The sequence below is a fragment of the Primulina eburnea genome, chromosome 16 (assembly GCF_022965805.1).
Source record: "Primulina eburnea isolate SZY01 chromosome 16, ASM2296580v1, whole genome shotgun sequence".
In the NCBI taxonomy this organism is placed as follows: domain Eukaryota; kingdom Viridiplantae; phylum Streptophyta; class Magnoliopsida; order Lamiales; family Gesneriaceae; genus Primulina; species Primulina eburnea.
In genome coordinates this window covers 1,273,994-1,344,579 of record NC_133116.1, presented here as the reverse complement: position 1 = coordinate 1,344,579, position 70,586 = coordinate 1,273,994, and the positions used below count along the sequence as shown (strand labels likewise).

Below are 70,586 nucleotides of genomic sequence, written 5' to 3'. Positions count from 1 at the left end.
ACTCATTCCACCAACTTGGACACCTAATTGAAGGTTTTTTTTTTAAGTATTATTACAATGGGAGCTAAGGTTTTTCGATTAATTGCAAGATCAATATAATGTCTTTACCTTATTGAATTTTTTAAAATTCATTACACCACTAAGAAAGTTCTTGCAAATACTTTAAAAAATGATTATGAATTTTTCCGTAATTTTACAAAATTTGTAAAAAAAGAGTTCATAATATTATTTTTAAGTATTTACAAACACTACATACAAATATTAAGGCATGATTTTTTTTTACTGACACAGAGTTCTCATCGTATTATTTATGAGTGAAGTGAGAATATACATCTCAATATATATAAGTTCACAAAAACTTTTTTAGATAGTCACGCGAGTTAATTTTGTGAGCAAAATCTACTATTTGAGTTACTCATGAAAAAATATTATTTTTTATATCAAAAAATTTTTATTAATATAAATATGAACATTATGGCTCGTCTCACAGTAAACCTATATTAAGATAGGTTAAGTTGATCAATTAATGCCATTGATTATCTAGAAAGCTGGACATTATAAATGTACAACTTAAAAATGATTGATGGAAGTTGGACATTTAAAAATGGGCAGCACCTAAGTTAATTAATTATTAGTATTTTTACATTATTAGATTACGTAAATTGGAAATATCAGCAGAGTATCACTTGCTTGATTGCATCTGAATAAAAAAATATAGTCACATTGTAAACTATAACATTACATTTATTTAACTAGTTAATGTGGCAGTTACCTGCAACTATAATTAATTAATTATCTGGGGTACTAAAAGTTATTTGCATTAATATGTAATTTATAGTTTGAAAATGTACTTTTTCTGATTATATATAAATTATGCGAATCCAACGTTAAATTATTCTATACAACATGTACAAGGCCCGCCACATAAAAGTTCATTTAATCATTTCTCTCCATTCTTAAAAAAAAACATAAGCTTTTCTTTCTTTCTTTTGATTTTTTAATATATAATTTGTACTCCGAACATGTTAAAATAACGCAATCCACGTAGTATAAACTATAAAGGCAGTCTTTTTTTGTATTTTTTATTTTTATATTCCGAGTAAATGGGCACAAATAAATGTATGTAACATGTCACATGCAAAGTATCAACAGTGGAGTAGGCTAATAATTATCAACTATTACATCCGAAGTAGAAAAAAAAAATATATTCATAAGGACAAATTATTTATTGTCTCAATGGTGGACCTACGAAGGTTGAAAACCATTCAATTTTTTTTTTTGTATAATTCTTTGTAAACAATATAAATTCTGTCTATTTCAGTATTTAATCTGTTTGAGATAATTTCTTTTAGCCGATAATCCGTCGTTAGAGATAAGAGTAGGTATTTTGTGAGACGAATACACGAATTTTTATCTGTTAGACGGGTCAACTATAACGATATGCACGATAAAAAGTAATACTCTTAGCATAAAAAATAATATGTTTTCATGGATGAACCAAATCAGAGATCCGTATCACAAAATACGTGCCGTGAGATCGTCTCACATAAGTTTTTGCCTAGAGATAATAAACGAATGTGGATATAGATGTAAATTTTTTTGAAAAATGAAATCTTGATGTATTTTTTTGAATGGGGATTCATTAATGAGAGTCTCAACAATAAGCTGTAATTAATAAATAGTAGAGTTTGTGACATGTACCAATATGAGTTGTCTGGACCTAAAACTAATTGGTGGCCAATAGTACAAAAAGTTACATGTACACACAAAGAAAGGTTTAATTGAACATGGTAGGCATGTGAATATAGACTTAAATCATGTGGATTTACCCTTTTATTTTATCTGGCATCAGCTAAGCAACAACCAATTGGATTCTTCCTTTCTTTTATTTAATTTATTTATTACTCTTTTCCTTATTTTATATATAATAAATAATAATTGATATGCATCAAATTACAATTTTTTTTAATGAAATTCCTATTACCCTGTAAAATTTAATATTTTTAATTAGAAATGTGTGTTCTCGGTTCATGCCAACGATTTTTTATGACGTCACTTATTATAAATTCCCATCACATTTTTTTGTACAAGTTGGTGTCATGCATCGAAGTATCAATAAATGTGATACGATATTTTGATTTCTAGGAAATAAATGACGTCGAACACGAAATCGAAGCACAACATTTTCGAATAATATAAAAAAGATTTCCTATATGTGCGTGGATGAGTCGGTGTAATTAGGAAACAAAGCATGTGGGGGTGACTTAATTGCACACTTAAGTGGCAATTTGAAGACGAAGCTTTTACGAGAGACACACACGTAAATGACAAATTTGTAAAAAAGATGCAACTAAATTAGAGAGTTAATACCAAAACATGGGGGCATGTGAATAACCCACTTGCAATTGTGGGTTATAACCCATTTCGGGCCCTCATCTTTTAATAGATTTGCTTAGCTAATTTAGGTTAGCACTAATCAAAACTATATCGCAAATCCGATCAATCATAGGTCTCTTGTGAGACGGTCTCACGAATCTTTATTTGTAAAACGAGTCAACTCTACCGATATTCACAATAAAAGTAATACTCTTAGCATAAAAATTAATACATTTTCATAGATGACCCAAATAAAAGATATGTCTCACAAATTATTATTCGTGAGATCGTTTCACACGAGTTTTGGTCAAAAAATATATATTCAAGAAATGTATGTAACTTAGGAAAGGGAGCGTAGACGTGTTAGGGACAAGAAAACCCCACAAAGAGCTCATAATTTAAAAAAAGGAACAAAGTGAAACTAAAAATAAAAATAAAGAAAAAAAGAATTTCAAACTAATGTAAACGACGAGTGCTATAAAAAGGGTTACTGTTTTGGGCCCCATATGGGCCAAAGTTGAGCACTCCAAAAGCCCAATTTCAGCACTACGTAAATCCCCATGTGCAGCCCACCAATGAGACGGCTGAAATTAAACAAATATTTCATTTATATAATTATCTATACATGGTTGCACAGCGCCTTTCATAATGTCTATTTTCTACTATTAAATAATAAATATATGTTTACCTTTCTTACTCATGTCACATTCACTGATTGTGAGCCACTTTTGGATAAGCTCGTTTTTAAATTCTTTCTTTCTTTCTTTCAAAAGCATTTTTATTATTATCGAACAGTCAACTTATTTTAAAAAAAGACAAAAATTTACGTGAGACATTATCACGTGTCGTATTTTGTGAGACGAATATTTATTTGGATAATCCATGAAAATATATTACTTTTTATGCTAAGAATATTATTTTTTATTGTGAATATCGGTAGAGTTGACCCGTCTCATATATAAAGATTCGTGAAACCGTAGACTCACTTTTAAAAAAATGCAAATAAGGGGAAAACAATTTAATATTTGTCATTAAATTTATATTTGGCGTATCACTAGTTTTCTATGTAAATAATTGTGTGAATGTCGTATGCTCGATCATGACATGGTACATGCCTAAATATGGAAAGTCATACATAGAGATACTTGAACCAAAAAAATACCCCATTGGAATAAAATTTTTTCTAAAAAAATTATTCCAATGCAAGTGGATTCAAGATATAAATACATACATATATACTATGTCCATATTTTATAAATGGAAATGTGAGTGTTTAAAATTCGAACCTAGTCTGACTCGTCATTTGGATACCAACTCGGTTTTTCTCGAATTATTTGTGAAATTGATAATTTCTGTTAAATAAATTAATATTTTAATCGTATTGTATTCATTACGATGGATCAATAAATAGTTAGTTCGTAATGTGATCGATGTTACACGTTCAAAAAGCAAAAGCTAAATGCTTCTTGTCTTTGTAACGCACAAGAATCGCGTTTAAAAAACGCGACTTTTTAACTGGAAGAAAGTTCATAGTTTGGTTTTCCTTTTTTTTTTTAATAATAATATTGCAAATTTCTTAAAAATTTGGAGTTGCAAACGTGGTAAAGAATCGCCTTTTTTGCCTGACGACTTTAGTGAGAAGTGTAGGAAACGATTTATGGGCTATGAGAAGTATACAGGGAAGACAAACCAGAGCGAATAGCAAACCAGAGAAAAATGGGGAGCGAAGAGGAGATTACAGTGAAGGAGCCATTGGACCTCATACGTCTCAGTCTCGACGAGCGTATCTACGTCAAACTTCGCCACGATCGCGAGCTTCGCGGCAAGCTTCATGTTTGTACTCGACGCTCACACTATGTATATGCTGCAATTTTACGTGGATTGGTGTGCTTATTATCCTTTTTGGAGTTCATTGGTTCGAAATAAGTATTTTTTGTTCTAATTTATAGCTTTATATTTTATTCCTCCTTTGGAGATGACGGGATTAAGGGAAATTTGCCAGAGTAGATGGGTTTATGACGAACCGTTCTGTTTGGTTTTGTATTAGGTTAATTTATTATTAAAATTTAGGCCCGAGTTTTTTTTTTCGGCATCAATTTTATGCCGTTGAAGATACACTATCCTTCAATATTACTTTTGGAGTAAACTTGACAATATTACTTTTTAAGGGATATAGGACAAACTGAAGTTTTAGGCTGACTGCTGCAAACTTCAGCTGGTATATTCACAGTTTTTTATGTGATGTTTTTTCTCTTGCGTGTTAAGATTGGAACTTGGACCTAACTCAACCCCAAAAGCTAGCTCTAGGGGGAGGATTGTCCAAGCCAATATATGCCACTCAAAGGTTATTTATCTAACCGATGTGGGACAATTAACATTGCGAACTCGGGGACACACAAATATGCATGGCCCAAAAAGAAAAATAAGATTTCCGAAACACCAACATTTTGCAGCACATATAAAATCTAATGAGGAAAGACAGTCCAGACGATATGGGGACAGCAGAGCCTCTTTTTAATGCTGGACCAGTGGGGAGGTCTATTCTCGGAGTTCTAGCCATGACCTGGTGAACACCAAAAACTCGAGGTCGAGAAGATCACATGTTAAAACTAGGAGTAGCCAATAACATATGTTTGTTTCTAGCCTAACTTTGCTAGTGATGCAAAACTTGTTTGTCGAACGGTTGGTGTTCGATAACTTTTGTTTTGTTATGAAGAAGTAACTTAATATAGTTAAGAAAGCATGTTATGTGTTGGTCTTGTCACTTGTGGCCAAGTTTTAGCACCTCTTCAATGATCCTGGCATGAGTGCCTGGTATAGTTAAATATTTCCGTAGCAATCTTTCTTAGTTGTTGTTCTCCGATACTTTTAGCAATTTAACATGGGTTTTGTAGTTTATAAACATACTTGAAAATGTTCTTACCTCAATTGTGATGAAAATTTGGCAGGCCTATGATCAGCATTTAAATATGATTCTGGGAGATGTTGAAGAGATTGTTACCACTGTGGAGATCGATGATGAAACATACGAGGAAATCGTTAGGGTAACCGATAATGACTTGCTTTCTGACTCCTTTTTTTTCAAATTTTTTTAATAGTCAGCGTATTAAGAAATCAGCCATTGCATGCTAATTATGTGTTGTCTCGGATGACTGTACTAGTAGCCGGTGATTAATTTCCTCCAGGACATAGTGATCTGTCCAAAACACACAAATTTTATTTAGAAATTATGGTTTAAAAGTTAATGGAACCAATTAGGCCAAAAACATGGTAATTTAATATTGGATTTCGTTCTGGACTCATTGCTCCACATGGTAATTCATGTTCTTGTTTGTAACTTTTGTAAACTTGTTTTGCCTGTATCTAATTTCAACTTTGACGGTCCTCACAGACAACCAGGCATATGGTACCATTTTTATTTGTCAGAGGAGATGGTGTCATTTTGGTTTCACCTCCATTGCGAACGGCCTGATTCAGAAGATCAAGTGACAGCATTTTAATGCTTTGAGGGGACTATTTTTTTCTGCAACCTTGAATTTTGACAATTGTTTTCATGTATATTGAATTTCTTGAGTTGCGTAGTTATTTGTGTGCAAACTTTGCAGAGATATTTTCATCCATTAAATTGAGGTATATATGCATAAACCTCAATTTCTAGAGGTTTATTTCTTTTACACGAAAAGTTAGTCTGTGCACGTCTTCTTGGATAGGGAACAGAGTGCTTTGATGGTCCGAGTTTTAAATTCATCAGCATGAGTATCAGTCCGGTTATAATTTGATTTGATATACACATTAAAAACAAAAGCACAAAAAATTTCATATATATATTTGAAAAATCGTTAACTAGAATTTCGAAGGTTGTACAAAATTTGCTTTCCTTATTTTTCCCTTTTTGTCCTGCCCCAGATTTTTATTGTTATAAAGTTCACAGATAGAGGGAACTTGGTTGCCCAAGTCCACGTGCCAGGTCTAATCCCACCAAAATTCACTTTCAAGTCATTTTTAGATATACCAAATAAACAATATTATTTTCTTGACCATAGCTCAGAACTTTAATGCTCTCTCAGATTTGATACGGGGACAGCAACGAAACGTATCAACAAGAATAATAATCTTATAAAATCTCCAAAATACAAACGAATGAAAGATTCCCGTGCTCAAGAAACATGCTAACCCAAACAAATACATTAAATCCAAAAACTAACAAAAATTCGTCTCAAAACACGATGCTTATACACAATAATCACTACGCCGAAACACAAAAACTTATTTTTCTAAAAAGAATATGATACTAAAATACAACAATCGCAAAAAATGTGAAGGATGAGTAAAAATTTCATCTACGCCTTTGCCTGGAGAAACCGGGGGAGTTAAAAGACTGCGTGCCTCTAAAATTTCTGCTGGGTGAATCCATCGACCCTCTAAAAGAGGCGTATGCCGCTTTCGCTGATTCTGGGACCGAGTCTAATGGAAGTGACTCCACAAAGCATGCGGTGTTAATTCTCGTCCTTTCAAGTTCAGCTTGAAGTAGTTCTGAGCTGTACTGCTGGGCAAGAGCCTGAGTGAAGAAAAAATGTCAAAAAATTTCAAGTGAAATTTCTCCTATGCTCTCTGAATATCCTATAAACATGATCGTCGTCGCTCCATGGTTTGGATGACCTCCAATCAGGGAAAGATTTTGGACACTCAATATTGACTTAGTTCGCTTCAAGTTGTCTATGATTACCTAGTCTAGTGTTACTATATTTTAGGGCGATCGAGGAATGAGTGGAGGAAAATAGATAATATATTTTGCGACTTAAATTACACAAGAATATTGGAAAATGGATTTAACTTGGGGGCACGGGCACTCCTGGTTGTTACTACCTGGATCATAAAACAAATGCTTTAATGGAGTTAGACATGTTATACAACATATAAAAGAAAATCTTACAATCAAGTCATCTGGTGATATAGACGACCCTGATTGTCTGTCATCTGAAAGCATGGCATCATCACTTCCACGTGTAGGCCGGCGCTGATGGCTCGGAGTATCTATTGACTCTTGTACGGTTTCTGTCGCCTTCTCCAATAAAACCCCTTGTAATGACTTGAGAGATTCCCTCGCATCATGTGTGAAGTAAGGGTTCAACACAGTCTCGAAGTATTCAAGCTGCAAAACAATCAGCCATTCAGCCTAACTAATTAGCTGTCTAAAAAGCAGATAGATAAACTAAACATTGAACAGCAGTAACCATATCATGACAGGTTTCCGCAATAAAGTGCTAGCATAGAAGGAACAATTTCTATTATTTTTTCCTTTTTTTCAAGGATTTAAAAGACACTCCAACTTTGGGTGTAACAAGTACTCTCTACAGCGTTTGGTTGATGGTAGATTTATAACTGTTGCCGCTCTTGATATCATGGATTAGTTAGGAGAAAACCCACTATTCTGTCTTACTTTAAGTTTCCTATTCTCTAGCTTGCTAACAATTTCATTAATTATAATTAACTAAAACAAATGACGCATATTTCCACATTACAAGTTCAATAACTAATTTCTCCGGCACAAGGCATAGGGTTTTGCTAGATGGAATTGTTGCAAAACCTAGTTTTGATCCTGTCCATAGTTTCAGAATATCGTTTTTCAAATATCAACTCCAGCATATTTAAACAGCTGCTTGAGTCCATTGTAGTAAAGGCATTTGAAAAAGGAGACCCAGTAGAACTCTGGAAAAATAAAATGGACAGTCTCTTTATGAAAGAAAGTCGAAAACAATAATACTTACCTCAAGCATGAGTTGACAAAAGCCATTTGTGTCCAATGCCCTGAGATCTTTGGATTTGTTTTCATTAAAAAGACCAAGGAATATGTCAATCAGGCCTTCAACGAGAATACCAAGAGTTTTATCCAACAAAGGCTTACAGCCAGCAAAAACCTGCGAGTAGAATAAACTTGTTTATTTAAAAGTTTAAAAAGTAAAATCCACATAAAGAGTTGGAACTTTATTCATACAGAATAAGATTACATTGAGTTAATCCATATAGTTGTGTATATATATATATTTCATAAAATAAATTGGAATAAAGAAATTTGAGACACTGGCAAGATTTGGAGAAGTCAGTAGATTCTAAGCATGGTATAAGTACCTCAGCATGCACAGCTACTAATGTATGGAGTAGCTCAACAGCTGCATCTCGTACTCCCTGCAGTGAATTTTTTTAATCATCGAAAATATAGTCAACCGCGGGACAAAGTTCTGCAGTAAAAGAATAAAAGGAAAATTGATCCTCACTTCGACACCAGGTGCTGCTGCCCATTGAACTCCAGCATCCAACAAGTAATTTACAGCAGCTGTTCTAATCAAAGTCATCTGTGACAATGATCACATAAGTAATAAAGTGATAAATTATGCCGGTGCAAAGAGAAATTTCAACCTAACTCTAAAGTCACATGTTAAAATTGCTTCAAGTGAAATGCAGAATTTCAAACCCAGCCTAGAAACCTAAGTTTCAAGTTTACCAAGCTAAATCATAGATTAGAAAAACACTATATCTTTGGCAAAAAATCAAATAATAACAACCACAGAAAATCCAGAATTCGCCAAGATCACTGAACAAAACAGTTACCAACTTTTGTGGGAAAATTTCTAACAGAGAAAACTAATAAGTTTTTTCATGAACATCAACACGAGCCAATGAAAACATATTTAAGATCAATTACAAAGAAGCTACTACCATACCTTTGCCAGAGTGTATTGTGCAAGGACCTTCTCCTCGAGACCAGAGAAAGACATAACCAAATCTTGCATGTCCCTTTCGTCTTCAACTTTTCCCCTGAGTTGACAAACAAAAAAGCAATTGCAACATCAACATGAACCCACAATTTTTTTTGCTCAAGGTGGCTCATTCCAAAATCAAGATCAGTTAACCACGGAATTGCATGAAATCCTGGAATTATCTTCCTAAAAATGGTGGAATTTGGATCTAGGAAAGATTAGAAGACTATAATGGCTTTCATTTGTGACATCCATTTTTTTACATCAAATGTTTGTCAGTGGGAAAATGCCCGTAGCACAAGTGATAGAAGTACCCGTGATAGAAGAACATTTATTCAACGAGTCAATTGTAACTATGGGTTAGTTTCTTCAAGACAGAGGGTACTTTATAATGAAGCTAAAGTAGCCCTTAAGCTTTCCAAAGAAGATAGAAATGCTTCACCGAGTACGAGGGATATCCGTCCTTCAAAGCTAAATATAAAATAACATTTTCAACACACATTAAACATGACTCTCTGCTTACCTTGAATGCAGCCAAATAGGCTTGTATTTCCCATACAATTCACCGGCAAGTTCATCTTTGCAATATCCGATGTTACTCAGGACCATAAGCAGCTGTTGATGTGGATCAACAATACTTCCTGGAAGAGGGTCCATTGATTTTTCAACCAGTTCATAAGAATGTCCATTTTGGAAATGTGGACTTTCAATGTTTGATCTATTCTGTGTAAGCCCAGACCCGATGTGCTCCAAGTGACCTGGTTAAGGAGTCACCAATGAATAATTTGTTAGAACCAACGTCTCTTGCTCATAGACAATAGCTGAATAACACAAAATATGCAGACAATCCTCATCATTCAATACCAGCAAAATCCAGCAAACAATTCAAAAAGGCAAGTCTAACTGATTCTTGAATTTCTTGAAGTTGTGCAAAAATATCTTCTGATTTTGTCGATTCACTTTGCAAAGAATGAAATATCCTGAAAAAACAATTGGTCAGTTGACATAGATAACAAACTCCAAACCTACATCCTTAAGAGAGTGTAACTGAAAGACAAACCTATATCTCTTAATTAGTGTATATATTTAACTGCCCAACCCATGAAATTTCCTTCAAAGAAACCCTTATAGAGGTAGCTAAGGAGGATGCCATAAGGTGTCACATAAGAAGCTGCCAATTAACTATAGCTGTCGGCCCAAGTAGAAATTAAGGAAACTATGATCACACAACCATAAAAGTCATGCCCAAGTAGTCCCTGTGATGCGAGGGTGTGCATTTTTACGTTCAGGCCCTCTGGCCTCTACTAATCTCCCTTGTCACTCTCCTCCTTCCATTCACAAAATAGAACCCAATCACAAGGTAGAGAAGGTAGATGACATAAAGAAGTAATCACTAGGAATTTTACGTTGCTTTATCCTATTATCCTGGTGGTGGTTAAATAATTATCTCTATATCTTTAGTTTTCTAGTGTTCTTTTTTTTTTACATTCTATGAACGGAGTAACTTTGAAAAAGATAGTGTGGATGTCAGATAATATGACACCACAACAAAAGATAGAATCGATGCGACCAGCTAAAATTTAGGAACTCACGTGTTGATCTGATCCATTGCTGAGATCATGATTGCACGGAATGTGAGAGGCAAAGATGAGATCGAATAAGGTGACTTGTTTCTTTCTAAAATTGAAACTGGGACCCAAGATTCATCTTTTGATATCTCTTCTGTACAAGTCCGCATCCATGAACAAAGCCTCATCACAAAAATTTTTGAGATCTCAGACTCAAGTGTTCTCAATACCATAACTGAAATCACAAAAAGATGCATTCAAACCATCATAAAAAACACAACATACAGGAAAAAAGATCAACTCCCAGAGCACTATTTGTTTTCCTTCATTCAATCTCAAGAACGTACCAGCGACTGGAGGTGCTGAATCCTTTACTTCAAAGGCTTGGCTTGCACTGGAAATCTCCTTCATGGCATCACTCATATAAGGACTGAGCATAGTGGATTCTTCAAGATCACGAAATGTTCCATGAACCTATGCAAGATACTTATATGAAGCACCAATGTAGACTATAGCTTAGTAGAACATCTTGAAGCATTAAACTATCAACAAAAGCCAATCAAAACTTCAGTTATTCTAAGCTATCCCAGACTTTAGACAAAATAGTATTTTCAGCCCTACCACCTGAATTACACAAGAAAAAAAACAATTTCCATAATTTCTGCCGGAAATAGAAAGTATAATCCAGTTTCATACGGATCAAACTTAAAGTATTCAGCAGGATAAAATATAGGTTTGGATTTGGAAATCCATGAATACCAGATCCTAGTTCCATTCTAGCGTCTGGAGAAAAATGAAATATCAATTAGAATGAGGTACGTTGGGAAAAGACCTAGCTACTGGTCATCCCAAAATGCAAACCGCTCTCAAAGTCCGTTTCTGAATTTTTATTCTTGTCTAATTTAAAAGTAGTCATGTACAAGAAATGCCACTTACCTTAGCTTCATAGGCTGATAGCGTATTTCGTATCATCCCAGAAACTTCATCAAGTGAATCTCCCACTTTATCCTCAGCTTTAATTACAGAATTATTTATAACTGCATCAGCTGATACTTGAGAAGACTGACACAAGAAATATGTTAATATTCCAAAAAAGCACATTCAGAGTGACTATATCAATGATATAAAACAATTAAAGTTCATCTAAAAGATCAGTACAACTTAAGAAACGAAAAGAATTCCAGAAGCCTAAGAACACAAATACAATCATAACACTCGGCACATCAAAATATTAAATACCCCATAAAGGGAACAACAAGATATCTGTAACTGTAAATAATTGCTCGAAAAAAATGCAAACAGTCGCAAGACAACCAAGTTTCTGAAGAGAGTACGAAAAACCATAAGTAAAACCCGTAAAGGTTATTAATTGAATTTCAATCATCTTCAGCTTTCCACGGTCACAAGATCATTTTGGAGGGACACTAATAAAGAATGGTCGAATGTTGCAAAAATACAATGTTCTTATGACCCAAACGTTCAGGCATACTATTGGACCAGTTCTAATTTTTTTCCTCCCAACTATCCATGGTCTAAATTGAGCGTATTATTTATTTTTATAGAGATCCAAGCTGCTACGTTAGATTTAATCCTTAATATAAGAATGTTACATTTTTGTACATACTTATTGTATCAGGTATTTTAATACCGTTTAGCTCAGAACATGCACATTAATTTTGCTACTCTATCTTCATCACATGATGAACTTAAATATAGTACAGAAAAATAATCAAAAAGCCCATAATTTGGCTACACATGTCCCTTTTTTTAAGCGACATTCGTAATTCAATTTCTCAAACATAAATGCAAATTAGCCAGATGAAGCACCAAACAAGAAGCTAAGAACATGATTATGACAGAGCCAGAGAATTTCTAAGTGTTCCTGCTGATCATTGTTGACTTGAAATTTAAAATAATCTCTGATTTTCCACCCAAGTAACTAAGATTTTCTGAGTTTGCCTACGGCAAGGAATATAATTTTATCATGAAATCGACCGATCTAATATAACGGCTTGGGAAATATACCTTTGCAAATTTTCCACTGGAAACAGAAAGTGCAACTTTCCAAAACACTGGTACATGATGGACAAGTACAGCTGTTAACTGGCCAATATATCTGCCCCTAAGAGCATTGACTTGTTCACCAGTCGTTTCAACTGGGTATAGATCTCCAGTTAGATGGGAGTTTACTGAATCCAGTGTGTAATCCACAGATGACTGTAGTTATACATGAAGATTTAGCATAATCATTGATAGTTAGGTCGACCAACTCATGAAAAAACACTTACAGATTGACTTATATCTTGCTGAATTTGCCTCCATTTTGCATCAGATAATGCTTTTTCCCTTATCTCATTCTGAAAATTTTCCATTCGCGTTTCATGATCCAAACTACATTTCTCAAGCAAACCTCTTATTCTATGGTTCTGTCAAAACCAACATCAAGAATTCAGCAATTATCAAATCAGTTTGTAATAAAGAGGCTTCAGTTGAATAGAGTTTAGGAACACAGGGAAGTATAAAGTTGTGACATTTAAAAAATGTAATATGGTCACGAAATATAAAAAATTTCAAAGGGATGTAATCAAGTGTCCACCAATTAGATAGTATGGGCAGGAAGAAGATATGCAGTTGTGTTGTGTAAATTAATCGAGATAACCGATCATGGTGCAAATGACTTCTCACCTGTATATTCAAGTAATACTTTATAGGATCTGACTCAGGTTCAAGCTCCAATAGGAGCCTAATGGTATTTTCGAGCTGCATGAAAGGACAAAAATACTAATTAGCAATGGGTCAGATTAAACAATAAAAAATATGAAGGGTACATGCTTTATCCCAATATTTTATAGTCTCATTTTGTTGGTTTATACGGGATTTAAAAAGGCTGCAGAATGTGGCATTGAAAATTTAGTAGGTTGCATTAACCTAAAATAGCATCCCTGTCCGCAACAACAAGTATTCGTTTCATTGACTTAATGAGTGTTAGGGTTCACGAGGGTGAGAGGAGGAGAATATATAAATATCTTCTAGTGTGCCTACCTGTCTCCATTTGATTTGAGCAAAAGTTACTGTTGTCATTTTTGTGACTTATTTGATAAAAGCAGCTATCAAGAAAGGGCTATGAGGATATTGTTTGATTAACAAAGTTTTCAGGAGAGAAGAAGCTAAATAGTTAACCACCCAATGTAAATCGTTCTTGAACAAGACCAGCACTGTATACATCATCTGTACCACTATAACAGAATTATATAGTAAAGCATACAAATATGCATCCAAACTATATCTTCTAGCATAGACATCACTTCATACATTTGTTAGGTCGATTTTAGGATCTTCCATGGACTTGTAAAGCATGCCTTTGAACTCATGCATCACTTTTTCAACCTCCTCGAGAACACGTTTCAGAATTCCCACCTGAGAGTTGCAGGGGAAAAGTTCTTGAATAAATAAAATAATTAAAGCAACGATTTTAAGATATTTATGCACAGATGAAAAAATAATTTGAAAGAAAAAAACATTTATTTCAATCATCAGTACAACTACATCCTTCTCTAGGAAACAATTGAGGATACCCCAATCACAGAAAATGCCATAATCACTAAAATTAAAGTTACGTCTATGATAAGAAAAATCGAGAGAAGAAATAAACTGTATAAAAGCCCCAACATTCGCATAAATTAGTCGAGCGAAATATAGATGTTGTATTTAATGTGAAATGAAAGTAATAAGTATTGAACGGTACTCCAGTGTGCAGCATGATGTATGGTTTTGGCCTGGGAAAAAAAAATTCAGTGTCTTGTCACATGACCTACTTTCATTTTTTGGGAATTTTACTATCAATTTTGCAACAAAATGATATGCGTAGAGGAAAATGCCTAGGTAGACAAAGAAATCCGGCAATGGTACCCCAACAACCCCAACAAGAATCAACATATCTTGCTTGGTAAGCCAGATAACAGTTCTTTTTACAAGGAATTTTTGCATACAAGACCTGAGATGAATCAAATAACCCCATTATTACAGAAAATATCATGCATATAAATATAGAATTATCTTAGGTGGAGTTCAAGCGCTTGAATGCAGACAATTTGATGTCTCGTATCGATGCTTTAAACGTGAAGAGACGTTTGAAAAACCTTCGAGAGCATAATGGGGGGTTTATGTGATCGTGAAATGCCTTTAAAATTTAATCTAAATGTCCTGTACATCTTATTTGGCTGGCGATGCTATTTCACAATGACTATCAGGCTATGAACCAAATAATAAGTGTATCAAATATGCAAATGTCAAAGAGGATGGTTAAAGTTACATAATAATTGGTCAAATTAGAATGTAACATCCTGACAAAAGGTAAAATGTCAGCAATTGAATTGAAAATAATATCAGGACTAGTCGTTTAAGATAACTGGGAAAGCACTGACATTGGTGATAGCTGTGAGGTAGAGATGAAATGACCAGGAGGTCAAAATTAACTTACCACGAAGGTATCCAGTATGATTTGATTAATTAGAGATGTATAAAACTTAAATTTCTTACATAACAAAAGGAAACGAGGATTTCATTTCAACAAATACAATTCATTTGAGACTACCGCTTATCGATGATGATGCTGCTCCACGAGACCCCGAGAAAGAAATTAGAAAAAAAAAACAGACAGGCAATCAAAAATTCCGAAGCATTTGCGACTTGTCGCTATCTTAAAAGAGATTACTCAGATTGATGTTCTATCTCGGACATCGTATAATCAACAAGAGAAGGATATTCAGCAACAAATAAAAAAACCATTGGACATTGGTGAGTGAAAATGACTTTCACGATAAAATTTTACGTCATCTGTAGCAGCTTAATGGTATAACTGATATTAAGATGAAAACGTAATGCAACAAAGGAACATACATGAGAAGGTAGCACGATGGACTTTGCTTTGCGGTACTCTCTTACTGCCAAATCATACTCTCCTTTGCTAATGTTGCCTCGGATTGCACTGGGCAGGTTGAATAGCGTTCTAAACCTCTGTAACATTCCCTGGACAGACCTGATCTTCTCTGCTTGAGCCTAGAAACATAAACGCATAGTGAAGTTGATGAACTAAAGGCATTTATGAATCAATGATCCGGATCCTACCTACCTGTCTCTCGAATAAAGGCCCAAATGCACGATTAGAAAGTGAACTGACTCCTTGGATACAGTTAAATAAGCGAGTGGTTCCAGAACCTTCGGGGTCATCTTCAATTCGTTTCAATTTTGACTCAATGTCTGGTGTAAAATTAAGTATAGTAAAAATTTCATAATAAAACATAGAAGTGTTATAATTTGACTTATGATGCCCAACTGACCGTCAATAGTGGTTTTGCAAGAGACGAAGCAATCAAAGTTCTCTTTAACCAACTGCTTTTTCTGTTGAGTGCGTCCTTTAAGATCATTCTTTAGTGAAAGAGCTCCAGATTCCAAATCTGCTGCACTAGTATCTAGGTGCACTCTTGATAGAAAAAGTTTTGCATCAAACTTCTCCGAGTAATAGTTTAGTTTCTCTGTAAAAATGATGTAAATAAGTTTCTCCGCAAAAATGAAGTAAATAATGTCTCCGCAGCAGTTTAAATTGAACACAATTTGACTCAAAGGTTGCATATTTGGCATCAATGGACAGAAGTAAATCAGAAACTTTCTTTCTATGAAATAGATCAGAAACTATTTGTGCAGTTCATAAATCAAGGTTTCAAAGCACCCAATACCTCTAATAGTGAACAACACAATCAATACTAAAGCCACACCACCACCTTCCTTTGCAGAATAAAATGAACAATTTGATCAAAAAACAAAAGTTGCAAGGAACAAGAAGTAATACCTCGAGCATTTGGATCAAGAGGTTCAATGTCGATTGAGGAAGGAACACTTGCTACATTATCACTGATTAACCTAAAGGTTTTGTGGTTGATGAGCCTGTCAACATACAAGCTCGGGTTATAAGAGAATGAATAAAGCAGCACATTCGGAGGAGAAAAATACCCAATAAGAGGCTTTTACCCCAGTCCTAAAGGATCCACCCATTCCATGCCTCGAGGAAGTGACTGTAAACTGCTTAGTGCTTTTTTACCTGCCGCAGATGGTTTCTTCTCGAACTTTTGAGCCGCGGAAGATGCTCTTGTATCCCTCATTTCACGAACCCTTCGAGCCAGCTGCCAAAGAATTCAACTAAATAAATTCCATGAATTTTCCAAGAGCCAATAGAAGGCCATTTGTGTAATCACTCTGACACTCAGATAATCGAATCAAAATCCCAGAATGGGGAAATCTAGATAAATGAGGAAGGAGCTAATTATTTCTGCACTAAGTAATAAAAGCACCATATAAAAATACTTGAATCCTGAAAAGGTAATCGAATCATTCTAGGCGGGATATCATACAAGTTAACTGATTTCTTTGGGATCAAATGGGCAGCATGATTATATTAATCGATCCATCTTCATGTCAATTATGAGAAACCATGTTACATATAACACATTAAGAAAGTGCATATCTTTTGTGGAACACAAATTGTAGACACCAAAACCACATACTTCTAGCCAAGATTGAAGATCCTAAAGTGGTCTTATGGGACCCTGGCTCTAATTAACAGCGGAAGTCCCAGGTTCCAGGGAGAAAAAGGTGATCTAGATATGTACCATCAGTCATTTGCCATATCAACTTAAATAATTGACACCAATGAATTGACGTCAAAGTTTTCTCCAATTCCCTTGGTTGCAGATAAATACTAAACATCCAGCCACTAATATGAGGGTACTCAAAGTAAAAGTTCAAATACCAATGCGTAAAAATGTGGAGGCACGGGACAGAAGAGTTGTTTCTGTTTCCATTCATTAGTCTGAGATCATCTTTTCCGCTTTCATGCGATCATTGTAACTATTGATCATGTCTACTGTCTCTAGCTAATAAGATCTTCCTTCTCATCGAAAGATGCTCATAATACCTTGTTTCAGGTAATTAGGTAGCAAAGGACAAGAACCCATGGAGCACTAACTAGTAAATAGACCGGAACAGCCTAACATTGCAAAGAGGGAATTACGTAAGGACTTAAAATTCCAAAGGACTTAAAATTCCAAAACCTAAAAAATAAATAGCACAATCGTTGCTTGCTATGGAAAGTAATTCTGGAACATAAATAGGCAATAGGAAACATAATTGGAATCCAATTCATTTCAGAAATTAAAGCACTCAATGCACAACAATAAATTAAACAAACACACAGCACATGTACCTCAGCTTCATCAACGTGCTTCCAGCAATTCGGTTCCTCCCCGTCCCACGCTCTATCGTCGTCTCTCCCACTCCCGGCGCGATTCTTCGGCGCTACATATCCGCGATCATCCTCGTCTCCCGATGAAATGCTCAGCATCTCCACCTCGGAATCATCGTCCTCATCCATCGATACCCTTCTCTGCTGATCGATCCCCTTCTTCTGTTGCGGCACCGGATTAGCGTTCCTACTAGGAACCGAGTTGCCGGTAACGCCTCCTCGTTTCGCTGGAGGCTGTACGTAGTTGCGGACAGGCTTCGATTGTGACGGTTTTGGGTAATTTTGGTCGCGTTGTGATTGTTCCTTCAGCGCCATCTGCAACAGTGCATCCTCGTCCAAATCGTCACTTCCGCTCGACATTTGAGCAAACTTCGAGCAATATGTATAGATTTAGGGTTTGGATGAATATCAGGTAGAAGTGTGCCGTAGTGAATTTCTGGAATCGGATCTTATAGGAGTTCGAAAGATCGGAACGGATGAAATTGGAGACAAGTCCGACTGTGGAAGATGGCGAGAGCTGTGATCGTGTGTATTGCGGGCAAGGCTTACGTTTTTGTACCTTCTATATATGCGTGCCAATTGGATTATCTCATAGAAGGCAAGTTTGGAGTATTCCACCCATTTTATAAATTTTCTATTTTGCTCAAATATGTAATATTCCAAATTTGAGAAAAGATTCCAACTCCGTCAACTCAAAAAAAAAAATTGTATTATATTTTCTTTCACATTTTATAAATAACTATAAAATTTTATTGATTCTTCGTGAATACATTTTTTTAAAAAGATCTATTCAATTTGAAAATAATATACATACTCAAAGCCATACGATTAATTTATATCTTTTTTTTTTACATTAAAACATTTGAAAATGTCTTGAAAAAAATAAGAAAATATTTTTAATTTTAAATTGCAAGCTTGTTAGTATCCATGTTTTTTAGACAGTGTGATGATAATAAAAAATATTATTTAAAATTGATCTTTATGGTAGAGATTCATACTCATTATGTAGGCAAATATTCTCTGCCGCTATGACCTCCGTTGCACTTTACCACATCCATCTCCTGCCTAGGAAAATCTGATTTCTCACCAGTTTAACTCAAATATCATTTCAACAACTCTGATAATGTGCTATCTAATGGAATGTGATTTTCCTTCAAACGGTATTAATTAAATAATATTGAAAAACAACAAATGGTGCCATGTGAAAATGATTGGAGCCTTATTCTTAATCATACAAAGTAATAATAATAAAACTACTTTCAGTTCAAAAAAAGGGGGAAAATCGACACCGGCAGCTGCCACAAATCCACTCCACCCCTTTCCAACATAAGATGGTTTCACTTTCAAAGCTAAATAGCACACAGCCAAATATTACAGGCAGCGACGATTATACAAGCCAAAAATAATAAAAGACAAAATAAATAATATTACTATTAACATACAGACAAAACACAAAAACCTTACAATCACTTCCTCGTTACTTCTTCAAATTGCAAGCCAACCCACAATACGAATCAAACAAGAAAAATAAAAGAAAAAACTCACTCGATGAAATAAGCAACACTGCAGCAACCAGACTCACCAGCTTAGAAACACTTCCTGTGAACGATTGCAGGACCTGATTCATCGTACTCCCCTTTCGAGATCCACATCTACAAGAGCAAGAGAATTTGAACACTATGCGACACAATACTAATATCATGTACATATGGGACGGAGGATCCAAGAATTGCAACAAATGCGAATTAAGTTATACAAACATCGGGTATTTTAAAGAAAAACAGTCACCTGTTGGAAAGTACTGAGGGAAGCAAGGATAGATCCTCCTATCCAGACACTATACTTCCTCTCAGGAGGTGCGACAACCTTGATCTTCATGCTGCTAGGAGCAAGAGCTGTTATTTCCTTACTCATGCGATCTGCAATACCGGGGAACATAGTTGATCCACCGCTGAGCACGATATTTCCATAGAGATCCTTCCTGATATCCACATCACATTTCATAATGGAATTATATGTCGTTTCATGAATTCCCGCAGCTTCCATTCCTATCAATGATGGCTGGAACAAGACTTCAGGGCAGCGGAACCTCTCGGCAGCAATGGTGATCACTTGTCCATCTGGAAGCTCGTAATTTTTTTCTATAGAAGAGCTGTTCTTTGCAGTCTCCAATTCTTGTTCAAAATCAAGGGCCACATATGCAAGCTTCTCCTTCACGTCACGCACAATTTCTCGTTCTGCTGTGGTGGTAAACATGTAACCTCTTTCAGTCAGAATTTTCATGAGACAATCAGTGAGGTCACGACCAGCAAGATCCAACCGCAGAATAGCGTGAGGTAGCGCATACCCCTCATAAATGGGAACGGTGTGGCTCACCCCATCACCAGAATCAAGTACTATACCTGTTCAAAGATAACCTTTTAAGGATTTTGTGTACTTCTAATAGTCACATCACTTTTCAGATCAATGGTATACATCATACCAGTTGTACGGCCACTAGCATATAGTGAAAGAACAGCCTGAATAGCAACATACATGGCCGGTACATTGAAAGTTTCGAACATAATTTGAGTCATTTTCTCTCTATTCGCCTTGGGGTTGAGAGGTGCCTCCGTCAGCAGAACAGGATGCTCTTCAGGAGCAACGCGGAGTTCATTGTAGAACGTGTGGTGCCAAATCTTCTCCATGTCGTCCCAGTTACTGACTATACCATGCTCAATTGGGTACTTCAAGGTGAGAATACCTCTTTTAGATTGAGCTTCATCCCCAACATACGCATCCTTTTGCCCCATCCCAACCATGACACCTGTATGCCGGGGACGACCAACTATACTAGGGAAAACGGCCCTCGGTGCATCATCCCCAGCAAATCCAGCCTGTAGGACAGAAGAAACACATTGAGAGACATTAAGCATTAAACCAAATTTCCAGCCGACAAAACAGGACCGATAAGCAATAGGCAAAATTCTTACAGCTCACCTTGACCATCCCGGTACCATTATCAACAACAAGTGGTTGAACATCCTCTGCTTCAGCCATATTGTATGCTGTACAGAAATAAAAAGCATCAGATTTCCAGGTACAGAAGGAATACGAAAAAGAGTATCTCCCACTTAAGAAGCTAAAATAGAACAATTTGCTGACATAATTCCTGCAGAGGACCACGTTATTATTATTAAAGCTTATTGAAAAATCCAGTAGGAATTTCAAAAAAATGTTACACAAAAACACTGCTATGCTGAGGGTGATGCCTAAAATTTTCTTTTGAAATAGAAAAATATTTAACTACAGTCCATAGTATAACAAATAAGGAAACATCATTTTATGCTAAAAGTTCTTCAAAAGCGTTTTTTTTACAGTTTTGTAAAATTTACAAACGAAAAAGACATTCGTATGTTGAGAATTATGTTCATGATTTCAGCAGAAAAAAGGGGTGGTGATTTATGATTATTTTCTTTTGGAGATGACTTTTCATTAATTTTATTCAATAAATAATGATACAGCATAACAGCTATGTATGTTCGAATATTTTTACTTAAATTTGTCATAAATATTACATTAATTATCTACTCAAGTTTTTTTGTATGTCGAAATAGTATATGTACACGCACTTAATTAAAGGGGAGTGTATCAAAAAGCATATGCAAAACTGTAAAAGAAAACTAACAAACTTATCATAGGATTATAACATACAATAGTCTCAATTCCTACAATCTCTAAATGTGGTAGATAGATCTATTTTTATTACAAACACACATGCAAACAATAAAACATTTATTTTGAGACAAATATATTACACACATGGTATGATCATTTATCAAAATAAGGTCAAGGAAAATTGCCTACAAATACAAAAAAACGAAATGAATGAAACGATTTCCTCAAAATAAAGTAATCTTGTATCACACTTTCTTTTTCCTGAAAGACAGCATAAGATGAATTATTCTCATTTTCCCACCATTGACTACAGGTAAAATATTCTTGTCCCAAAAGAAAAATTTAGGCATAATCCCATTACGTCTTTTTGGTTTTCTATATATTTCCTAACCCGATTTCTCAGTGAATTTCAAGGGTAAGAAGATCGTCTACGGTAACTATTAGTTAATTTTGATAATTGATTGCCAAATACAGAGCACATAACCATCACAAAAAAAACATAAAGAAATGATAAATTCATTTTACGTCAAACTCTATATTATAAAAATATAAACTCATCGATTCCTGCTCAAAGCTCAATCTTTTTCACCTGAAAGAGAATTAATTCAATAGAAAATAAATATTCCATGCTTTAACCGATTAGAATCCAACATCAACATGCAAATAACTTATCAACAACACACAAATATCCACACAGATCGGATCTTTAGCAGAACCCTTTTCCCCTAATCATGAACTATACCTCAAAGTGGCAGGAAACCAGAAAACCAAAATGAAACTGGAGATCAGAAATCTAAACAGTAGAAACAAATAATTGGAAGATCGAGATCTAAGCTCACCTCTGATTTTTGAAGATGAACTGTTTCAGCTTTACAGTACAAAAGCGAGCGAAAGTTGAACTTTTTTTAGTAAATGAGTGCACGAGAAGTTGGAAATGAAAATGTTTTAGTGAGAGAGATAAAAATAAAAATAATAATATGATGATGAAGGAGATATCATCTCCGTATGGAAATGAAATGACATTCAAATTAAATGCAAATGAAATTTCACATTTATTTGTTAGATATTATTGATAATAACTAAAATTTAATATATACTATATCCTTATTAAAATGCTATGCACCAAATAATATATTATTAATTAAATACAACTTGCATGTTTCTTCAACATTCTTTTATCATTTTTACATCGCTTTCGGAATACCGAATATACATATAGATATAAATTAGGGCGATAAACAAATTGAATCATGAATTTTCCGACTCGTTTCGATAAATATTTGATTTATATTCAAATTTATCGAACTTGAATCAAATTTGAACACTTTCGAATTTTTTTTAATCGAACTCAAGTCAAAATTATCTTTTTTTTTTTGTTAATTCGTGAGTTTTCATACTCTTTGAATTTAGAACCTTGTTCTCGAACCTTATCCAAAAGGGAAAAAAGGTTTTTGGAGTGAATTACTACTACTTTACTAGGTTAATTAATAAATATATCATATTAAAATACTATCTTAAATAGGTGCGTTCCATTTCACTTTCGGATGAGATTGCCTTAAAGTTCAATCCCATCAATTTTGGCCCATAAATTCGAAGTGGGCCCATCAACAATAATTGCCTTTTTTAAGAAAAAATATTAATTTAATAAAGAAGTTTTTGAAAATACAATTTTTTTTTTTTGCTTTTTAAGTGTGAAGAATGGTTGTTGGCTTGTGGCAAGTCTCTGTTAGTCGTGTCTTATGTTATATTTTATATAATATTTTTTATCGAATTTTTCCTACGTGTTTATAAGCTAATAACAGGATCATGTTATTAATTAATCGAGTATTTATGGAGTATTTGACAAAATGCAATAGAAACTTTTAGTTTGCAACTATATTTATGGTCCATTGAGTATATATATAAATATATATTCGATAGCGAGTATCAAAGCAAAATGTATGCTAAAAATAAATATTTCTTCTCATCTTTTATCGTTTTTAATAAAATATTATTTTAAGAAATGAATTTTACATGTTTATCATTTAATTTGGTATTGTTATTATTATTTTACATAAACTCATATAGAAACGATAATATCAAAATAAAATAAAGAAAATAGTAATTTTGATACTCAAACATATATAAAAACTAGCCACCGAGGCACACGCGTTGCGTGTGTTATGAATATATGAGGATAATATATTAAACCTTCATGATTTTACAACACCATGACAATAAATAATTTTGTAATTGATCCATGAAAAGCAAGGGTTTCCAAAGCTTAAATAAATATCTCAAACTCAATTTTGTACCTCACATGATATAGGCGTTGATCTTAAAAAATAATATCTTTTGAAACAATAATGTCATATCATGTGAAATAATGATAAACTGCAATGTAAAAATAGCAAACGAATAGTCAAAATTGTCTAAAAAATATTAGAATATCATAAAACTAAAATTTATTGAATATAAAAACCTAAAATTTTGTCTTCTACATACCCCTAATAAATTTTTAAAAAAATTTCAAGTTATAGATATCTTTAAGCATTTTGTGCATACGTTAAACCAATTGTAGTCAATCGTAATAAGAAAATATTCATTTTATAGAATCATACCATAATTCAACCTAAACATACAAAATAAATAGGACAATCTATTAAAGCGTGCTATAAAAAATTGATATGACAGAACAAAATGTAACCTTCTGCAAAGATTTCGCTAAATACATGACAAATAAAGTAAAAATTGGCAAACTCCTTTTATTTGCCAAAAAAAAAAAAACTGAGATATTGTAAGTAGATGATTTGACAAAGATGAAGAATACAAATTGTAGCAATAGTGACAGAATATAAAGTTAAGACAAACAATTATAAAATTAATTTCGCTACAATTAAATCATGATTGAAATACACATAATATATTTTGCTTAAGTTGAAATAGAAATAAACAAATTAAGTAGATAGAACAATGAAAATAATAAATTTGTAAATCCATGCTAAGGTATAGTTTATTACTGTAATACAAAAATTTTAAAAACCTGCGGCTTTGGCTATTTATGGACATTATTTTTCGGATTCCTGCCTCCATCATACGCATTCTTCATGTATGAATCTTCAGATTTAAATACATTTGCATCAAAGATTCAAATATGTCAGATAAGTAAAGGTGGAAGTGTGTCATATAAATTTTTAGATTTTGACATCAGAACTCTGCTAGATCTTGAAGCATTTGAATTTAAAATCTACCAACCAAAATGTAAATTTGTCTGTAAATATTATAATAAAACAATGTATAAAAAGCCCTAATATAATGATTTAGTGATCTGTTGAGAATAATTTACTTCGAATGGATTCAACACATAATAGTCTCATAATCCACATTTCAATTCCCTATATGAATGCGAGAAACACATGATTCCAATTAGATTTCATGTTTTAGTGAGACTGACGCTAATAGATTTATGATACAAACTCAAGAAATCGGGGAAGAAGAAAGGCCGCAACTTTATTATGTGCTTATATCTGAGAGAATTTTTGGAATAGAGAAGAGATCATGAGTGCAGATAGAATCGCGTGATTAGGAGAATAATTAAATAAACGTAGATGGGTTAAGACAACGATTGAAATTGAACAGCTAATAATTTAAAAATATAATGTAATTTTGCACTTTATATTTTATATTTGGTTTCATTGACAAACATTTTTCTAAGATTTTTGAGGCGTTGGATTAAAAACTGCATTAAAACCCACCCACAACAAATTTAGCAAAATTAAGCATAGAAAGTAAATTTCATACATGGTGAACACAAATGATGGAGGAGAAGGTATCGTGCACGGTTATCCGTAATTGATTATAGAATTTTAAAGTTTTTGCACGCTATTTGATATCTTAGCAAATGTTCATTTTATAAGAATTTTAATCAAAGCCATGATTTTTGGGTGATTATTCACATCTTTCGATGGTAGGAAGATAGTCGGGATATAATTGATGAAAATTAAAAAGTTTCGCATGTTCAACAAACGAAATCTTATCTCCATTTTATAATGTTATTAATATTTTTTGTGGCACTGAAAAGTTAATATTGTTAAACAGTCACTTCTCCTGGCTGATACTCAAATTCAATATTTTTTCTATGTTTAGGGAGATCACTTGGGTATTTCATGAGCACGACTTTTTTCCAAAAAATAAAAAGATTGTGTATGCTTTTTGGTTAATTATTTTCGGTGTCAATGTTGTGTTATTTGTTGGGTAGATGAATGTGTATCGTGAATTAGAGTTCATCGTTGAAGAACAAATTTTAAATGGTTTCATTACGCACTTTATCTTTATATTTGGTTTCATTAACAAACATTTTTTAAGATTGTTGAGTCGTTGGATTATACTCTGCAATAAAACCCGCCCATAACAAATTTAGCAAAATTAAACACATAAAGTTTAATTTTTTTTTATTATTATTCAAAACATTCAATTATTGGAGTCGGTTCAAACATCAACAAATTTAATAAAAATCAACACAGAAATTATATGTAATTTTTTATTATTAAAAAAATTCAATTATTGGATTATGTTAAAACATTTAATTTTCTTTATTTTTTATGTTTTTTTTTAATTTAAACAAATTGTTGTTTGTTTTTTTGGGAGGCCAAATGTTTGACCTTAATAATATACGGAGTGTTCCAAAACACTCACAACCAGAAAGTTTTCTACTTCCTGAAAGAGCAAAATAACTATTATTTTGAAATATAGAAAACCCAATAGTGAATATAATTAACTGCTTTGAAGCCAACCAAAAAAACACAAATCACGCACAGAAAAACTATCAAAAACAAAATCTAACATGTATAGCCGTTTTTTACCTGAAATGTCGACCTGCAGGATGAGCAATTCGATCGATGGTGAGTCAGATTGCTCCTTATATTATCTCGCAAAAAGAATCACAAACAAAATCAAATATGTAAGCCGATTCTTACCTGGAATGTCGCCTTGACGGATGAGCAGTTCGATCTAAAAGGTGCGCCCGATTGCGCCTTCTATTCTCTTGCTGAAGGAGCTGGGAGAGAAATTTTGTAGAATTGAATTGGGCTGGGTTATAGATTATGGGCTGAAAGGTGTTGGCTTATATTTCGGATTATGTAGGTATAATGAGGGGCAAAAAGTGATATAAATAATTTGGTGTCTTACATGCCAGTTTTTATAATGTGATTAAATTTAAAAAAAAAAATAGATAGAATAAAGAAATCATAAGGCAAACCTTAATTTAATGTTGACTGCAACAGAACATCCCATGATCAGCCCATGTCTGCGAACCCCACGATACCATTTCGGACCAATCCTCTTCAGTGGAACATCCTTAAATCCTGACTTTTCGAACCACTCAATGTACTCTTCCTCTTTTGGAAAAATCAACCAAACATCTGCAAAGAAGCGAGACAACCAAAATGTAGGATACACAGGACCAATTATGCAAGCCTTCTCCCTGAGTCGAAGAACTCTGTAAGCCTCTTGATTCCACGCTGTGGGTCTGGCCAGTACTCGATACTAATAAGATTCACAAAATCGTAGAACTTTTAAGAGATTTCCAATGAATTATTTCAAGAGTTTATACGCAAATGCTTTAACTAATTAAGCAACTGCACCAATATTTGCCTAGTTTTTTCTATACATGTTTCATCAACCCAAAATTATTCATTAAAAGCCATGAACCAGAGCCTTCAATTCATAATATCCAACAGAACCATCAATTAAAGATGCACACAGGACGTCTTGATAAAAATAACTTTTGGTGGCTCATACATAATACAAAGATAGTTTGAAGCAACAACATCAGTCAAACTTTCAATAACACTAATAAAACAACATCTGATGAAACTATGCCCTAATTCGTAAGCCTCATTCAAAGTATTTTTTAAAAAAAACATGATTCAAGCCAACTGAAGTTCAAGTACTGGATCCGATAAAGCTAAATATCATCAAACACACAATGTAGCCGCACATTTTAGACCCTTGTGATCGACGAAACATTAAGAACAAACAGGAAAGATCAGGACAACCCTCATCCCCAAATGTAGTGCCTATGCCTCGAGGCCTGTTTCACAGCCGAGATTCATACAACACAATAAAGAAGCATTCTATTTTTTTTTTCATAACATGGAATAACATTAACATGATAGATCTCCTAAGGCCTGTCCAAATATACAGTCAACATTAAATCAATCCTTTTTCAAGCTCCAGCTTTCAGTATAGGTCATAGCCATTTTAGCAACTGCTCCTATCACAACACGATGATGGTGATTGTCAATGCATACATAAAGGTACTTAACAGATATGCAAATAAGAAAAAGTTCAAACTTTTTTTACAAATTGAGAATTTTATTAAAGCGTATAAAAAAGTATTCATGTTTTTTAGGTAAACCTTGTTATAGCTGTCATGTGAGAATTTTGCACAAACCACAGGGAAATTTTTTTAAAGCACTGAAAGGCAGGATGTTTGGTGAAAGCGTTGATCATCATCAAATAGCTATATTTGTTTATATCTGAAACCAATAGAAAATTATATTTTCGCAGTGCATTCATCAAAACTAATGTGTACAGAGAAATAACAAAACACCAAAAAACCAAAATCAGAGAAATAATAACCTAAAAACTAACAAAGACAACAAAGCGCAACCTAGGATAAAGACATACATGGTTACGCCCTATAATCTGAAGAGGCTGAAGGGAGGAAGATATTTGTGAACTTACCAGAGGAAACTAATGTAAGTTTTCTTGTCCGGAAAATTGATTTTGAACCGGCAGACAGGAAAACAATGGATTTGTTGGAGGAGATAGTGCAGACGAAAGCGGATTCTATGAAGGTGAAGCAACAATATCTGAGAGAATTGTGCAGAGTCGGTGTGAGGGAAGGTTAATTTATGAAGATGATGCAGAGAGAATCGTGAGGAAGAAGTTTATGGAACGGTTTTGTTGGAGATTTGGAAAGATTTTGAGAGAGATATATTACTGTGTTGAAGCAAAAGGGCAAAAGAGGAAGAAAAATTGGTGTCCGCAGGGTAGTTTTTATGAGCCTCTCAGATTTAATAAAATAGTAAAGATGACTAAAATTTAAACTACACAACTAAAACTCAATTTTGACAATATAGATAACTAAATTGCATAGAGGCAAACGTAGAACACGAATCTTAATTCCCGTTTTTTCTAATCGGGGATTCCATATTTAATCCTCACGAGGATTAAGTCCTCGTCGGGTCCCATATCCGGATCATGAACGAGATTTGAATGTTAAGAGGAGATCAAGGAGAAGCCAACCCAGATAAAGAAGAAAAAACATTTTTAAATAACGGGCATGCAGCAACCTGAGAAATATATTAAACCACTATGGACTCATACAAGCTTGTCTCTTATTCTTGGCCGAACAAGACATGGTTCAATGATACTGTCCATGTGGAAAATGTGTTTGGCCATGCAAGGAAGCCCTTGGCATCCCGGGCACTTGTAGCACTTTGGAGTCTTCTCTTACTAGACAAGACGAGATATCCAAGAAGATTAAATTAAGTGATCATGGATCTTGTCCACCGATAATCGAGGGGTCCGTTTCCTTATACGTTTCCAGGCCACCTGACCCGGGCTGACCTTACTCGGTCACCAATAGGAACTATCTGGGTCAACCATGAGGAGATGAGAGTCAAGCCCATAAATATAGTCACAATACCTCGTAATTATTAACATGACAAATCAGTGTCCATTACAAGACCAGAGACAGTATGGGTCGTCGTGCCTATTGTCAGAATGCAGGGCATACATAAATGCTTAATTAGGAAGATCGTCCAGGCACTGCAATCAAGGTTATCTTCTCCTTTGAGACATGATATTGCATTATATTATATTCAATAAATTATATCTCTACTTAGTGTGCCATGTACTGACTTGAGCATCGGAGTGGGGTTTCCGATGCCCACTAATATTTTCTTGTTGAGTTTGTGCAGATTATCTGACCTGAGTTCATCTTACTCGGTCAAAAGTACTCATAGTACAGGCATAGACAGGGCACCCGAGCTCATCATACACAGTCCAGAGTACCCACAGGCCAGACCAGGCTATATGAGTTCATCCTATCTAGTCTAGAGTATTCACAGGCCAGGTCACCCGAGATCATCATTTTTGGTCAACATTACTCCCATCATGTTAAAAAAATTCCGAGGAAAAATACACATATCTGCTCAATAGATTACCTACCTAGCTCACCCACTCGACCCGTACATACCAAATAATGAGAGTTGGAGTTCAAGTGCACTAATTTGAAGTGAATCGATCAACTGTTTTTTTTTTTAAATCTTTATTTTTAAAATATTAGGTTATTTATCTTTTAGAAAAGTTATATTCTAATTATTTTTCTAAAAAAATTCCTTAATTGTTTAAAAATGTGTTTTTAGTTTTCGAAAAAATCTAAAATATGTATGTCGGCCTATTTATTATTTTATATTTTTACTATTAATATGATAAATATGATTATTCCAAATAATATTATTAATTTTTATAAAGCATATTACTAATAAAATGAGAAACTAGGAGGAATCTACACTTTATTATTAACATATTATTTCCATTACAAATACATACAGATTACAGCGCAAATTAATTAACACAATATTAATGCTTCCTAGCTAGAAAGGCCCCTGGAACCAATCAGCTTGGTCAAACCGAATGTTATGGCCATGGCGAACCACCCTCCAACCAAGACCCTCGCCGCCGATCGCACCACAGGAGCCCGCCCCAACACGGCCCCTAACCACCCAAAAACAGCCAGGGCGACGCTGACGGCCGCCACCACTACACCAGTCCTCACCCAGTACCCCTTTATAAAAGAAGCAGCAAGCAGCGGGACCATCGCCCCCACGCAAAACGCCAAAGCTGATGCTGCAGCAGCTTGCATTGGATTCGGCAGACTCTCATTGCTTTCATGATCAACTTCTTGCGCTACACCAGCCGCGGCCCTTTTCCTGTCTCTCTTCGTTTGAGCCAGTTCTATATCAAGCTGTGAGTAAACGGATACAAATTCTCCAATCGCCATGGAACATGCACCCGCTACCAGGCCAGCAAAACCTGTCAGAATCATGGCTTTGATGTCTTGTTTGACAGCTCCGACTCCCATCATTAATGATGCTGTGGAGACAAGGCCATCATTGGCGCCTAAAACAGCCGCGCGCAGCCACTGGGACCGTTTCGAGTAGTCAAATTCTTGGTTTTCTTCGAGGTTCAGGGCCATATGCCGAGAATGGTCAACTGGAAGAGGGAATCTGATATCAGGGTTTTGTGTTTGGTTTGCAGCCATTGAAGAATGTGAGATTGGAAATTGGAATTTCAGTAATTTTAATGTGATGTTAGGAAGATGAGTGTGGTAGACACACTCCTTCCGCCATGGTACTTATAGAAGGCAAAGTTGAGCAACAGTAGAGAAATAAGTGGAGTTAGGGTTTGAATATATAGGTGTATTAACAGTGATATATATTTTCTATTTGAAATACGAACTCATTGGATCTTTACATAAGCATGCATATTCTCATAAATCCAATAGTTTGACAAGTTTTGTTTAAAAATATATTAGGTGTGAGGTGAATATTCAATTAATTTAGTGAAATAAATATAAGACTAGAGAAACTATATTGCAAAAACAAAGTTTTAAATTTTTGCGTATATAGCTAATTGTTTATGTTATCCTCACTGTTTAAACATACAACGATCGGAGATATGTTGCCAACATAAATTCAGTGAGAAAAAAAGACAATGCGCAGAAAATAATCATATTTATAGATATAAAGTTTTTTTTGTTGAGTCTAAGATGATTTGCTACAATTAAATCTCGAACCAAGACCTCGTTGCGAACTTGAGAACTGATTATTAATGTACAATTAACTATACACCTATTTTATGCTAAACATATTTACTTGTAATTCTTTCTTTTTTATACATTATTATTTTTGTTGACGTTCCATTCTGATTTAGACAATTGGATAATGGGTTATCAATTGGCACTTGCTGGTTACTTATACGGTTATACCATCAGGAAATCTATTTGTAAATTTGATTTCATGAACTTTTACTTCTCTACGCCAGTGAGTTTAATCTCTCTCTCTCTCTCTATATATATATATTTGCTAGCCACTTGGTCATGATGTTTATACGGTTCATCAAGATTTGTAACGAGAGAAGCGACTCACTTAATTTATTTTAAAAATTACATTTTGGATAAAATCACCCATAAAATTAACGTTTAAAAAAATAAAGAAAAAGTTTCGTAATCCCAGCTATATGTTTATATGTGTGTGTGTGTGTGTGTGTGTGTGTGTGTGTATCAATCTATTTTAGTATTTTTATGGTAGAATCAATCTTGCAAAGGAGCCTTAAACGTTGAGATAAATATGGAGACATAATGCGATCAAAACATTTCAGCTTTATTATATTTTTCAGGAAGCTATTACCAACACGTATTTGAATTTATATCCTTTGATCGTCCACTCATGAAACATTAAGCTAAATTACAATAATCTTTTACTAAATGTAGATTCTTTCTCTAAAAATAAATTGAAGCAATTACTAGTGGAGTCACTTTTCAATTGGAAACGAATCTGATTCATATTTATTATTTGTTTCATATATAGCAATAATTATCGTGCTTATGACAATAGACGTATACTTAAAGATTTTCATTTGTAGTATATTTTAAAACCACGAATTTATTTTTCTGAAAAAAAAAAAACAAAGTCTTTTCTTTTTTGAATGTACCGATGATGCGTGAGTAGAGTCGTCGTGCATAAGAAACATTGTTTATTACAGAACGAGATTTCCAGTTGGCAGACAATTAGCTAGGAATCACATGCATTCTAACGTAAGAATTCAATTCGTAAAGGAATTGTAAACTGTATAACAGACTCGGCTGATTCATGAGAAAAGCACGAACTAATGCGGATGCCCAACCATCACTTTTAGGTTAAATTCCTTTTCATCTCTGTTAGTTTCTTGTTATTTACTTTTTTATTTTATTAAAAGTTTTCTGGGACGACCGAGCTCTGTTTTTTTTTTTTTTTTTTTAAAAAGATGTTAGTTTTGAATAAAAATACATAAAATTTAATTATTATTTCTTTAGATTGAAAGTACTGCTTACTATCCATTGCACCAGGTTCATTTTGGCTTCAACTACTCGATCTCCAGTAATTTGCATTGCATTTAATAATTGACATTTAATCTAATCCTTCTCTTGACTTATTTTATTTCTTTTTGTATCAGAAAATGTAATTTTTTTTATATATTTTGACAAAATTGATTTGTGAGACCGTCTCATCGGAGTTTTTGTTCTTTTTAAATTACCTATTAGTTCTCTCTACTTTTTTCATCATTTTATATTTAGTTAGAAATTATAATTAAAATTAGATACTTTAATCAAATTCAAAGATCCAAGATATTATTGACGTTAACAAATTTTATAAAAGGTTTATTAACTTTGCAGGTGAAAAGTCTACGAGTGAGTCTCACGTGAGACCGTCTCACGGATCTTAATCTGTGAGACGGGTCAACCCTACCCATATTCACAATAAAAAGTAATACTCTTAGCATAAAAAGTAATACTTTTTCACGAATGACCCAAATAAGATATCCGTCTCACAAATAAGACCCATGAGACCGTCTCACACAAGTTTTTGTCAAAGTGTCTACATTCTGTTTCAAGATACTGCAAAATACTGGCAGAATCCATCCAATTTTAACTTGTGAAGTAATTACACACAAAAAATTTGAAACTGATCTTTTATTTGGGTCATCCTCGAAAAAAGATTACTTTTTATGTCGAATATAGTACTTGTTATTGTAAATATGAACATAGTTGACCAGACCGTCTATTCCGTAATTAATAGACATCTGGAACACTCTTCTGTTCAATGTAATGTATATATTGAATAGTTACGTAACTTAAGAAACTTAATAGACACACACTATTTGGTGTGAACGATGAGATTATATATAAATGTTGTATCTGATATATGTCTCGAATTTTTTCATAATTAATGATAAAATAATTATGTTATTGTTCGCTTAAACATAGCACCAACCATGATAGAATATTATTGGCTTAGTAACCTAATTTAATTGGTTGAATTTCACATGATTGAGTGGAATCAATAAAGATATTGGATTGATGAAGAGGAAAACACTAATTTACAAAGGGAAAAGAATAGAGACACAAAAAATTGGGGAATGAGTAAAATTTACATGGCAACGAGTGTGCAATCCACATGAATGCCACCAACACTTCAAATTAAGTATATAAAGATTGTGCACAATTTCACTTCTTCTGAGTTCTCACACTTTCCAATACTTTTAAAATTTTGGAATATACCCTTCCACTTATGCATCTAATCATAATTAAATTGACCGTACCCCTCTTCAAGGATGGAATATGACTATTTATTCCTTCTTTTTTTTAATTTTACTGATGTAATATTAAAATGTCTCAAATAATTATTCGGAACAAAAATATCAAATACCGAGTCGAGAGAGTAAAATTATATTGCAGTGGAATGAATCCCATCTGAAAAGGGAAAAAAACCGTGTTTAATTTGAACCACAAAATAAGATACTCGAGACCATATCCAAATGAACTTCGAACCGGAGCTCGTGCACAAAATCACGAGAATTTTCATATAAAAATATATTTAAAAGACAATTAATCAAGAGGTTCGTGAGTTTATCAACAAACAAAACTTAAATTAATTAATGTGAGTGACTAAATTGTAATTAAGGCTAATGAATGAACTAGAGAACTTCGTATTAAGTTCATTATTCACATATAATACTGGACCCGGATATATTATAATTTGGAGCCAAGATTAATTTTGGATATTGAGAAAATTAAATTTAGTCGGTGTACAAAATCAGAAAATTAATCAAAAATCGTATTTTTCGGAGGCAAATATTGTGTATGGTTATCGTAAATCCATGCATGCATACGTAAATTTTTTTACACCGTTATTGATTAATAATAAATTAAATTGTCTTCTTAAAATTCAAAAGTTCTGCTATAAACTTTCAAATAGAAATAATAAGCCAAATTAATATAATATAATCAATTAAAACGTGTAGGCGGTGATGAAACCTAATTTTGATTTATTTAGTATGTTTATAAAGTCTATAAATCATAAGGATTCAGCTGATTTTCTGTCATCTCAATATATATAGACAAGACAAAAATTTATGTGAGACAGTTTTACATATCATATTTGTGAGACGTATCTCTTATTTGGGTCATCCATGAAAAAATTATTTTTATGCTAAGAGTATTATTTTTTATTGTGAATATGAGTGTGGTTAACCTGTTTCACAGATTAAATTCGTGAGACGATCTTACATGAGATCCACTCGATAGACAATCTCATGCTTGATAAATACAATTAATCTTTTCTTTTCCATTCGTTTTCCAGTATATAATAATAATAATAATAATAATAATAACAATAATAATAATAAAATATAAATATATACGTGCATTCCACCCTATCAACTGCCACATGGCACGATCTCTATATATATTATAAAAATAAGATGTGGACAGCTCCCATATTAGTCAAAGCACATTTTCAACCAAAATTGTTTCTTTCTTCCTCTCCGGAGAACAAAATTCATTGTCACCCAACACCACTTCTTTTTTTTATTTATTTTAATCTTGGATAACAAATGAAATAATGGAGCCGGAGTTTGTCACAAAGCCCATATTTCCGGGCCGGGTCGACCTGGACCAGATGGCCGACACCCCGACCCGTGGTTCCCATCACCGCCGGGCCCACTCCGACACCTTCTTCCGGTTCCATGACCTCGATGACATCCTCCTCGACGACGTCGTTGCAGACCTCGACCTCGACCTGCCCCCTCACCCACCTTCACTCATCCCCAATGGTCCGCCGCCGCTGCCGTCTGCTCACCTCAACAAAACTGATGAACCCAGGTCGAACTTACACTTGAGGAGCCTGTCGGTGGACGCGGATTTTTTCGATGGCCTTGGACTAGACGGCCCGACGCCGGGCTCCGAAGCGGCTCCGTCCAGGCCGAAGCACAGGCATAGCAATTCCATGGATGGGTATTCAAGTGCGACGTCGTCTGACTTGGACTCCAATTCGAAGAAGGCTATGGCTGCTGATAGACTCGCTGAGATTGCCTTGATTGACCCCAAGAGAGCAAAAAGGTTTGATTTTTATCACCGCGTTGACCTGTTATTTACTGGATTTCTGAGATATCTTTTGTTTATGGAACTTCTTGAAATTTAAGGTATGGATGGATGTTCCTTATTTTGTTGATCTTTAAAATAAATTTCCCTTATTCTCTTGGGTCGGATACGAAATACGGAGAATCCATGTCACGATTTCAAGTCTTAGCTGAGAACTCTTCCTTTATAGAATTCTGGCGAATAGGCAATCTGCTGCGCGATCGAAAGAGCGAAAAGTTAGGTACACAAGTGAGTTGGAGAGGAAAGTGCAGACTCTGCAGACTGAAGCAACCACACTATCAGCTCAGATCACATTGTTGCAGGTATTTTATTATTGCTTCCTGTAATTGTTAAAGTGAACAAAAACGATTGCGTGCTTGCTCTGCAGCTCCATAGTTTTTCTTGAAATCAGTTAAAATAGTTCTGAATTTTCAATGGAATGGTGTGCTTAAAAGAATAACGGGAACTAACTCAATCACACGAACATGGTCCCACTGTCTTGTTTGGTATAGAATCAATTTCTCGTGGAATTGCTTCGGGTGATAGTTTTATTTAACTTACTGACTCTTTATGAAGGCAGTCCGATAGCCGTATTCTTTAAATACTGGGCTTAGCCGTCTTAAATGGTTTTAGAGTTAAGTTTTACCCAAAGTTATTTGAAGCGCAATATGCATACACTTTTAAAGTATTCCAAGCTTGGGCTTCATGGTTAATGCATGCAGAATGTGCATCATCCCAAGTATTTTACCATTATATAGGCCCTGAATTTTTTCTTCATGACTGCGGCTTATTTCTGAATGGTCGATAACTTCTTGTCTGTAGAATGATCTTTTACTGATTCACACCGTCATTTATCTCTTCATTCACTGTTTAACATGTTTTAGTATTGTAAATTGTATTGTAATAAAATATGTGAGCCGCAAATGGTGGCCATAGTGTACCCATGTCATGACCTACTTATAAGAAACATAGTTTTAAGTGTGATGGCAGATTTAACTCAGCAGGTTTGTTTCACAAGATGCTTTTCGAGGTTTTATGTTAGTTATATGTTTCACGTTACACATTTCTTAATGCATTTCAAGAGCATTCGTGGCCAAACATAAGCTGAAAAATTGATGCAAGTCAGGCATGTATGACCTTGTTTTGACACAAGACTATTGTGATGTAGATACCATAATTTTATGTAGTGGAATCCTCTGATAATGCTTCTCGCATTATAAATCACAATTAATCACAAAACTTATCAGAATTGTAAGACATAAGATAAACCAGGATTAATCAAAATACTATTTACCTTTTGTCAAATTATATATTGTAGATGCAAAAGTCATCAAGCGTATAGAACCTCTCGTTAATTTACAAACTTGAACTAAATCATCTTAATTTATGTTTGAAGAATCTGTTGCATTTGCTAGGCCTGTTTTAGCTTTACCATGAGAATCAAAGCAAAATAGCAATTTTAATATTTAAGAACTTGCTTATCATATATTATTTTCACACAATGCAGAGAGATACGTCTGGCTTGTCTACTGAAAACAAGGAACTTAAACTAAAGTTGCAAGCTTTGGAGCAGCAAGCACACCTCAGAGATGGTATGTTCTGCTTAATTTCTCCGAGTCTCAAATACCGATAATTTGATAAACCAAATTCACAAGCATGGCTACTTGAATTTCAGCGTTGAATGAAACATTAAAAGATGAACTTCAGCGACTTAAGACTGCAGCTGGACAAATTCCATCTGCCAATGGGAATACCCGAGGTTTGTCCTCCCAGTATTCCTCTCAACCACAAGCTTACCATTACTTTGGCAATCACCAGCCACAGCAGCAACAACAGTTTCAAATACCTCAATCCGACCCGAATAATCCTAGGCATGGCGGGCTGGCCCCACCTAGTTTCCCAGATTTCAATAGGATGGCTTGAAGCATCTCATATATTGTGTTATTAGAATCTTGTATATACGTGTATACATGTGTTTCCACGTACGTAAGGTTGTGATTAGATAAGTCATTTTATCATGTATTCGCTCTAGAGATACAAATGAAGCCATGTATATGTCGTTGGTACTAAATCTCAATGAACTTATAAGTTCGAAGCTCTAATTCGCCGTTTGATGGCCTGGTCTCTCCCATTTCTTTATTGTTTGATCAATAAATAAATTATATAGATAAAAAAAAAAAGTGAGTAGAGAGTGAGAAAGGCATTCCCAAGAAAACATTACAACCTCATGCCTATTCTGTACGCTAACGCAAATCGAGTCTGGTCATCCTAATGAATGTAGGGATTAGGAGAAGAAAGGTCAACTCGAGTTGTCAATGCACAGTTGCACACCCATTGATTGGCTCGTCGACCATGATATGCATCGCCAATTACATAGTATGATCCATCTGAACTAATGAAGCCAAAAAATAAGTGGCTACAATATCACATATGCAAGTATGGTCGAATACAAGGCCAAAACTGGCTTATCAACAAGAAAACAGCATTGACATGGAAAGGACAAAAAGGGTCTGACTCAAACCACAATAGCTGATACATTGAGTTCGCCAAACAAATTAATGAAAAAAACGTTATTTGCTATATTCCACGTTAGTCGAATATAATTTCAAGTAATATCTCATCATCCGAATGTCCAACAATGAAACTAAATTCCAAAAATAGGATGCCAAGAGAGTTAGAAAGCACGATGTGTCACGCCCCGGGACGGGGGTTGGTTGACACCGGCGTTGCTCTCAAATATTCATTCGAAAACAACAAGCCTCAGAAGTACAGAATTTCAGAAACCAGTCTTTTATTCATAATAATCGTTGTCTGTTACAACTCAAGGATAAATGTTTTACAGCGGAGATGTGAAACCATAAAATTACAATGTCTGAACAGATGCAGCGGAATATAAAACATAAATCAGAACTAAGAACAACGATCTTCATCACCAGTCCCAAAACTGACGTTGCTCCTCTTCTTCTATCAACTCTTCCTCGTTCTTATCTGAGATGGGTTTGGTGGGTGAGTGATATGATTGTCACTCAGTAAGCAGGGGCGGGAATAATTCCCAGTTTTCGAAAATCATTTTAATACAGAACAGTATTTCAAGAATATACAGAAACTTTTACTTTCAGAACAGGAATCAGTATTCAAAAATCAGTAGTCAGTAATCAGTATTCAGTAATCAGTAATCAGAAGTTTAACAAGTAAGCACTGAGCACGTTCGTGAATTTCATGGCTAAACTGATATCAATCCCCTATATGTTCTCTCCTCTAAGGGGTGAGGCCAGTAATCAGTAATCAGAATTCAATAATGTTCAGAATATATATTCCTACCATCAGTTCACTAAGTTTCAGTGCTTCAAAATCAGAAATCGAGAATATACTTTGCTTCAAAACAGAAATCATCAAACGGGTTTCAAGATATTTATACATAAGCCCACTTACTGTAAATTGCTTTGGTTTCGGTTGAAGTCTACTGAAATCTGCTTGCCTCGCTACTGGATTTTACAGCTTCAAAAATACACTCTCTTAGCTCTAATTTCAGGTGATAACTCAAGGTTTTGGTAAACCAATTCAGGTGTTTGAGAGTGGTATTTATAGGTGAAATTCTGACTGTTAGCCTCCCAATTAAAGGCCATAATCTGACATTAACAATCTTTATTTCGTGTTAAATGCTTCAGTTACAAGTTCAAGCTGAATCAGTAACTGTCTGCTGCTTCTTCGCTCTTCTGCTGCTGCTGCTGCTTTCTCGCTCTTCTGCTGCTGGATTCTGTCTGCTGGAAATTACATGTCTGCTCTGCTGGAAAATATCAACTTCTGAAATATTAGCTTGATGCTGGAATTGCTAGCTTTTGCTGGAATTTTGCATCGCTTACTGAAATGTTTTTGCTGGAAATTCGGGTTCTCACACGATGACGTAATCTTCACAACAAGATACTGACAATGACAACAGTTGTCTCCTCTGAAATAACATAAATTTCCTATGTAGTTTTTCTAAATTTTTATAGCCCATCTCCATCAAAAAACCCTCTTGATCCGCCCTTATAAGGTTTAGAATCTTTTGGCAGTCACTATATATATGATATGATCCAACCGCGAGCCAAAAAAAATATGTATAACTGGAGAAACGATTTTGTAGGAACAACAATATAAATTCTTGAAGCTCTTTGAGTATCATTGGAAAGATAACCATGTTGATGGCCATAGTGCTCATCCTGGTTTTCATATTATCAGCATTCTTGCTGCAAAAATGGACTTCTCCAAAGAAAATGGAAAAGATTCCAGGAAGTTTGGGCTGGCCAATAGTGGGGGAGACTTTCTCTTTTATCACAGAGTTTTCAAGTCCTGCCGGCATTTTCAACTTCATGCGCAGGAGACAGCAAAAGTAATGATCCTCGTGTCACAAAAATATTGATTGTATAGTAAACAACGTTTAACAAGTTGGAGACTGATTTACCTTGATTTGCATCAGGTATGGGAAGGTGTTTAAGAGTTTCGTATTAGGGAGATTTACTGTATTCATGACAGGAAGAGCAGCAGCGAAGATTTTGTTAACAGGGAAAGATGGGCTGGTCAGTTTAAATCTGTTTTACACAGGAAAGCAGGTTCTAGGCCCCACAAGCTTGCTTACGCAGACCGGGGAATCGCATAAGAGACTCAGACGACTGATTGGAGAGCCACTCTCGATGGATGGACTGAAAAAGTATTTTCCATTTATCAATAACTTGGCCATTGAGATATTGGATCGTTGGACAGGACGAGATGTTCTCGTTCTTGAAGAGGCTTCCATAGTTGAGTTTCTAACCGAACTTGAGAAATCAAGTAAATTTGTATGAGTTTACGTTTTCTATTCATATATTTCTGAACCTAGAAATATTTTTGCTGCAGTTCACATTGAAGGTAATAGGTCACATGATAATTAGCTTGGAGCCATCTGGTGAGGAGCAAGAAAAGTTCAGATCAAATTTCAAGATTATTTCTTCCTGTTTTTCTTCTTTGCCTCTAAAAGTCCCAGGAACTGCTTTCTATCGTGGAATTAAGGTACCGTAATTTAAAATAATTCGAGAAATAAGATGTAAAAAAGTGAACAAAAATAAAATATAGCCGATGATACCGGTGATCCATCTCTTGCCAGGCTCGTGATAGGATGTATGCTATGTTAGACTCCATCATCGCTCAACGCAGAATGGGAAATGACCTCCAACAAGATTTCTTGGGAACCCTTTTAAAGAAACATAATAAAGATGGCTTGGAAGTCGAAGATGACAATAAACTTACAGAGAAACAATTGAAGGACAATATATTGACCTTGCTTGTTGCAGGTCATGATACCACCACAGCTGGATTAACATGGGTTATCAAGTTTCTTGAACAGAATCCTGCTGTATTAGACCGTCTACGAGTAAGCATAATCTTACATTTGTGCCATATATTGTTTTTTTATTGAGGGCCACAGAAGGAAAAAAATATGAAACATGGGAATTGCAGGAAGAGCATCAAAACATTAAAAATAATAGAGATGGAGATTCAAGCCTCACCTGGTCAGAAGTGAACAATATGCCATACACTCTCAAAGTTAGCATTCACCAAATCAGTTTAACATTTTCAATATTTCGGGTTCATTCTCATAAGATGGATGACTAAACTTCTAGACTCACATTTACAGGTGATAAATGAAACTCTTAGAAGAGCGACAATTCTACCATGGTTTTCTAGAAAGGCTGCACAGGACTTTGATATTGATGGTATATAGCATTAGTACTGATACCAAGACTGATATATAAGCTTGCTTATCATGTTCTACACTAATTTGCTACAAGTTTTTAGGATATAAAATTGAGAAGGGCTGGTCAGTGAACTTAGATGTTGTGTCCATTCACCACGATCCGGAGATATTTCCTAATCCTGAGAAGTTTGATCCTTCGCGATTCGACGTAAGCTTCTTGAAATATAAATCAAACACCACCCATTCTTCACTTCTTCTGATTAAAACTGAAGTTCGGAATATACTCCTTTTAGGAACCCATGAAACCTTATAGTTTTCTTGGATTTGGAAGTGGACCAAGGATGTGTCCAGGAATCAACCTGGCAAAATTGGAAATCTGTGTTTTCATCCATCATTTGGTGTGCAGATACAGGTAGATGTTGAATTATAACAATCTTAGACTATCGTGTCTACCATTTATTCATCCAAAATACTTGACATGATGACGATCCTTTGTTGCAGGTGGAAGCCCCTAGATGAAGATGATTGGGTGCAGCCAACACTGGTGCGTATGCCCAAGAACAAGTACCCTGTAATGGTTGAATCCCTATAGACCAAGATGCTAATTAGTTTGGGCTTTTCTGTTTACTTCCCTTTGCTTAAACCACCATAGGATGAAATGATGAATAAATCTCTGCCGATTAAATGAATGTACTTTAAGGTTGTGTTGTATCAATATATTTCAAATTCATTTAAATATATTTTTGGATTTATTTGAAATTCATTCTAATATTTTTATATTACTAATTTATAGATAAATAAAATGTAAATTTAAGTTTCGATCTTTTTTAATTATAAATAATAAATCTAATCATTCCCAAGCACACCCTAAATTTCCTATTGCGTCACGTTTACTAAATTTTATTTTATATATATTTGTCCACGATAACTGGGCCCGGCTTTAGAGGAATTCATATGCCTAATTGATCCAGGGCTGGGCTTATCAAAGTCGGAGGGTTTATGGATATTGGGCGGGGTTCAGACATGTTTTTGATCAAACTTGACATATAAGAAGATGTTGAGAAAAACTTGAAATATAGAAATAATAGATTTCTAAAATCAAATCAAAGTATAATAATTCATGTCAAAGAATAAATGTCGCTTTTAACTAGACTGGATCTGTGGATAAATATCTAAGCATTCATAATAGTTGCCATTGAGAATACTTTGGAGAAGCACAATCTGGCTTCAGAACTGTGCCATCTGCAGAGCCACATTCGTTTTTAGGATGATCAAATATTGTCTTATTTGATCTTAATGTTGTGCTGGTTCTGTTATTTTTGATGATATATAATATTTATGCAAACTCGTGTTTGTTGTAACTTATGACGCCGCTGACCTTATGCGCTTCAAACTTTATTTATTTTGGTATGTTTTTCAGTTACATATTCATATATAATGAAGTTTTACCCTTGGATTCTCATAAAACAAAAAAGAATTCTTTTTCACACGTTGATTGAATTTCTATGTTTACTCTGAGAAGAAATAAATAAAACTAAAGAATTGTGGCGCGAATGACTATTCATCTATTTTATGCAAAGAAATAGGGGCAAGAAACTCTATAGAAAGATGATAATTTAATTGTGGATACAAGATAAAAATATAACATTTGCGTCTTTGGTTTTATATTTCAAAGCTTATATATCTAGAGATATATGTATTTATCTCAATATATTTTGTGTGCAAAGGCGAGAACCCTGTGAATTGTAGTTCGTTTTTGTGAAAGAGTTCCTATTTCATTCAATCTGTGAATTGTAGCTAAAAAATGTATTATATTATTGTTCGAAATAGCAACCAACCGACCAGAAGTTGTAAGGAGATTGATCACCTCTCACAATAAAATAAATAAATAATATATGTATATATTTTTTAAAAAATATTATCGTTTTCCCCTCTAAATCAATACCCATCGGTATATATTATAGGGCCGTCCCTGTAAAGAAATATTTTAGAAAATCGATTAAAAATAATTTAGCTGTCGATGGGGAGTGATATTTTCTGAGATGAATTAAAATTTTAAAAACTTACAGTTATTATATATTTTTAAGAAAAATGTGATAGTATTGTAATGGCTCAATTCATACATCAACTCGAGTTTGGTGAGACAATTATTTTCTTCAAAGAACTTTCATTATAATCAACATCAAATTACTTATTGATGGAGACATACGTAATTTTCATCTTTATATTAATTAAATGGGGCTTTTCTATGTTTAATTTCAAATCAGCGAAGATTTATGCAGGTTTAGTCCGGTAAGTTGGACCCACTGCATGCTTTCGTCAAAAATATACACTCTTTATAATAATTTTGTAAAAATACATTTCATTTTTCTCTTTTATACCACTGCAATACGGCGTTAAATTTAATAATACTATATCTTAAACAAAAATTCAGAATAAATTGAGGAGGGGATTAAAACTAACTATTATTATTATTGTTATTTTGTTTTCCCAATAATTGGCATAGTTATGCTAGCAACCTCTCTTGTAATGCCTCATATTCGACGACTCTTCTTAATATAGCCAGACGAGTATTTCCAACGTACAAGTCAACATTCACACGTATCCCAGGAAATTTTTCGGGAGAGTCACCCATCCCAAAATTGCTACAAGTCAAGTATGCTTAACATTAGAGTTCTTATGTGATGAGCTACTGAAAAGAAGATTCACCTTCTTATCGAGAGCTCATCACATAAAAATTCTAAAGTTAAGCGCGTTTGACTTGTGCTAATTCTGATATGAGTGACCCTCTAGGAAGTTTCCTAGGATGCGTGTGAGTGAGTACATAATTATGCTGTAAAATTTTATCTTGATATAGTGAGGACATTAGTCGAATTTAAGATGTTACATCTATTACAACTCTTCCTTAATTCGATTTCTCATGCCAACAACTTTTTTGACGAGGCTATCATATGAGGTTTTATTAGTACGGTTTATCTAACTAACATAATTTACATGTTATTATGTTAGCTTGAGTATCTTGCATAGAGCCCATGTTATAATGAGGTAAAAATAATTCATTGATCGAAATTTTAACGTATACATGTAACTTAGGATTACCCGGCCGCGCCTGAATACGAAGAACTTGTATATTAATTGAATGTGAATCGTTTGTTAAATTGTAGAAAAAGTCTTCCACGTTGCCCGACTGTTCTATTACCAAAGTCATGCGACTTTATTTTTTAAAATTATACGTAATGTAATTGTCATAAATACAAATTATATAATAATACAACTGGAAAGTATATTTATAATTCATGATATTTTCATCTTGTCCCATACAATGATGATGTATATTTTTTATATGCTAAATATTTGTGTGAAAATATTTCATTTGATTTTGTCGCGTGGTTGATTTTAAATAAATATTTATGGTACAAAACTTCGAGCCATAAATAAATAATTTTTCCCATTTGCGATTCTTATAACATATGATATTGATGAGGATAGAAATATATAGAAATTACTTAAAACGAGAGTTGGTGAACGGCTGCATGTAATATTTTCAAATAATAATAAATAAACTCGTAATTATTATATATCCATATATTCTCTGTTCAAAACCACACTCCGTTCCATTATTGAGGATTTGATCAGTCCTTAGATCCTAATTTCCTCATAAAATATTTTTTAAATTTTAAATGTATATCAAATATTTGCTGAATTAAAGTTATGATAATTTTATAATTAAAATATTTAAACATATATCATTCAAACATCATGTTTTGATCTAAAATTGAAGTAGGTCTCTTGTGAGACGGATCAACCCTACCAATATTCAAAATAAAATGTAATATTTTTAGCATAAAATTAATACTTTTTCATTGATGACCCAAATAAGAGATCCGTCTCACAAATACGATCCGTGAGACCGTCTGACACAATTTTTGTCCTAAAATTATTGTTTAATTTGTAGAACTTTTTTTTTAAAAAAAATTTTGTGCTAATTTTTTTAATCTACCAAATCTAGGGATAAATCGAACTCGAACTCGTACCCGTGACTAGGAAATCCCAAATGAGGACTAAACATCAACTCGGGTCGGCAGGGAGTGTGGAAATATCAAAACAAAGTCTTTAAAAATGCAGTTTACATATGACTAATTAGTAGGGTTATTTCAAGAATTTGTCTAAGTTGACTCTATAGCTTATATTAATGCCACATATATCATTTACATTACACATTTTTCTTCACTAAATTAATTAATTAAACTTGTTATCATGATTTTATAACTAATTTTGTTGACTGGAAGATTCAAATGGAAGCTGAATTGGAAATTTTCTTGATAATGACGATGGACATTTTTCAATTTTTTTAATATAACATATTTTTCTTCTCTATATTAATTAATTTATTAAAATTGTTATCAATTTATAACTGACTTGGAAATTTTCTTGATAATGAAGATGGACATTTTTCAATTTTTTTAATATTACATATTTTTCTTCAATATATTAATTTATTGAAATTGTTATCAATTTAAACTAATTTTGTTGACTGGTGATTCAAATGGAAGCTGACTAGGAAATTTTCTTGAAATTGAAGATGGACATTTTTCAATTTTTTAAAAATAATTAGAACTTAATATTATGTGTCGAGATGTTAATTTATTGTTCATGCATGCCCTATTAATATTATTTTTTAATCAAATCAATTTTTTTTGTCTTATTTTTATCAATAATGATATATTGGGAAAACATATATTGGGAAGAAAATTTAATATATTGTTAATATATATAATGTTTGGAATTCTATGTATGGTATACGTAGATGAATCCCATATGATATCAAGTGGGAAAGCCGCATATTAATTATATCGGCATTTGATTTTCTGTTGTTATTTGTTTATAAATTTAATAAATACTGCTTAAAATTTAGGCTCAAATAGTATACTCCAAACTATTAGAATTATTAAATAAATCATTTAATTAAATTAATAAATCAGTTTTGATATATATCTGCTATTGTTATATACAAATGATCCCACCGATTCTTCACAATATAATATATAAGATATTCTACTATATCTAATTTTGAACTAAATAATTGATAGAATTATGATTTTTTTTAATAACTCGTTTGGATTCAATATTTGCTTCCCTACTTTTACCGCAGGACAAAAATTTAATTATTGATCATGCAAGCACTATGTGCCGAGATCGATATTAATTTCTTTGACATGTTTGGTATTAATGGAATCGAAAATAAATAAATTATCGAAAAAATAATTGCTTTTATCGTAATAATGTATTATGTGATTTCTGAGAGGCACTATATGAAAAAAAATGATGACATGCTCGAAAGGAAGCTTAATAAGAGCAAAAATAACTGCAAAAGACAGATTTCATAATTTATTGAATCGCACACTCGATTACTAAAGTAATTAACGTAAACATATATCATGAAACACAAAGACTATAATTTAAAACAATATTTTAAATACAAAAAGAAGCAACACGTAAATTATTGAATTTATTCTTGCTGGACTGCTTTACTTCCCGTCTCTTTCCAAAATATTTTCCAGTCCATCTTTATTTCGGAGTATCGTCCCCTGCATGAAAAGATTGACTTGATGTTGAAGAAATGTATATCAATTACTTTTATGTAAAATTGTAATTTGCTAAATTAATGTAGTCTTACAGTATGCATGCATGCATGTTAAAGTTGATCAAAATCAACTTTAGATAATATATCTATTATTTTTTTTAAAAGCTATGTATGCATTACTTTTTCGTTTATCAAATATAGACAGAGGATATCAACTGCAAGAGAATAGTCAAATATGTCGCCTCACATGATAGTAGTACTCACGGATCTTTTCTTAATCATCGTATGGAGGAGGAGGAGGAGACTTATATTTGTAAACCGGTGGTGGTGGGGACTTGTATTTATAAACTGGAGGCGGTGGTGGGGGAGATTTGTATTCATAAACCGGTGGTGGAGGTGATTTATATTTATATACTGGAGGTGGCGGCGGTGGAGGGGATTTGTATTTATACACCGGTGGTGGTGGTGGAGGAGACTTGTACTTATAAACTGGAGGTGGTGGCGGCGACGGAGGTGATTTATATTTATATACCGGAGGTGGTGGTGGTGGTGGAGATTTGTACTCGTAAACATGTGGAGGTGGTGGAGGAGAAGAGTATTTGTCGTCAGCATTGGTTGAAGAAGGCAAGCCAAGAGCCACCACTGCCACAAGCAAAGTGGCAAGCAGAGAAGCCATTACAGAGCCTTTTGCTTTTGTTGCCATCGTTGTGTTTTTGTTAGCTACTCTCACCCCTATTTATAGTCGCTCAAGTCCTTACATTATCGACGCGTATTTAATTAATCATGGTAAAATTTTCTTGTTGCTAGACTAATTAAAATAAAGTTTGATGTCAATTGCAAGCCGGATAACCTTTTCAAAAACCAACTCAGTCCTAAACAATTCTATATTATACTACAGTCTTGTCACGTCTGGGCACTATCTTTCATTTCTTGTTTTGAAAGAAGTTTCTTCTTCATTGACCTGGTACTCGTGTCTCTTGATATTTATAACTTCAAAGGCTTGCGTTATGAATGTTAGAATGGCTGGCGTCTTTAGTTTCCTGAATATCCTTTGTTAATTCAACATTTCAACCCATGAACCCTCTAAATTCTCGATGCTTTGATCTGCTATCTGCATATTTTTCAATTTCCTGCACTACCTGAAAGCTAGCGTTTAAGGAAACTGCTCCATAGGTGATAAATCATCAACCATATGAACAAAAAGCAGATGTACTCAGTTTTCCTGTTGTTCTTTGGGAATTGGTCAAAGCTAATAAGGTTTGTTCTTAAAATCCAGCAGTTATATATAAATGATAATTAGTGCAAGACCTAGCATGTTCGAAGTCGATCGGTCGGTTTGTTTTATTGCTATTCTTGTTTCTTCTTCTTGCAGGTGCCTTGTGATACTATGACACCTCTACAAGCTGCCCTGGGAGTGCGACAGGTTAGCAAGTGTTTCAACCTGATGTTCTGTTTAGCATGATTTGTGAGCGATATATGACATTTACAAATTTATTGGTTACGTAGGTGGGCGGTGGCCGAGCCAGAAATATGGCTCTGCCGAGCTAGAATTTTAAACTCTAGAATTTTTTAATATTTTAAATTAATATATCTGGACTAATATCATGTTAATCCAAAATTTACATATAATTTTTTTTAAAAAAAATTTGATGCAAAGATGTTGGGAAACACTACCTACTAGACGACCTTGTTGGTCCCACGTGCGAGATTTGAGATAATAAAACCCGAAAATAAAGAATAAACTGGACACCGAGATTTACGTGGAAAACCCCTAAAAATTATTAGGGTAAAAACCACGGGCAAGATGAAAAGATTTCCACTATAATATTTTACTGGTGTACAACTCACTCACTGTGTTTCCAAAGAGAACACAAACTCTCTTAATACAGGAGAACAAACACCTAACAAATATTATAATATTAAGCACTCAAAGAAGAAGAGATGCTCAAAGAGAAGAGCTGAAGGAACTTTTGGGATGATAGAATCAGGGGGAGAGGAGCTCTATTTATAGAGCTCCCTCCATACGTGTATCGTGGCTGTCATAAAGACAGCCACCAATCACCAATCACCCATCACCAGCCAACAATCACCTGCCAACCCCCATCAATACCAAATTTATTGCCAACAATTCTCCCACTTGGAGATTTGATTGAGAATCAAACATATCTCCACACATCCTTTCAATCTTGTCATTCCCTGCTGCTTACGTTTCCGCTAGACCACTTGAGGATCTACACCACTCAAACTTATCAGTGTTCACTGGCTTGGTCAGAAAATCAGCTATGTTATCCTTTGTATGGATTTTCTGCATATCCACGCTTCCTTCTTCTACTACTTCTCGCACAAAATGAAATTGTACTCCAATGTGTTTCGTCCTGGAATGAAAGGCTGGATTCCTTGCGATGTGCAAGGCACTCTGACTATCACAAAACAAAGGAACATTATCTTGTTTGTGTCTGATCTCCTCCAATAACCTTTTAATCCATATTGCCTCCTTGCAAGCTTGAGTAGCTGCCATATATTCTGCCTCTGTTGTAGATAACGCCACAACTGTCTGCAATTTTGAAACCCAGCTTACTGCTCCCCCTGCAAGTGTAAACACATAACCAGTAGTAGATTTCATCTTATCAGGATCACCTGCATAATCTGAATCGACATAGCCCCTAAGTGTAAAATACGATCCTCCATAACATAATGCAGCATTCGAGGTACCCTTAATGTATCTAAGGATCCTCTTAACAGTGCTCCAATGCTCTCGTCCAGGATTCGCCATATACCGACTAACTGCTCCCACTGCTTGAGCAATGTCCGGCCTTGTACAGATCATAGCGAACATCAAACTTCCCACTGCTGATGCATACGGTACTCGAGACATCTCCATCCTCTCCGCTTCACTGCTAGGACACATCTCGGAGGATAACTTGAAGTTGACAGGAAGAGGGGTCGAGATTGGCTTACTATCTTGCATGTTGAAGCGTTGCAAGATTTTCTTCAAATAATTTTTCTGCGAAAGCCAAATCTTTCTGTTACTTCTATCTCGGTGAACTTGCATCCCTAGAATCTTGTTTGCTGGTCCCAAGTCCTTCATATCAAATTCCCTAGCCAACTGTGCCTTCAATAATTGGACCTGATCTTTGTTGGGGCCTGCTACCAACATGTCGTCCACATACAACAGCAAAATGATATAATCATCACCAGACCTCTTGAAATACGTACAAGGGTCTGCACTCAGTCTGTTGTATCCAAGGCTCATGATATAGGAATCAAATCTCTTGTACCAACACCTCGGCGCCTGTTTGAGACCGTACAGAGATTTCTTCAACCTGCAAACCAAGTTCTCTTTGCCTATTTCTGCAAAACCTTCTGGCTGGAGCATATAGATTTCTTCTTCAAGATCTCCATGAAGAAATGCCGTTTTCACATCTAGCTGTTCTAGATGTAGGTCAAACACCGCACACAATGCCAACACTACTCTGACTGTTGTAAGCCGAACCACAGGAGAAAATATCTCATTGAAGTCAATGCCTTCTTTCTGAGCATACCCTTTTACCACCAATCTAGCACGATATCGCTCCACTTGGTTATTGCCATCACGCTTGATCTTATAGACCCATCTGTTTCCAATGGCTTTCCTCCCTCGTGGTAATGTAACAAGGTCCCAAGTTTTATTCTTGTCTAATGCCTCCAACTCTTCTTGCATTGCTATCATCCAAAAAGATACATCCGAGCTCTGAGTAGCCTCGTAGAAACTCGATGGCTCACCATCTTCTGATAATAGACAATATGCAATGTTGCTTTCAGTGACATAATCTGAAAGCCAACCTGGTGGTCTTCTGTCTCGAGTTGACTGCCTCACATTGGAAACCTCAGACTCAACTTGTTCTTGTTCTTCGTGCTCTGGTACTGCTTCACAAGAAACTTGACCTTCGTCTGTCTTATTTTCTACCTGAAAAATAGTAGTTTCTGAATTCTGTGTGCCTTTGTCTCCCTTTACTTTATCTTCCTCAAAGATAACATCCCTGCTGATGACAAGCTTGTGAACAGTAGGATCCCACAAGCGAAACCCCTTTACTCCATCAGCATAACCCAAGAAGATACATTTTCTGGATTTCGAATCCAACTTCGATCTTTCTTGCTCATTGTACAGAACGTATACCGGACTTCCAAATGTATGCAAATGAGAATAATCTGTCGGCTTCCCGGTCCACATCTCCATCGGAGTCTTCAGATCAATCGCCACTGAAGGAGAACGATTGATAATATAACAAGCGGTTTTGACTGCTTCCGCCCAAAATGATTTTTCTAGACCTGCAGTCCTCAACATAGCTCTTGTTCTGTCCAACAAGGTTCTGTTCATCCGCTCCGCCACTCCATTCTGTTGAGGTGTGTAAGCCGTCGTGAACTGTCTCTTGATGCCTTCATGTTGACAAAATTCATCAAACTCGTCACTGGTATATTCTCCTCCATTGTCAGTCCTCAGACACTTGATTTTCTTTTCAGAATCAAGTTCAACCCGCGCTTTGAAATCTTTGAAGATCTGGAAAACATCTGATTTTTTCTTGATTGGATACACCCAACATCTCCTAGAGAAATCATCAATGAACGAGACAAAGTATCTAGCTCCTCCTAGGGATACAACCGGTGCTTGCCAAACATCCGAATGAATCAGCTCTAATATGCTTTTGCTCCTGGCAGTAGAAGTGCCAAACTTTAATCTGTGTTGTTTACTGGTAACACAGTGCTCACAAAAGGGTAGTGACACTTTTGTAAGTCCCGGCAGCAGCTTCCGTTCTGAGAGAATTTTCAACCCCCGTTCTGACATATGCCCGAGCTTTCTATGCCATAACACTGTTAATTTTTCTCCTGAACCAATTGATGCAACAGCTAGTTCTGCCTCTTTGTGTGTTTCTCCCAAAAGTACATACAGATTTGCAGCAACCTTTTCCGCCTTCATAACCACAAGCGCGCCCTTCACAATTTTCATGATCCCGTTCTCGATCCGAGTTTTGCACCCGATGTCATCCAATTGTCCCAAGGACAAAAGATTTTTCGTCAGTCCTTTCACATGTCGTACCTCCTGTATGGTGCGAATGGTGCCATCAAACATTTTAATTTTGATAGTACCGACCCCAGCGATTTCCAAGGCATGATCATTTCCCATGAATACAGATCCTCCTGAGATTGGTTCATAATGATCGAACCATTCTCTCCGAGACGTCATATGCCACGTCGCTCCTGAATCCATTATCCATGTGTCACAAAATTTGTGTCTGCCTTCTGCAACAGTTGCCGCTTCGCTGAATAATATTTCACCACTTCCTGAAGTACTGGCCACATTTCCTTGAGAACTTTTATCGATACTCGTACACTCTTTCTTGAAGTGCCCTTTACCACCACATTTAAAGCAGTAAATATTTTTCTTCTTACTTCTCGACTTTGATCTACCTCGTCTTTGGCTCCCACTGGAGTCACGGTCCATGAATCTTCCTCTTATCATCGGTAAAGCCTCTTCCTGCTTCGAAGTTACCAACCTGTCTTCCTTATTCTTGCGCCGGCTTTCTTCTCCGAGAACCGCAGTTAAGACATCGTCGAATCTTAGAAAGCCCATAAGAATATTGTTGGTAATGTTGATGATAAGTTGATCGTATGAATCTGGTAGACTTTGAAGTAGAAGCTCCGCACGTTCATTTTCCCCTATTTTATGCCCCATGGAAGTGAGTTGGGCAAATAGAGTATTTAGTGTGTTGAAATGGTCGGTCATCGATGAGGATTCCGCCATCCGAAGAGTATAAAGCCTTCTCTTTAGGAAAATCATATTGTGTAGGGACTTGACCTCGTACATCTTTGTCAGAGTATCCCAGATAATTTTTGCTGTTTTTATCTCAGAGATACTTGACAAAACTTCGTCAGCTATAGCCAAGTGTAAATTGGCAACAGCGTTGTCATTCATCTCATTCCACTTTCCATCATCCGTAATCTCCACCGGTCTATCTCCAATAGCCGCCAAGCAATTCTCCTTTCTTAAAACTGCTTGTATCTTTATTTTCCACAACATAAAATTGCTTCCGTTGAACTTTGCTATCTCGTACCTTCCCGCCATTACGTCTATAACAATTTTAGTAGACCGGACAAAATAATCTCGCCTTAAATAAAAAATCTCGAAAAATCTTTTCTGATGTGGAAGATCAGTCTAGGCTGCAACCACAGAGCATACTCAGAATCTTAAGAAATTTTAAACCAAGGCTCTGATACCACTTGTTGGTCCCACGTGCGAGATTTGAGATAATAAAACCCGAAAATAAAGAATAAACTGGACACCGAGATTTACGTGGAAAACCCCTAAAAATTATTAGGGTAAAAACCACGGGCAAGATGAAAAGATTTCCACTATAATATTTTACTGGTGTACAACTCACTCACTGTGTTTCCAAAGAGAACACAAACTCTCTTAATACAGGAGAACAAACACCTAACAAATATTATAATATTAAGCACTCAAAGAAGAAGAGATGCTCAAAGAGAAGAGCTGAAGGAACTTTTGGGATGATAGAATCAGGGGGAGAGGAGCTCTATTTATAGAGCTCCCTCCATACGTGTATCGTGGCTGTCATAAAGACAGCCACCAATCACCAATCACCCATCACCAGCCAACAATCACCTGCCAACCCCCATCAATACCAAATTTATTGCCAACAGACCTTTCTTCACGGAGATTAGACTTGAACTAGAGAAACACCTACATGAAGTACAGGTAAGGGAGTGTGTCTTTGCTACTACAGACCATCTCTCTTCACATACATGCGCAACCATATGTAGGTACATTTCTGCCTGAATTCATGAAGTTTATTCGTCATTAACTCACGGCTTTAATAGATTGTTTTACAGAAGACTGCACCTAATGGCTGTTGAGTATATATTAAACGAACTCGGCACATTTTGGTCGTTGGTTCTTCATATAAGGTTACAGGGATTTCTGGTTACACGCGACAAGAAAATATGTCTGATTTCAACTTTAGATGATAATTTTGTATATCAAGTTTAGCGCACTAGTAAAGATATGTTCATTGTATTTCCTTTTCTTCTTTTTTTTTTGTCGTTTCCATGAATGAAGCGAAGTAGCACAAATCTTTCCACCCACCCCATAAATCGTTCTCTATGTTTCGTATTAGAATAGGACTTTAATTTATTAATTGTCATTAGTTTTTTATTAGATTAGATTTTACCAATGTTTCGATGAGAGACAAATAGTTCTTTTTTTATTTGGTAGGAAGACATAGGAAAAACCCATCTTTACCATTATTATTTATAACATTGAGACTCCATCGTATTCATATATAATGAAGTTTCACTCCCAGATTCCCATAAAACAAAAAAGAATTCTTTTTCATTCTTCAGAGATTGAATTTCTATATTTAGTCTAAGAGGAAATAAATAAAACTAAAAAATTGTGGCTTGAATGACTATTCATCTATTGAATTTTTATGTAAACAAATAGGGGTCAAGAAAAAGATGGTGGGTTTAATTGTGGATACAAGATAACCATATAAACATTTGAGTCTTATATTTTATATTTCAAATCTTGTATATCTAGAGATATGTGTATTTATCCAAAATATATTTTGTGTAAACAGCTTAGAACCTTGTGAATTGTAGCTCGTTTTTGTGAAAGAGTTCCTGTTTCATTCATCCGTTCTTTTTTCGAAACTTTGTTGAAAGTGAATTCTCATCCAATTTTTTTTTTTTTCATTTTCTTTCCAGCACAACTTTGCTACATATATTCGATATGACTATTGTTTATATCTAATGATTAATAATATAAATAATTTATCCGACAATATCGTGCATGAATTATAATCAAAGGACACATATTATGTGTGCACTGAAAATATACACACTTTTGAATTAGGTAAAAGATGATTTTGATTTAGTTAATAGTAGTGATTTTTAACGATGCATGTAATGTATTATATTATTGTTCGAAATAGCAACCCACCGTGCAGAAGTACTTGTAAGGAGATTGGTCACCTCTCACAATAAAACAATAAATAAATAATATATGTAAATAATTTTTAAAAAAATTATCGTTTTCCCCTCTAAATCAATACCCATCGATATATATTATAGGGCCGTCCCTATAAAGAAATATTTTAGAAAATTGATTAAAATTAACTTAACTTTCGATGGGAGTTATATTTTCTGAGATGAATTGAAATTTTAAAAACTTATAATTATTATATTTTTTAAGAAAAATGTGATAGTATTGTAATGGCTCAATTCATACATCAACTCGAGTTTGGTGTGACCAATTTTCTTCAAAGAATTTTCGTTATAATCAACATCAAATTACTTATTGATGGTGACATACGTAATTTTCATCTTTATATTTTATGGGGATTTTCTATGTTTAATTTCAAATCAGAGAAGATTTACGCAGGTTTAGTCCGGTAAGATGCACCCACTGCATGCCTTCGTCAAAATTATAGGCTCTTTATAATAATTTGTAAAAATACATTTCATTTTTCTCTTTTATACCACTGCAATACGGCGTTAAATTTAATAATAATATATCTTAAACAAAAAAATCAGAATAAATTGAGGAGCTGATTAAAAATAACTATTATATTATTATTATTTTGTTTTCCCAATAATTGGCATTGTGATGCTAGCACCCTCTACTGTAATCTCTCAAATTCGACGGCTATTCTCGTTGTATCAAGACGAGTATTTCTAGCGTAATATGTCAACACTCACACGCACTCTAGAAATTTTTCGGGAGAGTCACTCATCCCAAAATTGCTACAAGTCAAAGACGCTTAACTTTAGAGTGAATACATAATTACGCTGGAAAATTTTTATCTTGGTACAGCTGTGAAGACAGTCGTTGAATTCGAAACGTTACAATAATACAACTCTTCCTTAACTCGATTTCTCATGCCCACAACTTTTTTGACGAAGCTATGATCATATGGAGTTTTATTAGTGCGATTTATCTAACTAATATAATTTGCATGTTATTATGTTAAGTTGAGTATCTTGCATAGAGGTATAAATAAGGGCTGTTTTGTTTTATAACCCTGGTCAAACTTTTTTTAAAAAAAATAGCCTCTAGTAGTGTATTTGTTCACTACATGGGAGGGTTATTTTTTTAAAAAAAATTTGACCAACTCTATTTTCCCAAATATCCCGTATAAATCATTCATTGATCGAAATTTTAACCTACACAGGTAACTTGGGATTATCCCGGCCCCCGCTGCGCCTGAATATGAAGAGTTTGTATATTAATTGAATGTGAATCGTTTGTTAAATTGAAGAAAAAGTCTTCCACGTTGCCCGACTGTTCTATTACCAAAGTCACGCGACTTAATTTTTTTTAATTATACGTAACGTAAATGTCATAAATACAAATTATATAATAATACAACTGGAAAGTGATATTTCATATTTATAATTCATGATATTTTCATCTTGTCCAATATAATGACGGTGTATATTTTTTATATGCTAAATATTTGTGTAAAAATGTTTCATTTGATTTTGGTTCGTGGTTCATTAAATAAATATTTATGGTACAAAACTTCTGAGCCATAAATAAATAAGTTTGCCCATTTGCGATTATTATATATAATATATGATATTGATGAGGAAAGTGATATATTATTTAGAAATTACGTAAAACGAGAGTAGGTGAACGGCTGCGTGTAATATTTTTCAAATATCAAAAAATAAACCCGTAATTATTATATATCCATATATTCTCTGTTCAAAACCACCCTCTTCCATTATTGAGGATTTGATCAGTCCTTAGATCCTAAGTTCCTCATATAATAAAACAATATCATGATTCTTCGGACGAGCTGGCTCGATCAGATTTGAGTATATTTTTTAAAAAAAATAATAAAATATTTTTTAAATTTTAAATATAATATCAAATATTTGCTGCATTAAAGTTATGATAATTTTATAATTAAAATATTTAAACATATATCATTCAAACATCATGTTTTGACCTAAAGTTATTGTTTAATTTGTATAACTTTTTTTTAAAAAAAAATTGTTGCTAATTTTTTTTAATATACCAAATCTGGAAAAATCGAACTCGAACTCGAACTCGAACTCGTACCCACTCAGGAAATCCGAAATGAGGACTACTGGAGCTAAGCTCCGGTTTCAAAAATAAATATATTATCCAATTAGACAACAGCGTAACATATAGTACGGAGAAAATGAGTTCCTTCTCACACCCACTAGAAGTTTGGTGTGTGTATATATATACACACACACACACACATACATATATCTCAACTCGGGTCGGCAAGCAGTGTGGAAATATCAAACCAAAGTCTTTAAAAATGCAGTGTACATACGACTAATTGTAGGGTTATTTCAAGAACTTGTCTAAGTTGACTCTATAGCTTATATTAATGCCACATATATCATTTACATTACACATTTTTCTTCACTAAATTAATTAATTAAACTTGTTATCATGATTTTATAACTAATTTTGTTGACTGGAAGATTCAAATGGAAGCTGAATTGGAAATTTTCTTGATAATGAAGATGGACATTTTTCAATTTTTTTAATATTACATATTTTTCTTCTCTATATTAATTAATTTTTTAAAATTGTTATCAATTTATAACTGACTTGGAAATTTTCTTGATAATGAAGATGGACATTTTTCAATTTTTTTAATATTACATATTTTTCTTCTCTAAATTACTTAAATTTATTGAAATTGTTATCAGTTTATAACTAAATTGGAAACTTTCTTGATAATGAAGATGGACATTTTTCAATTTTTTTAATACTACCTATTTTTCTTCTCTAAATTAATTAATTTATTAAAATTGTTACCAATTTTTAACTAATTTTGTCGACTGGTGATTCAAATGGAAGCTGACTTGGAAATTTTCTTGATATTGAAGATGGACATTTTTAATTTTTTTTTTTAAAAAAATTAGAAATTAATTTTATGTGTCGAGATGTTAATTTATTGTTCATGCATGCCCTAATAATATTATTTTTTAATCAAATCAAAAATTTGTCTATTTTTATCAATAATGATATAATGGGAAAGCATATATTGGGAAGAAAATTTAATATATTGTTAATATATATAATGTTTGGAATTTTATATATGGTACACGTAGACGAATCCCATCTTGATATCAAGTGGGAAAGCCGCATATTAATTATATGATCGTACTAACTATTCTCTTAAGTATCGGCATTTGATTTTCTGTTGTTATTTGTTTGTAAATTTATAAATACTGCATAAAATTTAGGCTCAAATAGTATACTCCAAACTATTAGAATTATTGAAGATTATATATATATATATATATCTGCTATCGTTATATACAAATGATCCAACCGATTCTTCACAATATATTATATAAGATATTCTACTATACCTAATTTTGAACTAAATAATTGATAAAATTATGATTTTTTTTTTTTTTGAAAAACTCGTTTGGATTCAATATTTGCTTCCCTACTTTTACCGCAGGACACAAATTTAATTATTGACCATGCAAGCACTATGTGCCGAGATCGATATAATTAATTTCTTTGACATGTTTGGTACCAATGGAATCGAAAATAAATAAATTATCGATGAAATAATTGTTTTTATCGTAATAATATATTATGTGATTTCTGGGAGGCACTAAATGAAAAAATGAATGAAATGCTCGAAAAGAAACTTAATAAGAGCAAAAATAACTGCAAAAGACAAATTTCATAATTTATTGAATCGCACACTCGATTACTAAAGTAATTAACGTAAACATATATCATGAAACACAAAGACTATAATTTAAAACAATATTTAAAATACAAAAAGAAACAACACGTAAATTATTGAATTTATTCTTGCTGGACTGCTTTACTTCCCGTCTCTTTCCACAATATTTTCCAGTCCATCTTTATTTCGGAGTCTCGTCCCCTGCATGAAAAGATTGACTTCATGTTGAAGAAATTAATATATATCAATTACTTTCATATAAAATTGTAATTTGCTAAATTAATGTAGTCTTACAGTATGCATGCATGCATGTTAAAATTGATCAAAATCAACTTTAGATAATATATCTATTTTTTTTTAAAAGCTATGTATGCATTACTTTTTCGTTTATCAGATATAGACAGAGGATATCAACTGCTAGACAATAGTCAAATATGTGGCCTCACAGGATAGTAGTACTCACGGATCTTTTCTTAATCATCGTATGGAGGAGGAGGAGACTTGTATTTGTAAACCGGTGGTGGTGGAGACTTGTATTTATAAACTGGAGGCGGTGGTGGGGGAGATTTGTATTCGTAAACCGGTGGTGGAGGTGATTTATATTTATATACTGGAGGTGGCGGAGGGGGAGATTTATACTTGTAGACTGGAGGTGGCGGCGGTGGAGGGGATTTGTATTTATACACCGGTGGTGGTGGTGGAGGAGACTTGTACTTATAAACTGGAGGTGGCGGCGGCGGAGGTGATTTATATTTATATACCGGAGGTGGTGGTGGTGGTGGAGATTTGTACTCGTAAACATGTGGTGGTGGAGATTTATATTTGTAGACCGGTGGTGGTGGAGGAGAAGAGTATTTGTCGTCAGCATTGGTTGAAGAAGGCAAGCCAAGAGCCACCACTGCCACAAGCAAAGTGGCAAGCAGAGAAGCCATTGCAGAGCCTTTTGCTTTTGTTGCCATCGTTGTGATTTTGTTAGCTACTCTCACCCCTATTTATAGTCGCTCAATACCTTCCATTATCATTAATGCGTAGTTAATTAATCATGGTAAAATTTCTTGTTGCTAGACTAATTATTTAAAATAAAGTTTGACTCGTAAATTAGGGGTAATATATACACTCTAGACGGTTCATTGAAAACAAAATTTATAATTATTTTATATCAAAATTAATACTGAGAACTGAGTACTGGTTGGGGTCCGTGTGGATTGGTTTGTCAATATAAAATTTGACTACTTAATGTGAATGCTCTAGTTGCTGCCATTTCTCTTCTAGAATTGCTGCATGCCTGCATATATACCAAGTAAATAATTTATTTATTTATATTTATAAATATAGCAATAAGTTCATCAATCAAAATTATATTTGGCCTTGCTATAATCAACATGGAAATTTTTGATACTTTTATTTTATAATTTTAGAAAATTTAAAAAACATTTTGTCTAACAAAAATATTGAGATCTGTTGACTTTGTATAATATTTCGTTGTAAATAAACGATCTTATGATAGATCCGTTGAGGTCTTGAAATTATATAATTATAATGGAAATAGCAACCCTAGTCGCCATCTTTATATCTGGTTTACTTGTAAGTTTTACGGGGTATGTCTTATATACCGCTTTTGGGCAACCTTCTCAACAACTAAGAGATCCATTCGAGAAACATGGGGACTAATTGAAGTAACGAGCCTCCCCTGATATAAGAATTTGCAATCAATCTGGAAATCTGATCTTAGAGTGTTAATGCTGTCGGACATCGGCTGTACGATATTCTTAAAAAACTGGACTTTTAGTACTAACAACCACGGCAGTTTTGCTCCAGCAAAAGAGATCATGAGTGTTAAGACTATCTGCTATATTATATATATATATATAGGATAAAAATAAGGCAAATCGATACCAATATTTTAAAATAAAAAGAAAAAAGCTTGTTGTTTTCTTTTACTTTTGTTTAGATAAATTTTAATTTATATAATATGACCTTTGCTCTAGTCAATGAGTTATGTAGGATATCACCAGTGCAAAAATAAGCAATTTACAACGGTTGTTTGGTTTTCGTTAAAGAAAAAGATCAAAACCAAGAAAAAATTCAAGTTGGTGGAAGAAAATCAAAACATTGACAAGTTACATGACTAAAATCCAAAACATGCCAACTTAGTGAGCTTAAATTGTTATTTTCAATTTGATATCACAATATTTGGTAGTTTTTACATCCCCAATTTGCAAAATATATAAGCGTAGATCATTATTTGGAGGTTTTAATTAAATGATAAAGTAATTTCTTTTTATATTAATTTAGATCAATATTTTCTAGATAGGTCTACGCTACACCGGAAATGTTACTCCATTTGTCATTTATACAAGATGTTCATATGATCTGAATTTATAACAAAAATATCACCACCATATGATCACATGAACACCTTGTATAAAATTACACAAAGAATAACACGGGACTGTAACATGAAATTAACCATATTTTCCGTCGCCGATGAATAGAACTTGTGTACAAGAGTAGTCGAGCTTTAAATATATTTTGTTACTCAACCAATCCGATGGATGTATCTAAATATTCATATTGCAAACAAAATCAACCCTCACTTTGTATCCAGCAATCAGAAGAAAAGGATAAAATACTTTTGATATGTCTAGCAATTGTTTAAAGTGTTCGAAATTAATTCCTTATCTACAATGTAAACAATTTTAGCAATTTCGAAAAGCATTTTGTCAAAAAAAATCATGTCAGAGATAAACATTTGCATTAAATTTGCAAATCTGATCTTAGAGTCTTAATGCCAACAAAATTCTTTAACAAATCTCGATTTGTAGTGCTAATGATCACGGAAGTTTTGCTCTCCAGAAAAAGCGATGCCCTTCACTTGTTTAAGCTCCATTTGAGCTTTATCAATCTTTGAATCCTAGCTCAACAGCAGGTTAAAATCTGTTCTACATCTGGGTCAACGGTTTGGTTTAGGTTAAGAATATGACTAGATTCCTTTTTTCTTTTCATTTATTTTATTTTATAAAATCAACGTTCTCTGCTACAGCTTGTTAATAGTAATCTTAGGTATCATTTATTTCGAACAATGAGATGATGAAAGATGTATAATATATGGATGAAGGAATACTCAAAGGTTAATTTTGCTATCGCCTCTCACCATATTTGATAGTTTTTACATGTCCATTTCACTACGCATATATGCATAGATGATTATTGGGGGTTATTAGCTGATAAAGTAATTAGATGTTGTGTCTTAATTATTGTTGTGTGATTTTCTAGATAGACGCAAGCTAATAAAATAAATATCACAAAAGAGAATTTTAGAGGAACAAAAATAACTAAAAATATAGATATATAAACTTCACACTTTGTTGATTTGGATATTGAAGTAAAAACTTCGAATACGCAAAGAATACAATATTGGGAATCGCAGACAACAAGAATTGAAAACACATTAAAATAAATAAGAGAAATTTCGAAAATAATTTAATACATTAATCTGGAGTTTTTGATTTATGTTCCCTTGGGAAGTCTTTATTTCAATTCCCTCCGAAAAGTTGCTTTCAGCTCAACAACCTTATTTTATATATTCTTCATACCTGCACAAAAAGGTGAGTTGAAGTTAAAGAAACATAACTCGTCATGTTAAGTATTATAATTAACTAACTTAAGATCATCTTACGTGCATGCATGTTAAAGTTAAAAGAAATCATAATCAACTTTATTTAATGTTGATATATCATCATTATCGTTATTTCATGTGCTACTTTTTAGTTAATCAAATAGTATTATCTCTATTTAGCTTATTATTACGGGATAATAAATAAAATGTGTTGCTTGGTCTGATAGTACTTACGGATATTATCTCAGTAGTGGTATGGAGGAGGGGGAGGAGAACCGTAGTTGTATACTGGGTGTGGAGGTGGTGGTGATTTGTATTTGTAGATTGGGGGTGGAGGAGGAGGGGATTTGTATTTATAGACGGGAGGAGGTGGTGGAGACTTGTATTTGTAGACTGGAGGTGGTGGTGGAGGGGATTTATATTTGTATACTGGAGGTGGTGGTGGTGGTGGTGGAGACTTGTATCTGTAGACTGGAGGTGGAGGAGATTTATATTTGTATACCGGGGGTGGTGGAGGAGGTGACTTATATTTGTATACTGGGGGTGGTGGTGGCGGAGACTTGTACTTGTAAACTGGTGGTGGAGGGGACTTGTATTTGTACACTGGAGGTGGTGGTGGTGGTGGTGGAGACTTGTACTTGTAGACTGGAGGTGGAGGAGGGGACTTGTATTTGTATACTGGCGGTGGTGGAGATTTGTACTTGTAAACTGGAGGTGGAGGAGGAGACTTGTATTTGTAAACTGGAGGTGGTGGTGGAGGTGATTTGTATTTATATACTGGCGGTGGTGGAGATTTGTACTTGTAGACTGGAGGTGGAGGGGACTTGTATTTGTATACTGGAGGTGGTGGAGGAGGTGATTTGTACTTATAAACCGGAGGTGGTGGAGGCGGAGACTTGTACTTATACACTGGTGGTGGTGGAGGAGGAGGAGGAGATTTATATTTGTAGACCGGCGGTGGTGGAGACTTGTATTTGTATACGGGAGGTGGTGGAGGAGGTGATTTGTACTTATAAACCGGAGGTGGTGGAGGGGGAGACTTGTATTTGTATATTGGTGGTGGTGGAGGCGGAGATTTGTACTTATAAACCGGTGGTGGTGGAGGAGGAGATTGGTATTTATAGGCTAGATGTGGTGGTGGAGGTGATGAATATTTGTAAACCGGCGGTGGCGGAGGAGATGAATATTTATAGTCAGCATTGATTGGAGATGGCAGGCCAAGAGCTAGCACCGCCACAAGCAGAGTGGCCATCATGGTGGCCATTTTAGAGCCCCTCGCTTTTGTTACCATCTCTGGTTTGTTGCTTAGCTTCTTGTCCTTCGCAAGTCTCGGCTCTATTTATAGTTGATGTATTCTACTATAACCATGCATAAAGTATCATTGTGAATAGTATTTGTGTATATTAAAATAAAATAGGTTTTCAACTAATGTAAAATTCAGAAAATTCAATCAAATCGAGATATAATGTATTTATAATTGATTAAATTTGTATTTATGTAAAAATAATATTTATTTTTTAACAAAATATTTTTAAAAATTTGAGTGGCCCATTCAAATAGCAAATATAATAATATTTTGTCAATATTATATGATGTTTTTAATAATTTGACTTTGAATGGGGGAAATTTAGTTGCTGGCATTTGTTGTAGTCGATGCAAGCTAAGAAAGTAAATAATTATTATAATACCATGATTCATAGATAATTAATAATATATATTCCATTTGACCTCCCTTTGATCGACGCGGAAATTTTGGATAATTTTATGTTAAACAAATTTTTTATAATCTAAATAATATATCATGTCAACAAAAATAAGTATATTTTGTGCGGTAATTAATCGATATTCTGTATTTATACTTGAGAATTAATAAAGCAGATTTTATCAGTAAAAATGGAGGACTTCTTAATGGAAAATGATCAAATTTATGTAAACGATAAAACTGAAAGTACTTTGTCAGCTGAGCTTACTGCCCCATGCTCATTGTTAGAAATGTAAGATGAGTTGATGAAGAAAAAAAAATTGGTAAAAACAATTCAAAAGGAGGGATTTTTTTTTTAACAGGTAGAACCGAACGATTGTCATTTTACTAAAGAGTGGGTCTCTTGTGAGACGATCTCACGAATCTTTATCTGTGAAACAGGTCAATCCTACAGATATTCACAATAAAAAGTAATATTTTTTCATGGATGACCCAAATAAGATACTTGTCTCACAAAATATGAATCGTGAGACCGTCTCACACAAGTTTTTGCCTTTACCCAAAAATTATAGCTGATGGTGATGATGTAACTCAAATCTTTTAAACCGTACAACAGTTTAAACGTCAAGTTTCGATTGTTCTAATCAACAGAAACAATTATTCAATCCCAACATAATCTTATATTTAAATTGTAACTTTTTCCCCAATATTTAGCTAAAAAATGTACAAAAATCTTAGGGCAGATTGAGTCCTTAAAAAAATGATAAATAACAAATTTTTTTTTTTTTTGGGAAGGACTAGGCACTCGAACTTTTAAAAAACGTAGACAAAAAAATTACCTTTTAATACGATGAATCGCTCGCCATGCTTCTCTTTCATTGGACGAATTCACACCTTATTTGAATATTTTATTGGTTTTCTTATTGATTTATTTATCGTTAGTGTTATTATTACTTTTTTTCCTTCTCTGTATTGTTTACCAATTTAGGCTCTTTCTTTACAAATTCCATACATCATTTTACGTGGTAACTTTAAATGTGTCGAGTAAGATTCAGTCAACATGGAACTTAATATATCTACATTTAATATGTGTAGAATGAATAAATAAATAAATTATGATTTCGGCATCCTTATCTTTTTATGCAAAACTAGTATGAGACGTTCTCAAAAGTCAATTTCGTGAAAAAGATATTCTATTCGAGTTATTTATAAAAAAAAATATTATTTTTATGTCAAAATATTATTTTTTATTGTAAATATGAGCATGATTGACTTGTCTCATGAATAAGGCAAAAACTTGCATGAGACGGTCTCATGGGTCGTATTTTGTTATATGAATATCTTATTTGGGTCATCTACGAATAATATTATTTTTTATGCTAAGCGTATTATTTTTTATTGTGAATATCGGTAGGGTTGTGTAGTAGCCCGAATCCTATTTATTTAAATAAACATGATTAAGTATCTTTAATTAAGTAAATCATGTGTATTTTGGCTTTAGAGTTCGTGTGAGTAAGCCGAGGTGTAGCCAGGAAGGGAAGGGAAGAGCAGCCCGGGAAGGGAAGATTAGCCCGGGAAAGGAAGAGCAGCCCGGGAAGGGAAGAGCAGCCCAGGAAGGGAAGAGAAGCCCGGGAATAGTATTTGGTTGACACGCCTGCCGGGCAGGTGTCAAGTGCATGGTAACTGTTGGACACGTTCATGCAGGTAAGGTGAGGTGTCTTTGTGCATGTTGCCTAGCGACAGGTGTCCGGATGCATGGGATTTGATTGACACGTTCATGCATGTAAGGTGAGGTGTCTTTGTGCATGCTGCCTAGCGACAGATGTCCGGATGCATGGGATTTGGTTGACACGTTCATGCAGGCTGAGGTCTATAAATAGGCCATGGGATTTCTCATTGTGGAGAGGGTACTGTGTCTTTAAATGCAAGTTTTAGCTCTCTAGATCAGCCCGGGAAGAGAAGAGCAGACAGGAAGGGAAGAGCAGCCCGGGAAGGGAAGAGCAGCCCGGGAAGGGAAGATCAGCCAGGAAGGGAAGAGCAGCCCGGGAAGGGAAGATCAGCCCGGGAAGGGAAGATCAGCCCGGGAAGGGAAGAGCAGCCAGAAAGGGAAGATCAGCCCAGGAAGGGAAGAGCAACCCGGGAAGGACAGAGCAGCCCGGACAGAGCAGCCGGGCATAGCCGACGGTCCGAGAAGGGCAGTCAGGGAGCTCAGTATCGTCAGGGCAGACGACGGACTAGACCCGATTGATAGGATTTCCTGTGGACTAGGATTGCTTTACTAGAGGTACGAAAGTACTATCCGAGATATCCTGGTCGAGTATACATTCTTATATGTGTTGCATGATTATTTGCTGCATTGATATATGTCATATGATGCATGCTATTATGTCACGCTTATTGCTGCATATTACATTTCATCTTGAGCCGTATCTCTTTCGAGATAGCCTTTATTGTTGAGCTGTATCTCTTTCGAGATAAGCTATATCTTGTGGGGCCGCTCAGCCCTGTCTTGTGGACGCATGGACACCGAGAGTACACAGTGGCCGACGGGTCCGGAGGGCTTCGGTGATCCGGGACATTTTAGGTCCACGTCTGATCTTGTAGTGGATGCAGTGACCCAGAGGAGTACCGCGCGGCACTATCCACTTGGCGCCTCTAGACTGAGCATATTGAGATCTTTTGTGACTCCTGTTTCTTGACTACCCTGGTATCATATCATAGCATGTGCATTTCATATAGGCTTGTATACTCATGCTTTTGTACTGGGCGTTCTTATCGCTCACGTCCTCGGTTTTGTTTATCTTGGACACCCCATTCCCACGGGACAGGCCTCAGGTTGGATGGCTCAGGAGGAGGATGAGGAGGACGTTGAGTAGCCGATTGAGTTAGTTCTTCAGTACTGTTTTGTTTCCATATGGTTGTACCGCATATTTTCATTTTAGTTCGAGTTGTTCTGGATTTAGATTAGGTTGTATAACTATCGTTTGTTGGCCTTTTCCGCAATTATCTCTGATTGTTATTAATTAAGTTAATTGCATGCTTAATTCTTGATTAGTAGGTGATTCTGGAACGGGTCACGACATTTATGGTATCAGAGCATGCTTATGATTTTGGGATATAGATTCTGTTTTGGGATTTTCGTTGACCATTTTACCATTTTCCCCATTCTATCTTGTAGCGATGGCTGACCACCTTGGTGATGAGAGTAGTCAGGGGAGTGTAGGTCGTTGGGGTGACCAGGACGATCGTAGGCGTCATCGTGAACATCGTCATCGTCGTGATGGGCCTAGGCGTTTTGAGATGCACCGTTTCATTCAGATGGGGCCTAAGCCTTTAGTCGGTGGTGAGACTCCCGATGTTGCTGAGGATTGGTTAGAGCGCATGGAGAGTTGTTTCCGTGCATTCCAATGCACCGAAGAGCAGCAGATGGAGACCCTTGGTTTTCTTCTCGAGGGCCGTGCGCGCAAGTGGTGGCGATCGACTTCTGCGCCGATGGTCCAGGCTCAGGGTAGGGTGACTTGGGCCGAGTTCCGTGCAGCTTTCATGCAGCTATATTTTCCTCCAGCTCTTCGCCAGGCAAAGACGATTGAACTTCTGAATCTTAAGCAGGGTAGTATGTCTGTTGATGCATATCGGCAGAAGTTCTTCGAGTTGTTACCCTTTGCTCCTCATATTAGTGGCAGTTCCGAGGCCAAGTATGACCATTTCCTTCAGGGTCTTAACCAGGAGATCTTTGATCGAGTCACTGTTTGCGATAATCCTACTTCTTATGATGGATTAGTGAACCGGTGTCGCCAGGCAGAGATCAGTCTCCAGCGTGGTAGGTCTATTCTTTCTTCTAGACCTCCGAATATTTTGAGCCCTCGATCTCAGTCTTTCAAGAAGTCAGGTTCTTCTTCTTCTGGATCTGGATCTCGGTCTAGCGGTGTTTTTCGCTTTGGTAAGAAACTTTCTTGTGTGCATTGTGGGAAGAATCATCCATCGGAGCAGTGCCGATCAGCCGCGGGAGCTTGTTTTCAGTGCGGAGAGATGGGTCATCTTAAAAAGAATTGTCCTCAGTTGCGAGGTGGAGCAGGATCTGGTTCCGGATCTCAGACAACTGTTCAGCAAAGGATGCAGGGTCAGGCAATGGGTAGTTTAAACCTTCGACCTCGTGCCCAAGGTCAGGTATTTGCGCTGAACCAGGATCAGGCTGCAGATGAGACAGGGAGAGTCATAGCAGGTACTTTTTGTTTATGCGGTATTCCTGCTTTTGTTCTTATTGATACCGGAGCATCACATTCATTCATTTCTGCACGATTTGTTAAGCGTCATAAGTTACCGTATGTTTCTCTAGACGTCATTCTTTCCGTTTTTACTCCGATGGGTCATTCGGTGTTAGCAAAACGTCTAGTGATGGGTTGTCCTTTAGATTTTGAGGGCAACGAGTTGACTGCGAATCTTATGATCCTAGAGATGGAAGATTTTGATTGTATTCTGGGTATAGATCTGTTGACTACCTACCGAGCTACTGTGGATTGTTACCAGAAGCTTGTTCAGTTTCGTACGACTGAGAGCTCTAGTTGGTTTTTCTATGGTGAGGGAGCGCGACTTCCGATGCCAGTGGTATCTGCTCTGAAAGCCTGTCGTGCTTTAGAGTCGGGTGGGGAAGGCTACCTCATCTATGCGATTGATTCATCCACAAGTAATGTTGATACAGATGATATTCCAGTGGTTTGTGAGTTTCCTGATGTTTTCCCAGATGAGATTCCTGGTTTTCCTCCGATTAGAGATGTGGAATTTGGCATCGAATTAATGCCAGGGACTACACCGATTTCTCGTGCCCCCTATCGTCTAGCTCCGTCAGAGATGAGGGAATTGAAGCAGCAATTGCAGGATCTTCTTAATAAAGGTTATATTCGCCCGAGTGTTTCACCTTGGGGAGCTCCAGTCTTGTTCGTCAAGAAAAAGGATGGATCGATGCGATTGTGTATTGATTATCGCCAGCTGAATCGTGTGACAATCAAAAACAAGTATCCATTACCTCGTATTGATGACTTGTTCGATCAGCTTCAGGGTACCTCTGTTTACTCCAAGATTGACTTGCGATCGGGTTATCATCAGATGAGAGTCAGAGATGATGATATTTCCAAGACTGCATTTCGTACTCGATATGGGCATTACGAGTTTCTAGTTATGCCATTCGGATTGACAAATGCGCCAGCGGTGTTCATGGATCTGATGAACCGAGTCTTTCGGGATTGTCTAGATCAGTTTGTTGTGGTTTTCATCGACGATATCTTGATTTATTCTCACAGTGTGGAAGAGCATACCCATCACTTGAGGATTGTGTTGCAGATTCTTCGCGAGAAGCAATTGTATGCTAAGCTGAGTAAGTGCGAGTTCTGGATTAATCGTGTAGTATTCCTTGGTCATGTGATTTCCAAGGAAGGAGTTTCTGTGGATCCTAGTAAGATTGAGGCAGTGCTGAATTGGTCACGTCCGACGTCAGTGGCCGAGATCCGTAGTTTTCTAGGTCTGGCAGGGTATTATCGTCGCTTCATCGTGAATTTCTCTCAGGTAGCTAGACCATTGACGCAACTTACTCGGAAGGATGTTCCATTTGAGTGGTCATCTGAGTGCGAAGATAGTTTCAGAGAGCTTCGTCGACTTCTGACTTCTGCACCTGTTTTGGCGTTACCGTCAGGATCGGATGGTTTCAGTGTTTACACCGATGCCTCCTTTCAAGGCTTAGGGTGTGTGTTGACGCAGAATGGTCATGTGATCGCTTATGCTTCCAGACAATTAAAATCTCACGAGGAAAAGTATCCTATCCATGATCTAGAGTTGGCAGCTATTGTGTTTGCGCTGAAGATCTGGCGTCATTATTTGTATGGTGTTCAGTTTGAAATTTTTACTGATCATAAGAGTCTGAAGTATCTGTTCACTCAGGCTGAGTTGAACATGAGACAACGTCGTTGGATGGATCTACTTAAGGATTATGACTGTGTGATCAAGTACCATCCAGGTTCTGCGAATCTCACAGCCGATGCTCTTAGTCGCAAGGTGAGAGCCTCTGCACTTCAGACCAATGCTATGTCTAGTGCTGTCCAGGATTGTTGTTCGTTGGGGTTTAAGTTCAAACATCGGAAAGGTATGGAGAGCATTCGTGTTGCTACCATTTTATCTGAGCCAACGTTGTTCACTCAGATTCGAGATGCCCAGATGTCTGATCTCAAGACTCAGAGATTAGCTCGGTTGGTTGGTGGAGATAGCAATTTCCATTATCAGTCTAATGGTCTTCTGTGTTTGTCTAATCGGGTTGTAGTACCAGAGGATGATACTTTGAGGGA

At 35.0% G+C, this 70,586-nt stretch overlaps 9 protein-coding genes and 1 long non-coding RNA gene across 12 annotated transcripts; 3 read left to right on the top strand and 7 right to left on the bottom strand.

The window, feature by feature from the left end:
- Window positions 1-3,991: 3,991 nt before the first annotated feature.
- On the top strand, window positions 3,992-6,126 carry LOC140816518 (sm-like protein LSM3A). The gene is made up of 3 exons (XM_073175849.1): window positions 3,992-4,209; window positions 5,325-5,420; window positions 5,768-6,126. Exons 1-3 carry the CDS (start codon window positions 4,093-4,095, stop codon window positions 5,846-5,848), a joined length of 294 nt encoding a protein of 97 aa, XP_073031950.1. The 5' UTR covers window positions 3,992-4,092; the 3' UTR covers window positions 5,849-6,126.
- A 344-nt stretch (window positions 6,127-6,470) lies between these two features.
- Window positions 6,471-18,583, bottom strand: LOC140815852 (exocyst complex component SEC5A-like). Its single transcript, XM_073174838.1, has 21 exons — window positions 17,961-18,583; window positions 16,730-16,881; window positions 16,551-16,645; window positions 16,042-16,236; window positions 15,834-15,961; window positions 15,602-15,760; window positions 14,015-14,119; window positions 13,388-13,462; window positions 12,991-13,128; window positions 12,728-12,919; window positions 11,639-11,764; window positions 11,050-11,176; window positions 10,727-10,937; window positions 9,999-10,114; window positions 9,658-9,892; window positions 9,099-9,192; window positions 8,652-8,729; window positions 8,506-8,562; window positions 8,145-8,294; window positions 7,310-7,528; window positions 6,471-6,934 (listed from the first exon to the last, which is right to left on the bottom strand). Exons 1-21 carry the CDS (start codon window positions 18,357-18,359, stop codon window positions 6,713-6,715), a joined length of 3,273 nt encoding a protein of 1,090 aa, XP_073030939.1. The 5' UTR covers window positions 18,360-18,583; the 3' UTR covers window positions 6,471-6,712.
- Window positions 18,584-19,295: 712 nt separating this feature from the next.
- LOC140816399 (actin-7-like) lies at window positions 19,296-22,626 on the bottom strand. The gene is made up of 5 exons (XM_073175646.1): window positions 22,496-22,626; window positions 20,979-21,046; window positions 20,482-20,875; window positions 19,788-20,401; window positions 19,296-19,651 (listed from the first exon to the last, which is right to left on the bottom strand). Exons 2-5 carry the CDS (start codon window positions 21,036-21,038, stop codon window positions 19,586-19,588), a joined length of 1,134 nt encoding a protein of 377 aa, XP_073031747.1. The 5' UTR covers window positions 21,039-21,046; window positions 22,496-22,626; the 3' UTR covers window positions 19,296-19,585.
- Window positions 22,627-30,211: 7,585 nt separating this feature from the next.
- Window positions 30,212-31,099, bottom strand: LOC140816844 (vacuolar iron transporter homolog 1-like). The gene has a single exon (XM_073176326.1). The coding sequence runs from the start codon at window positions 30,967-30,969 to the stop codon at window positions 30,298-30,300; it is 672 nt and encodes a 223-aa protein (XP_073032427.1). The 5' UTR covers window positions 30,970-31,099; the 3' UTR covers window positions 30,212-30,297.
- A 4,172-nt stretch (window positions 31,100-35,271) lies between these two features.
- On the top strand, window positions 35,272-37,988 carry LOC140816872 (transcription factor VIP1-like). Its single transcript, XM_073176358.1, has 4 exons — window positions 35,272-35,865; window positions 36,077-36,209; window positions 37,394-37,478; window positions 37,562-37,988. The coding sequence occupies exons 1-4, from the start codon at window positions 35,369-35,371 to the stop codon at window positions 37,807-37,809; spliced, it is 963 nt and encodes a 320-aa protein (XP_073032459.1). The 5' UTR covers window positions 35,272-35,368; the 3' UTR covers window positions 37,810-37,988.
- A 1,952-nt stretch (window positions 37,989-39,940) lies between these two features.
- LOC140816987 (abscisic acid 8'-hydroxylase 3-like) lies at window positions 39,941-42,275 on the top strand. The gene is made up of 9 exons (XM_073176525.1): window positions 39,941-40,258; window positions 40,346-40,664; window positions 40,762-40,914; window positions 41,009-41,275; window positions 41,362-41,448; window positions 41,540-41,618; window positions 41,701-41,807; window positions 41,893-42,011; window positions 42,101-42,275. Exons 1-9 carry the CDS (start codon window positions 40,065-40,067, stop codon window positions 42,189-42,191), a joined length of 1,416 nt encoding a protein of 471 aa, XP_073032626.1. The 5' UTR covers window positions 39,941-40,064; the 3' UTR covers window positions 42,192-42,275.
- A 4,686-nt stretch (window positions 42,276-46,961) lies between these two features.
- On the bottom strand, window positions 46,962-47,908 carry LOC140816320 (uncharacterized). 2 transcript variants are annotated; one of them, XM_073175512.1, is made up of 2 exons: window positions 47,431-47,908; window positions 46,962-47,187 (listed from the first exon to the last, which is right to left on the bottom strand). In XM_073175512.1, exon 1 carries the CDS (start codon window positions 47,884-47,886, stop codon window positions 47,458-47,460), a length of 429 nt encoding a protein of 142 aa, XP_073031613.1. In that variant the 5' UTR covers window positions 47,887-47,908; the 3' UTR covers window positions 46,962-47,187; window positions 47,431-47,457. The 2 variants fall into 2 exon arrangements, with proteins under 2 accessions (XP_073031613.1, XP_073031614.1); XM_073175513.1 differs by having other exon boundaries at window positions 47,448-47,908.
- Window positions 47,909-58,908: 11,000 nt separating this feature from the next.
- On the bottom strand, window positions 58,909-59,892 carry LOC140816319 (uncharacterized). Of its 2 annotated transcripts, none has more exons than XM_073175511.1 (2): window positions 59,380-59,892; window positions 58,909-59,134 (listed from the first exon to the last, which is right to left on the bottom strand). In XM_073175511.1, exon 1 carries the CDS (start codon window positions 59,890-59,892, stop codon window positions 59,407-59,409), a length of 486 nt encoding a protein of 161 aa, XP_073031612.1. In that variant the 3' UTR covers window positions 58,909-59,134; window positions 59,380-59,406. The 2 variants fall into 2 exon arrangements, with proteins under 2 accessions (XP_073031612.1, XP_073031610.1); XM_073175509.1 differs by having other exon boundaries at window positions 59,397-59,892.
- Window positions 59,893-62,265: 2,373 nt separating this feature from the next.
- On the bottom strand, window positions 62,266-63,023 carry LOC140816321 (uncharacterized). Its single transcript, XR_012114545.1, has 2 exons — window positions 62,787-63,023; window positions 62,266-62,529 (listed from the first exon to the last, which is right to left on the bottom strand). It is a non-coding gene; the product is annotated as an uncharacterized lncRNA (long non-coding RNA).
- A 1-nt stretch (window position 63,024) lies between these two features.
- LOC140817255 (uncharacterized) lies at window positions 63,025-63,816 on the bottom strand (the record flags this gene model as incomplete). Its single annotated transcript, XM_073176895.1, has 1 exon — window positions 63,025-63,816. A coding segment is annotated over exon 1 (792 nt), but the record flags the coding sequence as incomplete, so codon positions are not given.
- Between the last annotated feature and the right edge of the window lie 6,770 nt (window positions 63,817-70,586).

What these genes read in the sequence shown, in the direction of transcription:
- LOC140816844 (XM_073176326.1), bottom strand. Translation starts at nt 30,969, where the DNA reads ATGGCTGCAAACCAAACACAAAACCCTGATATCAGATTCCCTCTTCCA.
- LOC140816518 (XM_073175849.1), top strand. Translation starts at nt 4,093, where the DNA reads ATGGGGAGCGAAGAGGAGATTACAGTGAAGGAGCCATTGGACCTCATA. An exon ending in AGCTTCGCGGCAAGCTTCAT is followed by an intron (nt 4,210 to 5,324) that starts GTTTGTACTCGA and finishes AAAATTTGGCAG; the next exon opens with GCCTATGATCAGCATTTAAA. An exon ending in CATACGAGGAAATCGTTAGG is followed by an intron (nt 5,421 to 5,767) that starts GTAACCGATAAT and finishes CGGTCCTCACAG; the next exon opens with ACAACCAGGCATATGGTACC.
- LOC140816320 (XM_073175512.1), bottom strand. Translation starts at nt 47,886, where the DNA reads ATGGCAACAAAAGCAAAAGGCTCTGTAATGGCTTCTCTGCTTGCCACT.
- LOC140815852 (XM_073174838.1), bottom strand. Translation starts at nt 18,359, where the DNA reads ATGTCGAGCGGAAGTGACGATTTGGACGAGGATGCACTGTTGCAGATG. An exon ending in AGCAAGATATAAGTCAATCT is followed by an intron (nt 12,920 to 12,990) that starts GTAAGTGTTTTT and finishes GTATAACTACAG; the next exon opens with TCATCTGTGGATTACACACT. An exon ending in CCTATTTGGCTGCATTCAAG is followed by an intron (nt 9,193 to 9,657) that starts GTAAGCAGAGAG and finishes TTGTCAACTCAG; the next exon opens with GGGAAAAGTTGAAGACGAAA.
- LOC140816987 (XM_073176525.1), top strand. Translation starts at nt 40,065, where the DNA reads ATGTTGATGGCCATAGTGCTCATCCTGGTTTTCATATTATCAGCATTC. An exon ending in ATGCGCAGGAGACAGCAAAA is followed by an intron (nt 40,259 to 40,345) that starts GTAATGATCCTC and finishes GATTTGCATCAG; the next exon opens with GTATGGGAAGGTGTTTAAGA. An exon ending in TTCTTGAAGAGGCTTCCATA is followed by an intron (nt 40,665 to 40,761) that starts GTTGAGTTTCTA and finishes TTTTTGCTGCAG; the next exon opens with TTCACATTGAAGGTAATAGG.
- LOC140816399 (XM_073175646.1), bottom strand. Translation starts at nt 21,038, where the DNA reads ATGGCTGAAGCAGAGGATGTTCAACCACTTGTTGTTGATAATGGTACC. An exon ending in ATGGTACCGGGATGGTCAAG is followed by an intron (nt 20,876 to 20,978) that starts GTGAGCTGTAAG and finishes TCTGTCCTACAG; the next exon opens with GCTGGATTTGCTGGGGATGA. An exon ending in CCCTCAGTACTTTCCAACAG is followed by an intron (nt 19,652 to 19,787) that starts GTGACTGTTTTT and finishes TTGCTCTTGTAG; the next exon opens with ATGTGGATCTCGAAAGGGGA.
- LOC140816319 (XM_073175511.1), bottom strand. Translation starts at nt 59,892, where the DNA reads ATGGCAACAAAAGCAAAAGGCTCTGCAATGGCTTCTCTGCTTGCCACT.
- LOC140816872 (XM_073176358.1), top strand. Translation starts at nt 35,369, where the DNA reads ATGGAGCCGGAGTTTGTCACAAAGCCCATATTTCCGGGCCGGGTCGAC. An exon ending in CTCAGATCACATTGTTGCAG is followed by an intron (nt 36,210 to 37,393) that starts GTATTTTATTAT and finishes CACACAATGCAG; the next exon opens with AGAGATACGTCTGGCTTGTC. An exon ending in GCAAGCACACCTCAGAGATG is followed by an intron (nt 37,479 to 37,561) that starts GTATGTTCTGCT and finishes CTTGAATTTCAG; the next exon opens with CGTTGAATGAAACATTAAAA.